The following is a 72089-nucleotide window of genomic DNA, read 5'->3' on the forward strand; positions in this document are numbered from 1 at the left end:
ATGTACAACAATGCTGCTTCTCAAGGTCTCACAACCACAGACAAAGCAATGTCAGTGATTGAGACATTGAGGTGAACTGGTGCTGAACTAATGTACACTGTAATTCAACTGGAGCTTCAACAACTCATTATTAGTGCTGTGGCATTGGCACTAATTGGTTTTGAATATGCATGAGGAAAGAACACCACATTCTTTTAAACTGTAAACACAACCATAGAAAGGACACTGAGGACAGATAACCTGAAAGGTGACGGTCTCCAGTCCCTGAATGGGGACGTTGAACTATTGTCATCTCTTTAATGTATTGCAACACAATGGACTTTGGATGATGACAATTGGAAATCAACTAATACTCTATCATTCCATTGCACAGTCAACAGCATAGCTATGAGGACAGACACACACCATGTCAATCATTGAAATGTGATATGCTTCATGTAGGACAACACACTGTGTCTGGCAACTAGTGAAAGTGTTTTCATGTCTCAGTTGAATACTTTTCGTTAGCCCTGTCCAAAGAATACATGGTCTGTGTAATTTCTAGACATGCACTGTAAACTGTATCTAGGTGATGAAAATATTTGTTGTTATGTGAATATCTGTATGAAAATATTTTTTTTGTACTTGTGAATAAATCTTTGAAATGAAATATTTTTGTCTCATTTTGATTATACACTTTCTAATCATCTATAAGTTAAGCAGCCACTTGATCAGGGATGGCAACATACAGTATCAGGGATGGCAACATACAGTATCAGGGATGGCAACATACAGTATCAGGGATGGACAACATACAGTATCAGGGATGGACAACATACAGTATCAGGGATGGACAACATACAGTATCAGGGATGGACAACATACAGTATCAGGGATGGCAACATACAGTATCAGGGATGGACAACATACAGTATCAGGGATGGACAACATACAGTATCAGGGATGGCAACATACAGTATCAGGGATGGACAACATACAGTATCAGGGATGGCAACATACAGTATCAGGGATGGCCAACATACAGTATCAGGGATGGCCAACATACAGTATCAGGGATGGACAACATACAGTATCAGGGATGGACAACATACAGTATCAGGGATGGACAACATACAGTATCAGGGATGGCAACATACAGTATCAGGGATGGACAACATACAGTATCAGGGATGGACAACATACAGTATCAGGGATGGACAACATACAGTATCAGGGATGGACAACATACAGTATCAGGGATGGCAACATACAGTATCAGGGATGGACAACATACAGTATCAGGGATGGACAACATACAGTATCAGGGATGGACAACATACAGTATCAGGGATGGCAACATACAGTATCAGGGATGGCAACATACAGTATCAGGGATGGGCAACATCCAGTATCAGGGATGGCAACATACAGTATCAGGGATGGCAACATACAGTATCAGGGATGGCAACATACAGTATCAGGGATGGCAACATACAGTATCAGGGATGGCAACATACAGTATCAGGGATGGCAACATACAGTATCAGGGATGGCAACATACAGTATCAGGGATGGCAACATACAGTATCAGGGATGGGCAACATCCAGTATCAGGGATGGCAACATCCAGTATCAGGGATGGCAACATACAGTATCAGGGATGGCAACATACAGTATCAGGGATGGGCAACATACAGTATCAGGGATGGCAACATACAGTATCAGGGATGGCAACATACAGTATCAGGGATGGCAACATACAGTATCAGGGATGGCAACATACAGTATCAGGGATGGACAACATACAGTATCAGGGATGGACAACATACAGTATCAGGGATGGACAACATACAGTATCAGGGATGGACAACATACAGTATCAGGGATGGACAACATACAGTATCAGGGATGGACAACATACAGTATCAGGGATGGCAACATACAGTATCAGGGATGGCAACATACAGTATCAGGGATGGCAACATACAGTATCAGGGATGGACAACATACAGTATCAGGGATGGACAACATACAGTATCAGGGATGGACAACATACAGTATCAGGGATGGCAACATACAGTATCAGGGATGGGCAACATACAGTATCAGGGATGGCAACATACAGTATCAGGGATGGACAACATACAGTATCAGGGATGGACAACATACAGTATCAGGGATGGCAACATACAGTATCAGGGATGGCAACATACAGTATCAGGGATGGACAACATACAGTATCAGGGATGGCAACATACAGTATCAGGGATGGCAACATACAGTATCAGGGATGGCAACATACAGTATCAGGGATGGCAACATACAGTATCAGGGATGGACAACATACAGTATCAGGGATGGCAACATACAGTATCAGGGATGGGCAACATACAGTATCAGGGATGGCAACATACAGTATCAGGGATGGCAACATACAGTATCAGGGATGGCAACATACAGTATCAGGGATGGCAACATACAGTATCAGGGATGGACAACATACAGTATCAGGGATGGACAACATACAGTATCAGGGATGGCAACATACAGTATCAGGGATGGACAACATACAGTATCAGGGATGGACAACATACAGTATCAGGGATGGCAACATACAGTATCAGGGATGGACAACATACAGTATCAGGGATGGACAACATACAGTATCAGGGATGGACAACATACAGTATCAGGGATGGACAACATACAGTATCAGGGATGGCAACATACAGTATCAGGGATGGGCAACATCCAGTATCAGGGATGGCAACATACAGTATCAGGGATGGCAACATACAGTATCAGGGATGGCAACATACAGTATCAGGGATGGACAACATACAGTATCAGGGATGGGCAACGGCCTGTGAGCCCATTCAATCTGACCCGCGGGAGGTTTGAGTAAAGAGAAAATGTGTGCGACCGTCTGTTGAATTTTGAAATCCCAATGTGGCCCTCGAGCAAAAAGGATTGCTCACCCCTGCACTTGATCCTCCCACTGTTAGGACACCATTATATCCACTAAAGCATGCATTATCATAGATTTCCTCCATCTATTAAATCAATGAGAAAACAACATGTTGCAGTCTAAATGTCTCCACTTAGACTGTGGAAATATGTATCCTGTTTTTTAAAATAATGTATCTTGCTTTGTCTCACATTATCTAACAGATGGAGTGATTGTTCTACAATGAATCAAAGATTTCTTCAGGGATTAAGTAGCAGCCTTTTGAGAACATATTTCATCAGTAAGCACAAAAGTCAATAATTTAGAATATTCAACCTAAATGAATATCCTCTGTCACATTTTTCTCCTGTCTGAGACCTAACTTACACATAGCTACGTATGTAGGAAGAGCAGCAGTGCAAGACAGATTGGACAGGTGAGATGATATAGCTTTGTCTATCCAGACAGGAGCAAACGAGTCCTGAGGGGTGGAGTCTGCATGCCAGTCATGAGCTAGTGTGTGTTAGAGGCCACCGCTACAGAGGAATTGCAATTATAGTCATTACAGGGGATTTCAGGGGATGTGGGTGGTAGGAGCTAGACTGGGCCTGAAGACACATTCACATTAACGAAATAAGATTTCATCATAACAAAATGAATTACACTCCCTGCACGGCACCCATAGGTTCACTCATCATGCAGATGCTTTACTAAGAGATTTACCTACTTAGTCTCAGACGTGTCATACCAATGACCTTTAAAACCTATAATTTGTCTGAACAGTATTAATTTCCCATATGAAATCCCTTGACAAACCAAAGCAGATCAGAGCGCGGTCATAAATATAATAGCATTATAACTTTAGAAACCACTAGGTGGCAGCAAATACTACCATTTGTTGAGTAGGCTAGCTGATGGTGCGATTGTTGTCATTCAGAGCACGCACTATTGATCGTGACATTGTAGCCTATGTGTTTATTTCAGTGTCACAAATTTTATTTGGTGCAGGTGTAGTGGCAAAATTACACCAAGGTTTAATTGCTATATCACTAAATAACAACACTCAACCCATCAAGTCATTTAATTATTATTTGCCCCTAGTAACCAACCCCTACATTGAATGAGATAGGCCTATCTAAACCAGCACGTGTGTCAATGTGGACAAGTTAAATCAATCAAGATGAAGAGAAAACAAGGCGACAGTAGACCTCTGTAGAGGCTCCATGTACTCCATGGATCCAGCAGTGCAGAACATCTTCCATTCACTGAGCTCTGTGCTGTTCCAATCTCATTACAAAGGAGAGGTTCTCCTCAACCTGCAGCTGGATTCACAGGTTCCTCAGTCAAATTGGGGATTCCTGTAGTGAGAGTGGGAGGAAGAGGAAGGGTGGGGGTGGAGGAGAGGAGTTAGGCTAGTTAATGAAGCCACTACTGCAGCAGCTCACTACACAACCACCCCCAATAACACACCCCTTAAACCGCAACCCCCCTGCTACTCCCCTCTCCATTCTGTCCCCCCTGTTTATCAGCGGGAGATAATGCCGGTTGCTAGGCAGGAAGTGCGACAGTTGCCATGGGAACCCATGCATACGTAGCTAGGAGGGGGAGTGGTTGGGTGGGGTACAGAGGGAGTGGGGGGTGGGTGCGTCAAGTTCACGGCCAATGCTTTAGCTCTGAACAAAGAGGAATGGGAGAGAGAGGGGTATAATGGAAGCATGGCGGTGCTTGGTCCATGTTTGGGGTTCTCTCCAGATGATGAGATGGACATAGAGTAGGCATTTTCAGGTAAACAGCAATTACTAGACATAGAAAATGAGGACCAATCCTCTAAGCCTCCATATGACCCAAATGAATAAAACATCTATATGCATTTGCTCTCGAGGTTGTTTCTATCATTGACATGTATGAGGACGGTATTGCTGCATGCTCGCTACCTCCATTCATTATCCACAATACAAAGAAACACAAAGAAAACCTATCACGAATGGTGAGTCAACCTGCTCATTTGTGAAACAAACGAGGCATATGGAGACACACTTGTGTCTGTGACTGTGTTCAATAGCACAATGATAAACAATAAAAGGCATGGCATTGCAGGTAGATCCACAAAGTGCATTTGAAAGCTCAAGTGGGTCAGTTGAAGAAAGAGAGAAAGAGAGAGAGAGAAAGACAGAGACAGAGAGCATATGCTGAACAAAGATTGAGCCTGAAGTCAGACTTCATCCCTCCATGCCCTGCGGCTCTCTTCGATCACATGAGAAGGAACCAGGGCCTTGAAGATAATGAGAGAGATCAAATAAAAGCATCTGCAATTGGAAACAGCCCTCTAGGCATCCAGCCAGTCCTTTTGTTCCAATCAAAACTGCTGTGGACACAACAAAATGCATGAAATAATACCGTTATCGCTCCAGTTGTTTCCATGGCTCTCTGTGACGCAAGACAGAACAGGCACAGGTTGTAAGGTCAGATAGTGGAGGGCAGATGGACTGGAGAGAGGAAGAGGATGTAATCATCACAAAGCACAGGAGGTCACAGTCTACCTCCTAACCATGAACCTGTCCCACCAGGAATTCATTTACCAGAAAAAAATAAGAATGAGAGTGAAAATGAGCAGTCAACCTTCCCCTTGCTGTAACTACATGGCATCTTCATATGCAGCTAGGACATAGGCCTAGGCCTAACATATATTTCTCATTCCAAGTTAAGATATGCATTAAATGAGCAAAAGGATATAGATATTTCAGACAAATAATTTTTGTCAAGGGTCACAGATTACATTCCAAAAGTCTAAACTCCATTTCAATCATTTCAGCCTGTCATTACTGTACTGGGTAACACATTTCTGAACTGGCAATAACAGCAATAAATACAATTGCAGTCATATTTTAGTTCACTATTTGGGAAGTACCAAAAACACACAAATTCAACCAATGTGTTACAATTGTGTATTTAAAACTATGTGAAGTGCTACCTTCTATATGGTGTAAGACGACAGGGGGCTTTAATAATCAACTAAGACTTTCATTACTGAATGCTGTGCATTGTACATTTCATGCAAAACATGACAAATCGTGTGTCATAAGAGGGAGGATGCCAATAAAGTAGCCTGCAGTATAAGAGGTTTCAATGTCTTTATCAAATGAGAATGAGGTACTGAGCTCTTGAGATTCAAGCGGTTATGCAAAAACTGTAACCAGATGCATCGAACCACAAGGCCACAGCTGCTGGAAATGAGAGCCAATGTCACAACAAAATCAGACAACTTACTGCAATATGTCTACAAATTACTAAAACAAATTTTCATCCTGTTCTTGCTTGGCATGAGTGATCAACCTGGTCTCAGACTAGACGTAAAATAGTAAACGGAAATCTGGAACACTCAAATTAGCATGACATGTTACGTTTGGTATGGTTGCATTTATTTTTTACATTTTAGTCATTCAGCTGACGCTCTTATCCAGAGTGACTTACAGTAGTGAGTGCATACATTTGAATACTTTTTTCGTAGGGTGGATAGGTGGGCATGTAACACGTGATCGAATCTCATCACAAACAACTTGAACATTTTAGCTAATTAGCAACTATTTATTACTTTTTAGCTACATCCTTCCCCAAACCCTAACTTTAACCCTTTAACCTAACTCCTAACCCTAACCTTCACCTCACAGGAGGCTGCTGAGGGGAGAACAACTCATAATAATGTCTGGAAAGGATTAAATGGAATGGTATCAAACACATGGAAACCATGAGTTTGATGAGTTCGATACCATTCAATTAATTCCATTCCAGACATTACTATCAGCCCGTCCTCCCCAATTAAGGTGCCACCAACCTCCTGTGCTTAACTCTAACCTTAACCCCTAACCCCTAGCCTAGCTTACATTAGCCACCTAGCTAACATTAGCGTTAGCCACCTAGCTAATGTTAGCGATAACAAATTGGAATTCGTAACATATCAAATGTATTGCAAATTCGTAACACATTGTACGAATTGCAATTCGTAACATATCATACGAATTGCAATTCGTAACATATACGAAATGTAATTCGGAACATATCATACAAAATGGATGATGGACATCCACAAATGAATACATACCATACCAAACAAAACATAGCTCATTTGAGTGTCCTGGATTTTCGTTTACTATATTATGTCTACCCCTGAATCCAGGTTGCAGCTATGTGTATGTCACAATTGTATGTGGCCATGTCACAATTGTAACTGATCGTTGTAGCTCCTGATAAATGTGTACCACTGGATTCAAACCCATGTCACCTGCTCCACGTTAAGCTAAAGCCTAGACTATGCAGGCTATGCCTTCAATCTTCTGAATATGAAGAAAGAACTACTCATGTGCTAATGAGGGACAATGTGAATAGATTTTGGTTTGCGGATTAGAATAAAAATAAAGCTATATTTAAAAGGGCGAAACTGAGCCGTCTGGAGTAATTAGGCCTATCCATTCAATAAAGGGGCACACATTTCTCCCCCAAACAACAGCTGTTGGATACAATTGTTTCTTTATATATCTTCTGCTGAAGGCTTGTTTCTAAAAATGTCTCCCCACCATTCCATTTTTCTAAGTCTCTCTCTCACTCTCTCTATTAACCTAATTAGGGGTATCTCACCCTACATCTCAGCAAGTCTGGCTTAGTCCCTCCCCTCTCTCCATCTCTCTGCAACAGAATTCGAAGGAGAAGAAAGGGGAGGGGGCAGATACGGAGCGCGCGAGCGAGAAACAAAACGTGACTAGGCACCCAAAGACTCCTGTTATGCAACTACTGACCTACTAACATACAATTGGAGACATTGAGAGAGCAAGGAGGAAATTGTAGCAAGTCCCTAACGTAATAAGAGAACAGATTCAAAATAAGCGACACAGAATTCATGCTCACATACAGGCACTAATCACAGAGCTCGCACTGTACTTGAAGGACGATCGCACATTTGAATTCGATAGTAGTCGGAAATAGGAATTGTTGAACAGAAACGTGGCTGTTATATTAGACTTCGCACTGTGGGCTTTTATTTACACATACACGGTAAGCATTTATTTTATATGGATTGCCTTTAAATGTCCAGTCGATTCATGTATATAATGTGACTTATTATTTGTGAAAACAATTCAATCCAATTGTTTAATAATAATAATTTCACTGTTATTTAGTGGCACTTCGATTAGACTTTTCATCATTTTTGTTTTGCATGAATTTCAAGTTCACTGATACATTGTTGCAAACATTTTGGCACAACGGGAAGTGTTTATAATGTTGGTGACTGACGTTGAACCATATGTATGTTCTGTCAAGGCGAGGCGTTTCCCCCCTATTTAGTGGCAGCATGTATTTGAGGATGATAACGAGAAGTGGGTGCATGGAATTCCTTCAGATCAAGGAACGCTGGGTGGCAGGGGCCACAGAAAACACACATATTTGGAGTAGCTTCGCCCCCCCCCCCCCCCCCCCCATCATAGTAGAGTTTTGAAAATATTGAAAGATACAATAACTTGAAATACGGTAAAATTATTTTTCTTTTGATTAAAGCCTCTATTATTTAGTAACACAAGTATGGACATTTATTTCAGCAAAAAAAATGAATTTGCCTATTGTAAATTATATAAAGACAATTCAATATATATAATATTAAAATTTTAATTTAAATGCTTGTGAGTTAAAAAGACACTGTTATGACTTGAAACGGCACCATTATGGCACGAAACGTGTCTTTTTGGGTAAGGCTATGAATCCATGGGAGGCAACTGGAAAAAAAATCCCTGTCGGTCTACACCTGGACTCACGGTTAGACGTAACATAGTAAATCTAAATCCGGGACACTTCAATTCTTATGTTGTGTTTCGTATGGTATGCATTCATTTGTGGATGTCAATCATCCATTTCGTATGATAAGTTACGAATTCCAATTCGTATGATATGTTACGAATTGCAGTTAGTTGTGGCTAATGTTAGCTAGGTGGCTAATGCTAACATTAGCTAAGTGACTAACATTAGCTAGCTAAGGGTTAGGGCTAAGGTTGGGGATAAGGTTAACTTTAGGTTAAAGGGGAAGGTTAGGGGAAGGTTTAGCTAATATGCTAAGTAGTTGACAAGTATTGAAAGTAGTTGCTAATTAGCTAAAATGCTAAAGTTGTCCATAATGAGATTCAAACACGCAACCTTTGGATTGCTAGACGTTCGCGTTATACCCCACCCATCCACACTACTTTTGTTTTTGCCTAAAGTAACCTTCTGTGTTTGTAACCATACCAAGCGTAACATGCACTTATTTCAGTGACCCGGATTAACGTTTACTATGTTACGTCTAGTCTATCAGACCAGTCTGGTCTGAGGCATTGACTGTCTGAGGACACACTTCTCTCCATCAGATGTAGTAAGTAGTTATTTGTGAAAGGTTAGCCAACCCGTTAACCCTTCCCCTGCTCAGTGGGGCAAACTGAATCTAGAGTAAGGCTACTGGAGTATTGTGCTGTCCTACATCTCTGAAAACATTGTTTTGGATATTAATGATAATCTAAAGTATTGGCTGTTTCTGTAAGGTGAGCTGGATATACTGGGCATGTTTATTTCTGTCCTTATTTAGGCTGCTGGGTCAAATGTGAGCCTGTCTCAAAGTCGTGACAAGTTGTTGGATTAGCCTATGGGTAGCGAATGCAACAGGGAAACAAGCTATGTGCAAGAAACTTGCTTTTGCCTTGAATGACTTCCCCGGGGATCTGTTATAATATGCAAATGGTACATTTATCAGAGACACCACAAAGAGTAGTGGTATGTTCAGAGACACCACAAAGAGTAGTGGTATGTTCAGAGACACCACAAAGAGTAGTGGTATGTTCAGAGACACCACAAAGAGTAGTGGTATGTTCAGAGACACCACAAAGAGTAGTGGTATGTTCAGAGACACCACAAAGAGTAGTGGTATGTTCAGAGACACCACAAAGAGTAGTGGTATGTTCAGAGACACCACAAAGAGTAGTGGTATGTTCAGAGACACCACAAAGAGTAGTGGTATGTTCAGAGACACCACAAAGAGTTAGTGGTATGTTCAGAGACACCACAAAGAGTAGTGGTATGTTCAGAGACACCACAAAGAGTAGTGGTATGTTCAGAGACACCACAAAGAGTAGTGGTATGTTCAGAGACACCACAAAGAGTAGTGGTATGTTCAGAGACACCACAAAGAGTAGTGGTATGTTGAAGAGGGCAGAACACTTGTGATGTGACGTGGATATGTGCCTGCCGTGTAGGCTATTAGTTATATTGGGAAACAATTTTCGACATTGTAACGCTCTACAGCAACTATGTAACGTGCATTATAGTCTACAATTTCGTATCAGCAACACTGTTGCGCACTGCATGTCCATCTCAACTATAACCTATGCAGTTATTAGGCTACATGCATATAAGAATTTATACTGCACACACACACTTGTTGTAACTTGTCTTATAAAAGACCATCCTGCTCAGTCTGAATGTTGAATGTACCCCCACACTGCACGTGGGAATGATTGTGGAAGGAGTGCCCCCGCCCGGTGCCCGCAGCTCATGCATTTGTTGTTTAGTGATGGCATGCGCACTTGTGTCTAGCCTACTTTTGGTGCCATGGTAAGGGTGTAGGCTATTCACGCTATTCATGTTTTTATGAAAAGTCACACCGGAATTATATCTCACGAAAGTTAATCAATACCATGTAGTTTAGAATATAGCCTATGGTACATGTGTGCTCTGGTACAGGTGTGCTATGCACAATGGGAAATTACACAAAGCATTTGGTTATGCGTTACATTTTTGTAACACATTGCACTAAAGGCTAGTAATGGTGCACGTTGCATAATAAATCATTTAAGTAATTAAAACAGATATGGGTAGGGGAGATGACGCAATCAGCGGAAACCCATAGCCTCTATTGTGCTTTTCTGAGGAGGGCTAATTGGTTGGCGCATAAGGTGGACCGCTATGCCAGCTCCAAATGTAGGTCGCATTAGTCATATCGGGAAGGGGATGTGCTGCAGAGCCCCCTATAATACCAGAATAAAAACCTACCAAAATGAATCCTAGCTGGCTTAACAAAGACACCCAACCCATTCTTGCAGAACAGAAACACTGATGGGCAGCAGATAAATGTGCCTAATAAACATTTAGGTTTCCTTCATATCGTAGTGATACACAATTAGAAACATATTCATTTAGCCTTTATACATTTTCTTCAATCCTCACCTTTCTGTGCCACACCCCTTTTCTATAGGATTCATGAATCTTTCCATAAATGCTTGTAATTGCAATGATCAGCTACTATATTCCTTATTGTATTAGTAGGCTTATTTATTTTATTGCTAAAAACATGGTAATAACATGGCTATAATTATCATGAGGATGAGATTACCTATGTTTCACTAGAGCATCGTGCACAATGTCTTGTTTCACTCCTAATGTAGTTGATGGTAAACAATGTGGAGTGGGGTTTATCCTGACCCGCCTTACATTCTCAAGGTTTCCTGGCACAATGAAAGATAATGAAGGATAGAGTAGGTGCTTTGTTATTGTGCTGCTGTGGCTTGGAGGGAGAGGCAGAGAAGTAGGCCAAGGGAGCACATGTGACTGGGAAGCACATGGACTGCACTGGGTCACTCTTTTTTTCCCTGTTTAACGGAGGCTGATATGGCTGTGTTTATGGAACAAGTTGGCTTGGAACTCCGCCTGCATGTCCAAAAATGTGTACTTTTTCTTGGGAAGATAAACCCAGTCTTGAAATCAGCGTTGGACGATATTTGGGGAGACCCCTTCTACGATGTGCTACTCCAAATATCGCGATATCCGATATTATAGTTCTGCACCGTTAATGACTAAATCATTCTAGACTGTGCAATTTTTGTACTTATTTACAATGGTATAGTCGCATTCTCATTAAATAATCTTAGTGTTGCCGGGAAAAAATAAGGCTTAGTTAATTAATTTACACTTAATTTTCAACATATTGATACAGCACATCACAATATATCGTCAATGTCAAATGTCACTATTATATTTAATCATATATCGGCCCAACCCTACTTGGAATTTTGGAAAAAGCCATCTATTTGCATTCTTCCCCAGTGGGGGCAGTTCAGTTCCTCAGTCTCAGTAAAATATTGCGCCCCGGTCTGGGGTCCTCCTTATTTTACTCCTGTTCCCATTACTTTAAGACCTCAACAAAAACAAGCTTCTGAACTCAAGCCCCACCAAATATAGCTTTGTGTGGTTGTTCGGACCCAATAATTGTAAATGGCATACATTTAGATTCTCTTTGATCACTTCACAAATGTAGCCAAGCCCTTTCCTGTGGTAGAATGACTTTATATTTATTAAGTACAACAAGGATGTGTGCTCATGTTAAACAGTGCTATCAGTAACAGATTCATACTCTGATGAGATGCAGATTTTTGTTCACCTTTTAACATGAAATTGGACATAGAATTCATTATGGTCTACCACAAGCGTAGGAGTGTTCCATTGAAACACAGAGCCTCGTAAGCATAGTAGATGGGTGAAAGGGGAAGCAGTAGAATTTCTTACTATTTGACATTTGTTCTGGCAGGTCACACTACATTTGTCATAAAAACACATGAACCTTTCATTGGCAATCACTATCTCAGTACCCTGCGGTTAGTTATAAGATACACTATTGAAGTGGATAGGTTTGATGCTTAGACGTTCTGATTAACAGGTAAGGGTGGCACGCTGTGCTTCGGTGGGATACACACTTATTATGATGCTCTATTCCTGTAGCAGTAGTGGGAGACTAAGAGCTTGTGATGCATTAATCAGCAAACACTCCAGCTCCATTCATGTCTCCAGCTAATTCCAGCCGCTCGCAGAGGAGATGAGCAGCTTAGTTTTTTTTTAAAGTCAATCTGTTTGCACAGTGGAAGTGTGTTGTTGAGAGATTGATGTTGACATGATTAGTTGCCCCCTTTTTTACTTTTGTTTCCATGGGTGATATGTTGTTAACGCTGGTACAGTCCCCCGTTTGTTTACATCCTGCGAGGTGCGATCATCTGGGCTCATTTTCCCCTTTCTTTTGTCTCCCTTCTCTCAATCTCTTTGTCCCTCTCTCCGTGCATCTTTCACCTCTATAAATAGAGTACTCTCTAATACTCTGTTTCTCTCTCCATGCCTCACCCGTGGTTCCACTGACCTATATTCCAGCATGCCGTGTAGGCACTAGTCACAGCCAGGGTTTACTGAGTGGTCCCGGGTTTCTGTGGTCTTTCCACTCTTTCCCTCCTGCCCCTGAGCCACACACAAATGGCTTTTGGGAATGAGGACCTTAAAGTACTGCATTTAGCAGTGCATTATCAGGCCCTGTCTCAACCGTTTTTCCAGGCATAATCGTAGCCTGTATCCCTATTTATTCTCTACTGGGACCCAAATGACCCATACCTAGAAGGCTTGTCATCATTTTGTGGGACGCAAAACATTTTGAATTTAAAACTAGGGGTGTAATATCCCATCTAGATTTGGCTTGTTTTGTTGCTGAATTGTGCCTGGAAAGAGAAATTGGTGTTGAACCCACATTTGAAAAGTGTAGAGCAATTGGCAGTTACATAATTTTGCCCCAGACTCCTGGGAGAATATAACCCATGGAAAAAACAAATTATGAGATTGGAGGCAAAGAGAATCAGTGTGTCTCAACTCATGTTGTTCAGTAAGAAAATGAGAATAAATGAGGCAGTGAGGCAGGGATGAAACAACTCCTGTTGGCCAGCAACTAATTTGATTTAAGTAATTTGATTTTAAAGCATACAAGACCAGTTTAATGTAACCATGGAACAAGGGAACATAGTCTGAATGAGTTACCTCAGAAATGTTCCAGGAAGAATCCATCCTCAGATGCCTGTTGAATTCCTTTGCTTGCCTCAAGTCACCTGTATAGAATGTAATTGATATTGAACCAGTTAGTCAGCAACACAGATAAAATAGGCTAACTGGTACACAACCGGCAGAGACAAATTGGAAACATGAAAAGAGACACTGGAAAAGCCATTTGGCTTATTCATGAAAATCATACTTAAGAGGTTTGGCTAATGACACATATATCTCTGTTTGCCTCATTACCAGGAGAGTCCCTGCTGAGCAGGTTCCCAGACACTTCATAGTTATGAGGCTGACCACCCTGGTGTCATAATTCAAGAGAGCGTGGCACATTCTCCAGCCCCTTCCTAAGAGTTGACCTACATTCATGAATTAACCCCCAACATCCTTATCCGCCTTTACCTTAAAATCCCGTACCCTCTCCACCTCTTTTCCTTGGCGGGGAACCTTTGTCTTCATTCACCGTCAGGAACTGGTTGTCCAAATAGAATGTGCATTTTTACAGTTATTACACTTACAGTAAATTCTCCAAGTCATGAAATTTCTATGTAAACGTAGTGGGCTGTTTCTTAATATGGTTGTTTTGGAATCTTTGTTCCTGACCTAGAATTCTAAAATGGAATGAGGGGAACCCTACACCCACTGCACCTGTGTGATTCACTGTTCTGGCTCTTAAAATAAATCTGTCTGAAAGACTATTTAGAACAGCCATGAAATAAGTCAATAATGGCTGTTTAAAGCTAACAAATTCAATGTCCAATCATTCCATTCCATTACACATGGAATGACGTAATTTCGGGTAGTGTTACGGTTTCTGAGTTTACATGGTAATCATGTGCTCTCGACTTGGTTGCCAGACATGCAGTTATGATTACAAAGGCGGAGGAATAATGTCACAAATAGAAAATGTGTAATGTCTTACTCAGAAAAAGATAGTAACTCAGAAACTACTATATTGGCCTCATGTTTATTACACCATGCAAGTCAACGTCAACATGCAGGGCTAAACGCGTCCACATGCTTCCCAGCCGAAACAGTTCGGAAGAGTTTGTGCATACAATTGTGTAAGGGTACAGAATCATTTTCATGCACATTTTCTCATTGAGAAATATTGCACCAAACACCCCAGAGATGTAAAATTGCGCGACTAAGATCTCCTCTGCAAAAACGTCAAAATTAATGACAGATTTCTTGATTTATCATAGATTAATTCTGACTATTTTGAGGAAGTGTATATTGGCTACGGTATCTCAATATGGACAAAGTACTATTGCCGCTTTTTTTCCTAGATTTCCAAGCGAAGGTATTTTAAGGGAGTGTGCAAGCACACTCGTTCGGTTCGGCAAGGCGCCAGCCCAACTGAAGCATGCTGACACCTTAAGGGGTCATGTACCACCGACAGAGAAGCTCAATAGAAGGGCCATGAGGTCAGACAGTGGTTACTAGGGTCTAGTGAATATTCACTGGTTGCCAGGGGTAAGAATTCAGTCAAAGCCAGACATGCAAAACATAGATAAAAGGAGGAGGATGTGTTGAAGGAGCTTATTATTAATTATCCCTCAAAATTCTTTGATCACCAGGCATGCCAAAAAATAAAATGGATTTCATTAACAATGACATAAAGAAGATATTATTGCTTCAATCTGAATGCGTAGTGGTCGACAGCAGTCCACGAGGATTAAGACTTTTGCCTTTTCTTTCTTTGTCTCCTCAGCCTTTCATCTTGCAACTTACTGGAGAAGGAGAGAGGTAGCGCTCTTCCAAAGAGACTGACAAGCCGAGATAGACTGAGTGACCTACATCCTGCAACACGCCTGGAGCCGTAGAGCACTTCTCTGTCTGCTCAGCACAGCGCTCTCGCAAAAATATTGAAAAACAAAACAAAGACAAGAAGGTTAGAGAATTGCTCAGTGAAGATTGTCACATTCTCCACCCCAGGAACTCTTTTTTTTCTCTACAAGGCAGCTTTGACCCACTTTTCTGTGAGAAAGCTGAAGAGACTTGCCTAGAGAAAGGCTGAACATACATTGGATAAATGAGGGGAATTAACGCAGAGTTCCACCGTTTCTTGATCTTCTTGGCCAGTTTAGACACTTGAACTATAAGCTCATTCATTCAGTGAGAAATAGCTGAATCCCACTGTTTCTTATCACCCCATTCCTTGAGTTTCCTTTCCAGTGGTTGTAACAATATTCTAAACTGTCCTCCACTGAGCAACAATGGAATGCCTGAATTCACAACTCCAATCAGCAAGCTCAGAAAATAACCTGGACAGCCTAGAGACATACTCTAACTACGAAGAGTCTCTCCCATCACCTCAAGGAACCCCCTCTCGCCAGGGGCGTCTCGTCAAGCCCAGCATGAGTTGCAGACGCAAGCGTGAGTTCATCTCTGATGAAAAGAAGGATGCATTCTACTGGGAGAAGCGCCGTAAGAACAACGAGGCGGCCAAACGCTCCAGGGAGAAGCGACGACTGAATGACATGGTGTTGGAAAACCGGGTCATGGTGCTGAATGACGAGAACTGCCGCCTGAAGACGGAGCTGCTGCAGCTGAAGCTGCGCTTTGGCCTTATCACCACTGCCTCCTACATGGAGAAGAGCCAGCAGCTCACTAGTGGAGGCAATGGGAGATCCTCCACATCCAATTACTACTCCAGCGGCTACTCCAGCAGCTCCCAGGTGATGATGAACTCTGACTCCTCGGAGACTGAGCAGTCAGGCAGCGGGGGGGGGCATAGTCAACTGGTGACGTCCTCCCCCCATGGGTCCCTTTCAGACATGTCAGATGGGTCCTCCCGGGACAGCCCAGAGCCTGCGGTCTACGGGATCAAGCAGGAGGAAAGCAGCCTGGAGATGGACATTGGAAGCAGCATGTTCAACGTCCACCATAGCCTGTCCTCCACACATCACCAGGAGGAGATGGAGTCGGTCTACCACAGCCAACAGCACCACTCCTACCACCACCAGGAGAGCATCACAAGCCAGACCAGTCAGGTCCCTCCACCCACCCAACAGAGGAGTGTCATACTCTATCGCTCCAGTAGTGCCTCCTACCCTGGGGAGAGCCAAAGGCAGCAGGACATAGATCAACAGACAGCCCAACAGCAGAGTGCTCAGGCCAGCCAGGCTCGAGAGAGCCACACGGACAGCTCAGAGAGACTGGCAGAGGTGACCAAGCAGATGGAGAGGAAGACACTAGACTCTCCTCCGTACCACTACTCAGACTGCCACAGCGAGGCAGGAGAGAGGCAGGTGTACAGAGCTCTGCAACAGGAGCAAAAGATCCAGACGGGCCTCGCTCCAGACATCCTCCAAAAACAGGAAGCTGTCACGTCCCACCTGTACCACAACCAGGCTAGTCACTGCTATCTTAGCGCCCAGGACGAGGAGCCCCCCATACTGACCTATGAGGGCGGGGCCAGGAGTGAGGGGTACTACCAAGAACACTCAACCTCAGGCAAAGACACCTCCTCTAGTGACAATGACCCCCGCAGCTCTGACAAGGAGGCCTCCACGGACGACGAGTCCCCGTCCTCCTCCTTCTCTGACGCCGGGAGTTACCTCCAGCACTTGTCTGTCTCACACCAGCCAGGGTCCCCTCTGCCCTCCCCGCAGGGCTCCTCCCAATGCCAAAGCGGGGACACCCAGGCAGAGGTTAAGGGCACTGCCCTGCCTCACAAACTGCGTCTCAAACACAGAGCCATGAGCTCCCAGCAGGACTCTCCCACCACCACTCCTCCTTCCTCTATCCTGCCCCTGCCCCAGCACCCTTACCTGGCCCTCACGCAACAGCAGAGCGGCAAAGAGAGGGAGAGTGAGAGCCAGCCCCCCACAGGGTTCTATAAGCAGCCGTCCTCAGCTGAGTCTAGGAAGGAGAGTGGGAAAAAGGAGTCGTCAAGCGGACGCCGTAACAACAAACGAGACTAAGTGCCTATAGAACACTTGAGGGCAACACAAATTTGTTGAGGTTTCTTACATTGTGAGGTGTCTCTGATGCTGCCTTAGATCAAAATACGCTCTTTCCCTTTCCCCTCCTCAATCTCAATCCACTATCATTCCTTTACCCCCATCTACACCTCCCTCGCCTTCATGTCCTGGGACTAAAAAGCTGGACTGAAGCCCAAAACAGGGCTGGACTTCTGGGGGAACAGTATTCTATATGTATATATTGTATATACACTTTTCAGTTCTTGCATCTTCTCCATAATTACAGAAGGACTTTTGTTTATAAATGAGAGGAGGGATGAAACTCTTTCATATCGTTTTTCGTCAAACCACAGTTGGTCATTTCAAATGAGAATATAAGTTGACCATTATTGGAACTATATTGTCAGCTTTCAGTGCCCCTCCTAAGGTGCACATCTGGCGTTAGACAAACATAGCAGCAACATTCTGGGAACATTCCCTTGACCAAAGATGCAACACAATGAGAAGTTCCATCCCTCTTCCCTAACCCTACCTCTACCAATCCATATTTCCCTTCCCATCTCCATGATCTCACACAGCCCATCCATTATCTTTCTTGTTCAAGCACTTGGTTTGTATATTACTGTAAATTTACCAATAATTTATAAATATATATTTTTGAAGAAAACCAACAAATGTCACAACAATGCGACAAACTGTTGAGGCAAGAAAGGACTTGGACGTTATCATCCTGTGTTTGTCAGAATTACTGTACAGTCACATTGCGTCTACTGTTGCAAACTCCTCTTAAGTTAAAAAGCCTTTCATGTAATCACTTTAACTCTATTTACAGAAACATGGCCAATAGCTTTTGAAATGCAGCTTACCTGTTATTGCAGTAGATGTTTAAGATCTTAGACAGCATTCAATCAAAGTCAATCTGAGACAGAACTAGGCTGCTGGCCTAAAGTTGAGCATCATCAACAGTCTAGACTTCCACTGTTCCCATGTCTTAGCCCAATGTATTTATTCCTATGCCCACATCTGCAGAAAACCCAATAGGAGCACAGACTAAAATATGAATGTGTATAAACTTTAACATATAAAAGCTCAAGTTAAAACCGTAAAGTGGGGAAATATAGGGGAGAGAGTTATTTTAAGTATAGTAATATAATCTAAATGATATGTGTGATATTTGAACTCTGAGTGAGGCCACCTAGTCTCCTCTGCAAATCGACACACTACACAATGCACTGAGCTCAGAACCTCAGGCTTCTGACCTGACGTCGATCCACTGCCCTAGAGACACAGAGTTAAACCTAGATACTAGGTAATTGGATCTCTGAAACAGAGGCTAATTTACTATATTACACAAATAGCCCATGACATTAGAAAAACCTGGTTAAGAATATTCAGAGCTATTGCAATTAAGTTTTGTAAAAACTAAGGACAATCTCTACTTTGTTAATGAAATAGGGATTTCCCCTTTTTCTAATGTGCCTCTGTAGTGTAATACATGGGGCGTCCACCCCCGGCCTTTATTCTCCTCGTATTGGGTGACAATGAGAAGCCTGCATTGTACCACACAGTTTTATAAAGTATATGTACCATGTTTAGCTTTTTTGCCACTTGTGTATAAATGTAAAGCTTTCCCTCTCTGACAACACTGTAATGTTAATGTCATTGTTTTATTTTCTGATTATTATTTTCTGATAAGTGTTGTTCTGTTATTATCTTCGTGTGTCTTTCTCCTATTGACCGTAATGATGTATTTGCGCCATACCACCATCCTCCCCTTTTTCAATGTGTTTTAAATCAGTGATGCTTGTGTTTTTGCTGATGGTTTTATGAAAAAGATTCAAAAAAGACAAAGATGCAGACGAGACTAGTGTGGTGTTTAGCAGTAGGTGGTGTCTAGGTCGCCACCACCCCTTCTTTTTGACATGGCTGTGTATGTAAAGACACTAATATTCATCATGGAAGATGGATGCATTTCAAGATTGAAAACAATAAAAAGGATGTTGAATTTCTCAACATAGCGTAAAAATATTGTCAGATTTCTCTTTTCTTTACTCTTGTCTATGGGGGTTACACACAGTTCATGATGGGTCTGTTTGAAAATCAGCTGTGCATATGCCAGACGGATAAAGACCAAAACCTCCCTGTAGTTATCACTTGATACTGAATACAAACTGGTTCATAGGTTAGTTATAACACTGCAAAGAATAATAATAACCATATGCTAGCTAGCGTAATAAACAAACTATAATTTATACCAGAGCAGCTGCTGACAACCAACATTCTTCTATGGCCATTTAAATCACTGCCTACTAATTTAACACAGCCACAAAGCAGAGCCGCGAGGTACAATGATTAGACAGACACAATCTAAATCAAGGCAAGACACAAATGATGGCCTAACCTAGGTGTTTGTAACCACAGGCATGTTTAACAGAGACTCTTGAGTCCTCATCTCTTTTAGCAGGTGTGGGGACACCCTGTTTCCAGTCGTCACAAATAGCTTGGTTACAGTCACTCCCTGGGCTCCTTACTTTCCTGACACACAGGATTCATTTGAAATGAGAGGAGCATTGGAGTGACACACTGACACACATTTTCTAGACAGACCGCCTGTCCGACCTCCCTGATGTAACAGTGGCCTACTTCCTGTCGCTAACTCTCTATAAGCCCGCAGACCTACGCACGCAGGGCAGAGATGTACCCGTACGACCACACTAAACACACAAACGCCCTCAGATGTACGCACACGCACATACACCTACAGATTATGACCCCCCCCCAACAGAACGGAGGACCTCTCTTATGCCCCAGTCCACTTTATAAAGGCCTCATTCAACCTGACACAAACCACTTTACCCAGAGGGAAAACTGGACAAGCTTCCTCTCCTTCTCTAAGCCCAGTCCTAACATACCTCACAGCCTAATCTCATAGGCTCTCACTGAACAGGCATGTCCATGGCGCTTTGACCTACAAAGTAAGTGCAGAAATAGTCTGTCCCTGCTGCCAACTCTCCAGGCCCATGTTCAGTGTCACAGCAGACCTGTCATGAGAAGAATACATGGGGCTGTAAATCAAGGCAGAGCCCAGTGGGGCAGCGTCTTTTCCTCATCCTATCTTCTCTGCCGCCCTCCCAAAACACACAACACCGAGGTTATGTTCATAACAACACAGAGACAAAGGGAGGGAGTGACCTGGACTAAGCCTGCAAACAAAGCAGCTCTTTGAGGGCTGACACCTCAATGCCCTTCACAAACGCACACAAAATATTTTTGCCTTTCGTTCAGCCCATGCTTGGTCTGGGTGGTGCGACTGATGTCACCCTGCAATAGTGTCAACGTGACATTCCTTGACAACTGCAGCACTCATCTACTGGATTCTGCTGTGTTTCCCCTTTTCCTGATTTGATTGGAGCACGGGGTCGCGTCCATAAACAGGTTAGGAGAAAAGTAGGTCAACGTGAGAGTGGAACAAGAGAAGGAGGAAGGCATGGGGAAAGGAGAGGAAAGGAGGGAGGGAGGAGAGAGAGGTGGGGGCTGGAGGACTGGATGTGCATGTCACAAAATGATTCCTGCAGAATAGACCTCCTGGAAAACAGAGCACAAACAAGGCTCTCCAGTTACCTGGCTGTCCCTCCCAGCCTGGGGAAGAGGGTCAGTGGAGCAGCCAGCGTGGGAGGGGGCCGCAGGATTACACAGGCCTGTCTCACGTCCAGTGTGACACGCTGCAACCTTTTCACACATTTCTGGGGCAGGTTGCAGACACCTCTGGGTTTCACAGCAGGGGCAAATCAAAGTCAGGTATTAATGTTATAGAGTGGAATTCCCCCAACTTCTACAGCACGCAACACCTGAACCACACACTGTGGTTGTGAAAGACTATGATACTTACAGTACATATGGACCTACTTGTTTGATGAAAGACATGTATTTAATGGTTAAATATATAAAACATTTATGTGAGGAAAATACAGGTATTGAATTTTAGTCCAAACCACTACTTAACCCCTGCTCAGCTGTGGTAAGTGACAACTACAACCCGGATTCAAAACCACCCACTGACATCAGGTCCTACCATGCACACACACAGCACAAAAATGGCATGCATAGTCAAGCCTCTCCGCTGTTGACAGGACCACATTTTTCCACAAAGCATGACCTAAAGGGGCAATTCCTTGCGGTTCATTATTTGAAAAAAACTCTAGCATGGCTGTTATCATACACATTGCTGACAGTGATGGAATCAACATAACTATTAAATAAACATATGAGTATAGAAATCTCTGTTTTGAAAACAGTACTCAAAAAGGTTACATGGCTCATGCTTTAATATCCTGGTATTGTTTGCCTCTATGCATCAAATCAAAAGAGCATTGGAATTGAATGGAAAGACTCAAAACATTCCTAGCAATAGACATACATTTAACTGTGCAAAAAACGTGAGTAGGTGGAAGGCAGGGGGGAGGGAATGAGGGGCTGTGTGTCCCATTAAACTCTGTTACATAATGGTTACGCAACATAACAGCCCTCAAACTGGTCCAGAGCGGCTCAGTGAATAGACCTGGGGAGTGGCCCATCTCAAGGTCTACTTCTAACCCCTCCCTCCCTGCGTTCAGACAAACTCCTCTCCAGTCACAACCCAACCTCCAATCACACGCTTCACTTACATAGGTGTGTCTATTGACGTGATATAAAGAGGAGTGTCGTAATGTAAGTAAGATAAACGATGTGGTTTATACACTGAGTATACAAAGCATTAAGATCTGTTCTTTCCAAGACGTAGGCTGACCAGGTGAATCCAGGTCAACATGGGCCAGCATCCCCGTGGAACGCTTTCAACACCTTGTAGAGTCCATGCCCCACGAATTGAGACTGTTCTGGGGGTAAAAGTATTTCAATGAAATGTTGGGGTGTTCATTTATTTAATTTCACTTTAGTCGACTGCCAGAGTCCTGGAATTGAATGGTAGGCAGGTGAGGGCTGGAGATTTTACAAAGGAATAAGAGCTCACACTTTCATCATTTCTCACTAAGGACTTACGTGCTCCCAAATCTGTAGCCTCAGGCACCATGGTGCTGGGAGTCTTCTAGTGCTAGCACCCACTCTGTGAGACAGAACACACAGCAGAGCTGGACTGAATCAGGGTATCAACTGCAGAGACAGTCTTGCTCTTATGTAACCATATAATGTAGCTCTTATTAGAAAGTAGGTCAGAATATATAACAGATAGAGGGGAACATGTGGAAGACTGAGGCCTACATGGGGAATCAGGGGATATGTGAGAGAGAGAGAGAGAGAGAGAGAAAGAGAGAGAGCAATGGGGAAAGGAGGGACAGTAATGGAGCAGAGCATAAGTCTGAGTAATAAAGAGCTGGCTGTGTTTCTTCCCCCTGAGTTTCCTTCCTGTTGGACCAGAGGAGAGCTTCATGAGCTCAGAGGCCATGCGTCTCCTAACAGGTGGTGGTGCCCCACCCAAAAAACCTTTCCTCTCAGCCAGGTGATCTCTGCTGTTTGGGTTACCCACAGCAGGGGGACAATGGAGAGATTGTGGGCCTCATGACAGGGCTTCTCTCCTCCATGGCCTCATTTTATACTGGGAAGGAATTCCCCTACAGAGGAGATGTGCTTATCACTGCAAACAGACACTTTCAATGTGATGAAATCACAGATTAAAACGATAGCTAGCTCTAACACTTGGCTACATAAACTAGTACAGCATTGTCAATATGACGCAACTTGTAATGCATAACAAAATCAAATGTGATTGTAATGGCTTTCGTCCTCTTCATCTGAGGAGGAGTACGAAATATCGGACAAATGTGCAGCGTGGTAAGTGTCCATAATAGATTTTTAATAAATCAAAATGAACACAGAACAAAAATAACAAAACACGAACAAACAACCGAAACAGTCCCGTATGGTGCAAACACTGAAACAGGAAACAACCACCCACAAAACACAATAGAAAACAGGCTACCTAAATACGGCTCCCAATCAGAGACAACGACTGACACCTGCCTCTGATTGAGAACCATACTAGGCCAAACACATAGAAATATAACAACAGAACAAAATATAGAAAAACAACATAGAATGCCCACCCCAACTCACGCCCTGACCAACTAAAATAAAGACATAAAAAAGGAACTAAGGTCAGAACGTGACAGTACCCCCCCCCCCCCCAAAGGTGCGGACTCCGGCCGCAAAACCTGAACCTATAGGGGAGGGTCTGGGTGGGCATTTCACCGCGGTGGCGGCTCTGGTGAGGGACGTGGACCCCACTCCACCATAGTCTTGGCCCACTTATGTGGCGCCTTTGGAGCGGCGACCCTCGCCCCCGACCTCGGACTGGGGGCCCTTTCAGCGGGCCCCGAATAGACGGGAGACTCCGGCAGCGCCGGACAGGCGGGAGACTCCGGCTACGCCGGAGTGAAAGGCGGCTCCGGCAGAGCCGGAGTGACGGGCAGCTCCTGACTGACGGGAGATTCTGGCTGCTCCGGACAGGAGGGAGACTCTGGCTGCTCCGGACAGGAGGGAGACGCTGGCTGCTCCGGACAGGAGGGAGACTGGCTGCTCCGGACAGGAGGGAGACTCTGGCTGCTCCGGACAGGAGGGAGACTCTGGCTGCTCCGGACAGGAGGGAGACTCTGGCTGCTCCGGACAGGAGGGAGACTCTGGCTGCTCCGGACAGGAGGGAGACGCTGGAGGCTCCGGACTAGAGGCGACGCTGGAGGCTCCGGACTAGAGGGCGACGCTGGAGGCTCCGGACTAGAAGGCGACGCTGGAGGCTCCGGACTAGAGGGCGACGTTGGAGGCTCCGGACTAGAGGGCGTCGCTGGAGGCTCCGGACTGGAGGGCGACGCTGGAGGCTCCGGACTAGAGGGCGTCGCTGGAGGCTCCGGACTAGAAGGCGTTGCTGGAGGCTCCGGACTGACGTCCTTCGTTGGAGGCCTCATGCCATGGATCCTCACTGGAGGCTTCGTGCCATGGATCCTCACCGGAGGCTTCGTGCTATAGATCCTCATAGGAGGCTTCGTGCCATGGATCCTCACAGGAGGCTTCGTGCCATGGATCATCACTGGAGGCTTCGTGCCATGGATCATCACTGGAGGCTTCGTGCCATGGATCATCACTGGAGGCTTCGTGCCATGGATCATCACTGGAGGCTTCGTGCCATGGATTATCACTGGAGGCTTCGTGCCATGGATCATCACTGGAGGCTTCGTGCCATGGATTATCACTGGAGGCTTCTTGCCATGGATTATCACTGGAGGCTTCGTGCCATGGATTATCACTGGAGGCTTCTTGCCATGGATTATCACTGGAGGCTTTGTGCCAGAGACACACAGAAGGCCTGGCTCTGGGAGAAGGCACAGGACTCACCAGGTTGGGGAGACATGCAGGAGGGTTAGTGCTTAGCACAGACACAGAACTCACCAGGCTGGGGAGACATGCAGGAGGCCTTGTCCTTGGCCGAGGCACCGGATGCACTGGACCGTGGAGGCGCACTGGCGGTCTCGAGCTCAGAGCTAGCACCACTCGTCCTGGCTGGATCCCCCCTGTAGCCCGGCAAGTGCGGGGAGTTGGAACAGGCCGCACTGGGCTGTGCTGGCGAACTGGAGACACCGTGCGTAGGGCTGGTGCAGTATACCCCGGGCCGAGGAGACGCACTGGAGACCAGATGCGCTGAGCTGGCATCATCCCTCCTGGCTCGATGCCCACTCTAGCCCAGCCGATTCGAGGAGCTGTGATGTAGCGCACCGGGCTATGCGTGCGCACTGGGGACTGACACCTGCCTCTGATTGAGAACCATACTAGGCCAAACACATAGAAATATAACAACAGAACAAAACATAGAAAAACAACATAGAATGCCCACCCCAACTCACGCCCTGACCAACTAAAATAAAGACATAAAAAAGGAACTAAGGTCAGAACGTGACAGTGATGTTGAAAACCTTCAAAAGTTATCTTGAAAAGCACTGATAGATACAATTAGTACATTAGTAGACATTTCCGAGACAATATTAAAACTGTCACTATCACGTCCTAGTCTAAAGTGTGATCATTTGCAACTGACAAAAACAAAAGCAGGCAAGCAGCACTATAAAAGTAGTCAAAGTCATAAACAGGACTCTGACAATCTCATTCAAACATATACTTTATGGTCATCATAATAGTTTATGATACACATTAAAATGTCAGGGATAACCAGTAATGTAGAATGGTTTATTATGCAACCAAATACAACAACAACTGGCAATCAACCAGATATGAAGTTTGTCACTGAGATCAGGGCACACGCCAGACCTAGTTTCGGTGGGGCCTTGGCAATCCTCCAAAAATGTGTGCAATATGCCTGTGAACAGGCAATTTATGAATGGATTACTGATCTGGTGTAGAAAACATTAGGGGAGTATTAAACAACCTGCTACTGTTTGTTGAGTAACACAGGGCTCTGTGTTTCAGTGTGAAGTGTTACAAAGTGTTTGTTTTCCATTCATATGGCTCAGTTTGGGAGCCCAGAACAAAGTTCCTCAGCCTGGTCATGGTTGTGTGCATGTGCATGTGTGCAGCGTATGTGTGCATTTGTGCATAGGCGTCATGCCCATAGGGGGCACAGGGCACGTGCCCCATTAAGATTTGTCACATTTGGCTTTTTTCTCTCTGTAATACTAGGCTACTAGCCACTTAGCAATTTTAGGAGGTTGGCTTTAGCTAGCCCAGATAGCTTCCCAATTTCCAAACCTCATAACTAGCTACCAGGAAACCATTTCCAGCTATCAATCATGTTACAGTAGCTAGCTTGTCTAACTATCTTAGCTAGCATGCTTGCTGGCAAGGTTGTTAGATTTTAGAACATGGGTATTCAACCGGAGGTCCGGTTATATTAGGAACACCTTCCTAATATTGAGTTGCTCTCAGAACAGCCTCAATTTGTCTGGTCATGGACTCTACAAGGTGTAGAAAGAGTTCCACAGGGATGTTGGACCATGTTGATTCCAATGCTTCCCACAGTTGTGTCAAGTTGACTGGATGTCCTTTGGGTGGTGGACCATTCTTGATACACACAGAACACTGTTGAGTGTGAAAAACTCAGCAGCACTTAAATATGTTATCTTGCCCATTTACCTGCTGAATGGCACACATACACAATCCATGTCTCAATTGTCTCAAGGCTTAAAAATCCTTCTTTAACCTGTCTTCTCCCCTTCATCTACACTGATTGAAGTGGATTTAACAGGTGACATCAATAAGCTTTCACCTGGATTCACCTGGTCAGTCTATGCCATGGAAAGAGCAGGTGTCCCTAATGTTTTGTACACTCAGAGTGTGGGTGTGTCACACAGTCTTGTACAGTTAACCTTGTGGGTACACACAATTCAGTCCCATTCAAAATCCTATTTTCCCTAACTCCTAACCCTAACTCCTACCCTAACCTTGACCCTAAACCTAACCCGTACTCTTACCCTAACCTTAACCCAAAAACCTAACCTTAACCCTAAACCTAACCCTAACCTGTACTCTTACCCTAACCTTAACCCTAACCTTAACCCAAAAACCTAACCTTAACCCTAAACCTAACCCTAAAACTAAGCCTAGCTCCTAACCCTTAACGTAATTCTAACCTAACACTAATTCTAACCCTAACCCCCATAGAAATAGCATTTGACCAACTGGGGACCATCGAAAATGTCCCCAGTTGGTCAGATTTTTGTTTGTTTACAATTCTTGTGGGGACCCGAGGAAGAGTAGCTGATGCTTTGGCAGCAGCTAATGGGGATCCATAATAAATACAAATATAACAGACTAGCAGAAAATAAGGGCAAAACTTCTAATATTGAGCAAATTACACTAATTGGAGCTAATTACACTTGCTGTAACCGCAGTTACTCTGGCTGCTGGCAAGCTTTCTTGACCTGGACATTAACATTTGTCAAATCAAAAAAATTTGGTCACATGTGCCCGAATACAACAGGTGTAGACCTTACAGTGAAATGCTTACTTAGAAGCCCTTAACCAACAATGCAGTTAAGAAAAATACCTACAAAAATAAGAAATAAAAGTAACAAATAATTAAAGAGCAGCAGTAAAATAACAATAGCGAGGCTATATACATGGGGTACCGGTACAGAGTCAATGTGCGGGGGCACCGGTTAGTCGAGGTAATTGAGGTACTATGTACATGTAGGTAGAGTTATTAAAGTAACTACGCATAGATAACAGAGAGTAGCAGCAGCTTAAAAGAGGGGGTGCAATGCAAATAGTCTGGGTAGCCATTTGATTAGATGTTCATGAGTCTTATGGCTTGGGGGTAGAAGCTGTTTAGAAGCCTCTTGGACCTAGACTTGGTGCTCCGGTACCGCTTGCCATGTGGGAGCAGAGAGAACAGTCTATAATAGGGTGGCTGGAGTCTTTGACAATTTTTAGGGCATTCCTCTGACACCACCTGCTATAGAGGTCCTGGATGGCAGGAAGCTTGGCCCCAGTGATGTACTGGGCCGTACGTACTACACTCTGTAGTGACTTGCGGTCGGAGGTCGAGCAGTTGCCATACCAGGCTGTGATGCAACACGTCAGGATGATCTCGATGGTGCAGCTGTAGAACCTTTTGAGGATCTGAGAACCCATGCCAAATATTTTCAGTCTCCTGAGGGGAAATAGGTTTTGTCGTGCACTCATTCACGACTGTATTGGTGTGCTTGGACCACGTTAGTTTGTTGGATCAGGTTGAGAGCTTCAAGTTCCTTGGTGTCCACTATAGCCCCGTCGATGAGAATGGGGAGTGCTCGGTCCTCCTTTTCCTGTAGTCATCATCTCCTTTGTCTTGATCACGTTGAGGGAGAGGTTATTGTCTTGGCATCACATGGCCAGGTCTCTGACCTCCTCCCTATAGGCTGTCCCGTCGTTGTCAGTGATCAGGCCTTCCACCGCTGTGTCATCAAAAAACTTAATGATGGTGTTGGAGTCGTGCCTGGCCGTGCAGTCATGAGTGAACAGGGAGTACAGGAGGGGACTGAGCACGCACCCCTGAGGGGCCCCCGTGTTGAGGATCAGCGTGATGTGTTGTTACCTAGCCCTTACCACCTGGGGGCGGCCCATCAGGAAGTCCAGGATCCAATTGCAGAGGGAGGTGTTTAGTCCCAGGCTCCTTAGCTTAGTGATGAGCTTTGAGGGCACTATGGTGTTGAAAACTGAGCTGTAGTCAATGAACAGCATTGTCAAGTAGGTGTTCCCTTTGTCCAGGTGTGAAAGGGCAGTGTGGAGTGCAATAGAGATTGCATCATCTGTGGATCTGTTAGGGTGGTATGCGTGCGCACTGGGGACACCTTGCGCTTCCCGCATAACACGGCCCAGTCACTCTCTCGCCACGGTAAGCACGGGGAGTTGGCTCAGGTCTCCTACCTGAGTCCGCCAATCTCCCCGTGTGCCTCCCCCCAAAAAAATTCTGGGGCTGCCTCTCGTGCCCGTTACCTCGCGCCAATTCCTCGTAGTGTCGCCGCTCCGCTTTGGCTGCCTCCAGCTCCTTTTTTGGATGGCGATACTCTCCCGGCTGTGCCCATGGTCCTTTGCCGTCCAAAATTTCCTCCCATATCCAGGAGTCCATGTTCCCACGCTGCTTGGTCCTTTGTTGGTGGGTGGTTCTGTAACGAACGTCGTCGGGAGAAGGAGAAGAGGACCAAGGTGCAGCGTGGTAAGTGTTCATATTATTTAATACAATACGCAACACTTAACAAAACAACAAACACGACAAACGAACAGTACTGAAAGGTGAAACAAACACTAAACAGGAAACAACCACCCACAAACACAGGTGGGAACAGGCTACCTAAGTATGATTCTCAATCAGAGCCAACAATAGACAGCTGCCTCTGATTGGGAACCATACCAGGCCAAACACACAGAAATACAAAACAAGGACAACATAGAACACCAGACATAGAATGCCCACCCAAACTCACGCGTGACAATTCATGTCATCGTTCAGCCACAACTTGGTGAAACATAGGATATTACAGTTTTTAATGTCCCGTTGGTAGGATATGCATGCTTTTAGTTCGTCCACTTTATTAGTCAGCTATTGTACATTGGCCAATAGTATCGATTGCAAAGGCAGATTAGCCACTCATTGCCGGATCCTCACAAGGCACCCTGATCTCCTTCCGCAATACCTCCATCTCCTTCTGCGAATGATGGGGATGAGTGCCTGTTCAGGTGTTTAGAGTAAATCCCTCTCCTCCGGCTCATTAAAGAACAAAATAGGTGAGTAATTGCTGATCTGATGTCCAGAAGCTCTTTTCGGTCATAAGAGACGGTAGCAGCAACATTATGTACAAAATAAGTTAAACAATGCGAAAAAAAACGAGCCCATAAAACGGCAGCCATCGCCTCCGCGGCAAATCTTTCCACAACACATTGCTAAACTTTGTTTAACCAGCAAAACAGCTGCTATTAGCAAACGGCAAGATTATCATATAATAAATCGTCATAATCATCTTAATACATTACATTTTAGGAGAAGGGGGATTCAACTTTATATTCAAGTAGATATAGTTGAACCAATAGCAGTTTTTCATGTTTCCATGAAGTGGGGGTAAAGTTAGTCATCATTTTACAAGCAGAACGCCACAGTTGGGAGGAAAAGCTTAATTTACTCAATTTAAGCAGCTAAAACCATTCCTTTTTGAGACAGGGGTGTCACTAAAGCTGTATTTTATGTATTAGGTATGTTGTAGCTACAAGAAAAGTTTGAAGACCCATGCTTTAGAAAAGCAAGCAAAAACTACATGTACTGAATATGACTCAAATTCCTTTGTCTTTTACACAGATTTTAGCTGAGATGTAGAGAAGCATATTTAGTTTATAAAAATTATGTACAAAATAAGTTAAACAATGCGAAAAAAAACGAGCCCATAAAACGGCAGCCATCGCCTCCGCGGCAAATCTTTCCACAACACATTGCTAAACTTTGTTTAACCAGCAAAACAGCTGCTATTAGCAAACGGCAAGATTATCATATAATAAATCGTCATAATCATCTTAATACATTACATTTTAGGAGAAGGGGGATTCAACTTTATATTCAAGTAGATATAGTTTAACCAATAGCAGTTTTTCATTTTTACATGAAGTGGGGGTAAAGTTAGTCATCATTTTACAAGCAGAACGCCACAGTTGGGAGGAAAAGCTTAATTTACTCAATTTAAGCAGCTAAAACCATTCCTTTTTGAGACAGGGGTGTCACTAAAGCTGTATTTTATGTATTAGGTATGTTGTAGCTACAAGAAAAGTTTGAAGACCCATGCTTTAGAAAAGCAAGCAAAAACTACATGTACTGAATATGACTCAAATTCCTTTGTCTTTTACACAGATTTTAGCTGAGATGTAGAGAAGCATATTTAGTTTATAAAAATTAAAAAAAAACACCAGTCAAGAGGCTACAGACAGCTCAAGAGGTGTGCTTAGATACGCAGAAAATGTTACATCGTTTTTTACGTAGAATTAAGTATAATGATTATGACTACAGGAATTGCAGGAAAAAGCTGTTTCATGTGTTTGAAAAATGCTAAATTCCTGGGGGGCCTGCCCCCGTTGGGGCCATCCCACATCCATCCTCACGTGCTTTGTGCCCCATAATATTTTTCAGGGCGCATGATGCCCCTTGCATGTGTGAAAGGGGGCGGGCTTAAAGCAAATTACCCTCCCTTCCATTTGTTTTCATTTCCTCGTCTGTGGCACAAAAATTGCATCCGCCGTCACATGTAATGTGTATATGAGAGAGAGAGAGAGAATGCTTAACATTGCCTACAGACATTTCACACCCGACCAGCATGTCCTCATCTACAGGTCTTTGTGTAATATTAGTGGCCACATCATCTTATGGGTGGGGAGGGTGTCTGTTACTGTTTTCAGGCAACACCTAATGACGGTTGACTCTACGCTCTGGGCAGCCTTTCTGTTACATGTATTTTGAATTTGAAATACATATTTTAATTATTTTAGTATTTTTCATTTGAATTACACTGGGCTGAACTACACTCCAATATATTTAGTATTTTCAAAATACTGTAATTTGTATTTTCAAAATACAAAATACTTTTCCATACAATTGTTCATAGCGGTTCACATTTTGCTGCTCCCCTTTCAGCCTGCGTTGATATCAGAAGTCTGATAGCACTATGGTGTGATAAAAGCGTCTGCCAAATGAACTAAATATAAATGTATATGTAAAAATGAACAATTGCAAAGCATGCTGAGTATTATTCTAATGAGCTCCACCCCGAAACAATACACTGTGTGCTTTTTTACATTTTGGTCATTTAGCAGACAGCTTATCCAGAGTGACTTGCTCAACTAAGGTAGAATAACAACAACATATAACATTCATAGCAAGTAAAACTTTTGTAACCATTACTGAGAATATTGTTGCTGTTTGGGCCGGCTACTTGCAAGTAATTTGTGGTTTATTTTTGATACATTGATCTTTATGGTATTCTGTATTTTGTAATTGTATTTTGTAATTTTTGCCCATCCCTGGCTCTGACAGTGTTGACCCACTGGACACAGACGTCAAGTCCACATCTATTCCACGTTGGTTCAAACAACATTGATTCAACCAGTGTGTGCCCAGTGGGGACTTTGGAAATGGCCCAGCCATCTGCCCTTTCACTGTGGCAACAGGTGTTATGTGTCCGCATTGAATATAGCCCTGATGAGCGTATTTAGTAGGTGGAACAGGGAGAGACAGTGAGCCTTGGGAGGGACACAGAGACAAGTTCAACAACTTAACAGTCAATACTGAAGAGATTTTTAGCGTCCCTCAGGCCAGCTGTTATTTTAGAGGTTCCAGTGTGTGGAATGACTGGGAATGTGTGTGTGTGTTGGAGTTCCAGTGAGTCCTGGCTGCTCTTCAGTCTGAGAGACTTTCTGTTAATGGGAGCCCTGTTCTTTCTGCGGTTTTCCTGAGGATCTGCTACAGTACAGTGCTGCTGCAGGCCCAGGCAGAATGTAGGTCAGCCACACCCTCCCTGTCCCAGGCCACACCTCTCATACCACCACAAAACAAGTTTTCACCAGCAGAACCTTGAGTGAACCCGCTGCCCCTGGCAACGCAGCTGTGGCCTGTCTGGCTGGGGGTAAAAGGGGGGGGGGGGGGGGGGGGGGGGGAGTTCCAGGCAAAATAGGCCATGGCAGACACTACCCACAATGCCTGCACCCCCTCCGATTTGTCTTCTTCACTTCTGAGGAACTGGTCTCTGGTCTCCCTTATCTAGGAATCCTGTCCATATACAGCCCCCGGATTACAGGCTTAACGATATGCTTGTTCTGTTCTGTACTAGAAGAATGTGTTGTCGTGGCCTCTCTCAGGCAAGGCACCCATTATCTCTCAACAGTGTTTTATTTTTCCGTCGTGTTGATACTGTGCCATAACTGTTTGTCTTTTGGGAAATGCGAAAGTGGTAAAACAAGGCAACCTTTTAAGGAGACAAAAACAAACGGGGCGCTTGAGTCTGGTTTATTGAAGGGGAGGGGTGAGTCAGAAGAGGAGAAAATCAACCTCCCTCACCAAGGGTGGAATGTGAGCAGGCCACTTTTGGGTTGCTGGCAGCTGACTGTCGGAGTGGGTGAATGACTTCCACTATGAGGCCAGGTCAAACAGTTCCATATACAGACACAGACCATCATATGTACTGGGAAAACACACACACCATCATATAAATGGCAGGCTGCAAGAAATGCTGTATGCCTACACGCTGGTCAACGGTTGTCTCCGTCTTACTGATAAAATATACAAACACACACACACAGTCTTGTACATCTAACCTTGTGGGGACACACAATTCAGTCCCATTCAAAATCCTATTTTCCCTAATCCCTAACCTAGCCCGTACTCTTACCCTAACCCAAAACCTTAATCTTAACCCTAACACTAGCTCCTAATCCTAACCCTAAAACTTATCCTAGCTCCTAAACCTAATTCTAACCCTAACCCTAAAGCCCCTAGAAATAGATTTTTGACTAAGTGGGGACCAACAAAATGTCCCCAGTTGGTCAAATTTTTGGTCCCCACAAGAATAGTTAAAATTGTCCACACACACACACACACACACACACAAAATTAGGAAAGCAACACATTGCTGATAGTATGCTTCACCAGATATTTAAATATTTACAGTTGAGGAAGTGTGCAAAATGACTTGTGCGTCACTAGTATTTCAATTTCAATGAGGTGTGATTCTAAAATTCTAAATAATTCTTGCAGTTCAAGAATGACAAGGATAAAGCAGAGGCAGAGGCATAGGAGATACAAAAAAACACAAGGGTGCCACAAAAGGTAGATTTTATAATTCAGTCACGTGTGGGTGATTTAGGACCCGTCTTTGCGAACCTGCAGTAGTTCCCACTTGTTGGGTAACAAGGCCAAGCTGGTACCTGAGCTCATCGATGTACTGCTCCCACTGTTCATCAACACTCAAAACAAAGTGTCTAATTTCAGCCCGGTATTTGAGCCAAATGGTAATAAAAACAAGCATTAATCATATTGAAGTGATGACAGAAGTGCCATACAAAGCAGCAGACACCAGCACAGCCGTGGTTTACAGATGGAATACGATACCCTGGGAGGAAGGAGGATCTCAAGATAGGCCTACCTCAATGGAGAATATAATCCCATAGTGAGATACCAGTATGAAACTCGAGAGGCTTGACTGAAAGTCAATCTCATGTTATGTCATTTTTTTTTTTAAGTTAAATGTTTTGGGTGTGAAAAGAGGAAGCCTACACTGATCCAGCAGATGGTCATTACAGTAGAGCTTGATGCTGTATTACCACCAAATCAACCAGGCATTGTACATCTAGTTAGTATGACCAGTCCACTACTTCTGCTGGTGGAGAGACCGGTTATAACTACTACAACTTGTACATCTGTAAATGAATAGCAAAGTATTCTCCGTAATGCCGCTGTGCATGCACAATAATAAACACCTGCAGGTGAATGAAACCTGAGAAAAAGTGGTGAAATTCCAGAGCACTCAACCTTGTGTTAGTCTGATTACAGGGGTCAGATGTCAGGACAAACCCACACAGACCTTTGCCATTTCCTCTAAAGGTTAGAGGTCACTGCAACTTCAAATATCTCTGTCCGGAGCAGAGCAGCTACTCCACCGGACCACTGTCTATTCTGTCTATCTCCCTAATAGTCACACAACACTGACTAGAGTTTGCTTCCCTGTGCACGTACAATATTTGACAAGTTATAGCTAGCCTGATTCACAGAGAGACCCTTCACTGTGCTGTATAGTGAAATATCAGTTCTTCTCAACAGATTACAGCCCAAACCACCTGTGAGTGCAGGTGCAACGAACATCATGCTGATTGACATCTTGCAGGATATCTTATCCCATCCAGAGGCTGGCTCTCTGACCAACACAAAGGCCTGGGCTGGGGGCCTGAATTCCAGGGGAGCCTCCATGTGGATCTGTGCTATTGTGCCACTGGCAGGCGGTCTCAGGGTCTCACACAAAGCTGTCTCTCAGCAGACAGTGTCCCTAGTCTCTCTCCTTCTCGCTGACCTACATTCCCTCTCACCAGCCACACAGTCATGCTATCTGCATTAGCTCTCCTCACAGCTTGCAGCCTGTGGTTACATGAAAGGAAAAACATTGAAGAAACCCGCTCTGGAAATTAGAGGAGTTAATTACATAAATAGCTTTTCTTTCAGTCTTCTTTGTCTTTAATGTGGTTGCCGGGAGCCATGCGTGGTAGCAGTGGAGGAAATGTAACTTGTTAAAGTTAACAATTTTTATTTCTCAATCTAGCCTACAGTCACAGACTACACACAGCAGCTCTATCTAGACTGAATCTAACCTTTGGATGAGTTTCTCGATTATAAAATATATATATATATATATATATATATATATATATATATATTTCTTTATGCTTGTGTAATGGGCATTATTGTATCAATCAGTCTCTTCATCTTATACCATAAATATTTATGATAACTTAAATGCTGTGTACTACTGTGGCTAAGGAGGCATACTACTGTCTGTAATTGTTTGCAAGCAGCATTAGTTCAGCCATGCCGGTCTGTCCCTGTGCTGCCCAGTGGGCAGGGTGTAGTGTGAGTGGAGCGGCTGGATGTGCACATGCCCATGTGGGTCAGGGAGGGAGTCCCCAAAGTCCTCCAGAGTGTCAGCAGCACTAGGCCCACCTGCCAGGGGCACCCAAGAGACAATCTACTGACCTTTACCACTGAACTCCTGCTCTCACCACCAATACTGCACTGGCTCCTCTATTACATACCTGCTCACACAACAAGGTAGGTAGGCTTGTGGTAGCTGCCAACCTATGATTCATTAATGAGTAGCCCAGAGCTTTATCTTTGTTTGATAACAAAGTGGCGGGGTGAAATCAGTGCTCTTCTCATAAAGCCATACGTAGAGTGGCTTCTGGCATTAGGGCACGGAAAGTTTCGCACTGAGTGTGTGTTTCAATATGGGCCATGCCACGTGAATTAAGTAGGACAGACAGTCAGGAGTGGCACCACAAAGTCACTGACTCCATTACCTCATACAGTAGATTAGTGTCAATAGGTCCATTCATCTGTTTACAGACACGGATCAAATGACTGAAACGAGAGCACTGTTCTCCTGGACATCCTCCACAGAGTAAGACACACACAGAGTTGGGGTGGATTACATGACATTACTGGTTGTAGAATGAGACTGAACAGCCCCAGGACAAAGGGAGCTATTTCTGTTTGGTTAGCTTACATAGACTGTCAAAGGGTGGAATGACACTAAAACATACGTGAGCTGCTGTTGACAGATCATCAGTAGGACTCGGCAGCTGTCTCACCTTGCATTGAGAGAGACAACAGCCCCAAGTGCAAACAGCCACTCTCATCGCTGGACAGAGGAGAAAAAGTGATGACAGTAGCATTAACAAAAACAGACCAATAAAGTGTGAGGACCTTTGAGTAGTGAGGGAGCAGGGGCCTATAAATGGACAAACGGACAGGAGAAGAGCCAGTTAACAGGCCAGCCCTCCTCCCTTTTCACTATTATTCTCTTGCCTTACTCCACTAATCCAAACACCTGGAGGGCAGGGAGGAGTGAGAAGGGGGAAGAGACTGCCCCATGTGACTGGGAGCTCACATGCAGCGTTACGCAACGTGTTACTGTAACACCTTGACTGGAGCCAGGGAGGTTAAGTAAAGCAGGGCCTGCTCGGCACAATCTGCCAAGGGCACGGGAGGGGGCGGCGGGCCAGCTGGTGGGGTGACATCAAGTCAAAGAAGTCATGTATCAGCTGGTGTGTGCCACCATATGGGTTGTAAGAATCAAACAACTTTGTGTTCTCAAAAATAGAAGTACTGTACATTAGCTGAACTTTGTAATAATTTTGTTAGTGACATTGCTGACAGATTTTGGAACTAGGAGTAGAAATGAGTACACTATCATAAGTTGCATCAATCATTAACTTGTAATATTCACATATCATATTTACACAAATGAAATGCAAGACTAGGAAAACGTTACATTACTTAGGGGGATTCCATGGTAACAAAGTGATGGTGAGTTTCAAATTTTCACTTTAAAATGCATGTCAACCAAAAACCAGTAATTGTAAACTTTTTCTGTGGAAATTGTTAAAAGTAGTCCTTGTGCATAGAGTTGTATGGTTTGTTTAACTTTGTATCATTGTTTTTTGTTTGGCATACATTTTAAAGTGAAAAAAAATCTGTCTCAGCATGTCACATCTGCTACTGATACACCCCCTAGTGGACATCCGGTGTCTCCTTGACCTGCAGCCATTCCCCCAGTTCTCTCCCTCTCCCTCTTCTGTCTGTGTGTCTGTGTGATTGTGTTGTTGGAGACAGGTGTGCTGGAGTCAGAGCAGTTCCCCACCAGCTGCAACCCGCTCCATAATCAAGACCTCTACAAATACTCAGTCCTGCCACTTCCACTCTACCAGATCGTAATCTCTGTTCAGTCAGTCATGCTTCTAGCTATTTGTTGTTATTTAAGATCCTGTGTTCTGCTGTGCCTATTTCCTTGCCTGACGCTGTTTCTCCTCTCACTGCAGTTTTGCCGCTCTGACTCTGGTTCCTGTCTCCTGTTCCACATCTCACCACCCTGCTACCCTGTTCTGGATTCAACTCATCATCACTCCCTTGGATTCCCCTCCGGACCTGTTTACCCTGTCCCAACCCAGCTCACTCCAACCTCAGCCTCCACATCTGGCTTCCTACAACTCATCCAAGCTTCCCTGGATTTGCACGGCATCTCTCCTTGTGTTACAATAAATTTCTTGGTTCATTCATCCCTGTTTCCTGGTCTGAGTCTGCTCTTGGGTTCCCCTGTGCTGCTCCGCATAACACAGCATCACTCTGTTACTGTGGAATTGTCTGTAAGAAAGAGTCCAAGGTAACTATAAAGGAATAACTAATGTAACATTCCTAAACAATGTTTGGCAAGAAAATACTATGGTTTAGGCTTAAGTAGGAAGTACTGCATGACTGCCAGTGCTTACTATATTTCACTGGTTGTTACTGTGGTACAACATAAGGCCAAGATATTATGTGACTTTACAAGCCAATAAATAACCATAACAGATAAGGCAAAATAAGACCTTTGAAACCATTCAACTTCACCGGTTTCCAGAGCGTGAACATTTCTATTTTTAGAAAAGACTGTCCTCCAGCTCCAGAGACATGGGTTCAGTGAGGACAGGGGGGGGGGGGGGGGGGGGGTCTGGGCTGGGTAAAGTTCACAACGGTGCACAGAAGGGCAGACAGTCAACAGTACAAGGGAAACACACAACACATTTCTGGGGGGGCTTTCACAAGTCAGGGAGAGGGGTTAAGCAGGAGTTAAGGCAGAGAGTATTGAGGTCCACTAAACCTATAAACCCAGGTTCTCCAGATGATGATCTCAGTTCTTGTCAAAACACACTGCTTTTACTTGACCTTGTGGAGGTCCAGCCATGGGCAAATAAACACCAAGTAAGCAAAACTAGAGATTATTTTGTAAAAGCTTGGGAGCGTATCAGGCCCAACTCTGTGGCGAGAGGATGTGTCCTCACCATTAGAGTGAAAGAGAAAAGTGAGCATGGCTTCTGAGGTTCAGGTTGACAACTAGGCTTTAACATGCTCTGTAGTAAACAGATCTGTGTTATGTAGCTGTGCTGCCGAGTTGCTATTGGATTGAGTTGAGTACACTCACTGCACTGTAGATGTATTTTAGACTCCAAGCCCGTCCTCATACTCATTCATTTCCAACGATAACTTGATATTCATCTTTCCACTAATAGGCCTATCTCACCTGGCTTATTCCTCTGGAACGTAGTTAATGCATTCTAATCCACACCATCATACTATCTTTTTAGTTCCATTATATTATCTTTACTGTTTCAGTCAAATTGATTTAATCTTTGATATCTAAGCATTTTTACTGAAAAGTAAGGAATTCCAAGGGAAAGTATCTCAACCACAATGCAAACTATTAAACATTTCCTCTGTACTGTAAATACTTCCAAAGTTTGTGTGTGACAGAGATAAACAATATGTGACAGAAAAAAGACAGAAGGGAACTTAAAAGTAATCCTGCTCTTTGTTCACTGTTTCAGCAAATATGGGTTATGAACTAATAACTTCCAGGAAAAAAAGACTGCTATTGTCCTCAAACGAACAGAGAGAAAGAAAAAGGGACATATGGGTGGGTTGCTAGGGAGAAAATAAAGAGAGAGAGAAAGAGCTAGAGAGAGAGAGTGAGTGAGTAGGAGAGAAGGCCAGCACATGAAGTCAGATTGTATGTTGTCTGGGAGCCATCTGCTTAGGCCAAGCCTTTAAGTAAGTGGAGCTGTGAACATCAGAGCATGAGTCATACTGGAGGAGCCACTGCACCTCCATTCACACACACACAGTTAGAGAAGTCAGAGAATGGAAAACATTAACACACCGGGCCAAATGACAGAATAATGATAGGAAACATTTCCATGTAACTCTTCAATGACAAAAACTGAGGGACGGGAACATGCTCTATACTGGATTAGAGTAGAGGAATAGCTTGACTTGAAATATTGTCATGGCAACAGCGAGACCACCTTTAGGCCACTGGGGTAAAATTCACAACAGTGCACAGAAGGGCAAAATGTAGCATCGGGGTTGTACAACCAGTGGCAGCAGCAGAGGCTTGAATGGCAAAAGCTGCATTGGCTGAGAAAGGAACAGTGGGTGAGTTAACAGTCTGCAGTTACACTGTGGTAAAGGAGAAACAGTCCCAATGGCAGCAAAACTGCCATGGAAATATGGATGAGAATTCCCAACACGTATGAGAACTGAGTGCCTCTCTTTATCTTACCTTCTTCGCACCACTGAGGTGTAAAAGTGGATGTAAAAGGTACAGGTAACTGACAAAATAAAGGAAACACTTGAGTAAATGAAAGATAAAGTGTATTGAAAGCAGATGGTTCAAAACAGGTGTGGTTCCTGAGTTAATTAAGCAATTAACATCCCATCATGCTTAGGGTCATGTTTAAAAATGCCCAGATTCCCATTATTTTGGATGCTAAGGCTAGAAGAAGAGATCTGTGACTTTGAAAGAGGTGTGTCAAAGGAGCATAGGTGGTTTAAAGTGTGTGTGTGTGCCAATGAGGGGATTCTATTAATGCCCAGGGCGTGAACCGGGTTAGCGTTAATTGCATTCAATTTGGAACCGGGCGTGAGCCAGGTGCCCCGTTTTGGCCGACGGCGAAGTCGGCTCAAAACAAAAGGTAGATTAGTCAGTTGGAGTAATGAGTAGGATTATGTGGGGTTTGTGTGTATGTGTGTGTGTGTGTGTGTGTGTCTCAGTCACCAGATCTCAAACTAATTGAACACTTATGGGAGATTCTGGAGCAGCGCCTGATAGAGCATTTTCCACCCCCATCAACAAATCACCAAATGATCGAATTTCTCATGGAAGAATGGTATCGCTCCAATAGAGTTCCAGACACTTGTAGAATCTATGTCAATGTGTATTGAAGCTGTTCTGGCTCGTGGTGGCCCAAAGCCCTATTAAGACACTTCATGTTGGTGGGGTTTCCTTTATTTTGCCAGTTATCTGTATGTACACAACAAAAGGGTGAGGTTTTATGGAATTTACATTTACTGATGTGTGTGCAGTGCCAATATTGATAGTTCCCCTGTGTCTTCTCAGATGTGGCTCCTCCATCAAAGCCCCCATACCTGCATCACTACAGAACTATTTATATTCTCCTCACTACTGTCAGTCTGAGTGCCATCACTGCCCCTACACCAGAGAGGCAGAGATAGAAAAGGAGAAGCTCAATGGAGAAACATCATCATCACTCACCTGGTAGTGGAGAAACAAGGAATAACTTAGTTGAGAGTGTGGAAGGCTGAACATTTGGCTAGTGTGTAACTATGTACACTAAATGAATAGTATGTATTAATGTACATATGGATTCTAAATGTATCCATATGCAAAGCTTTATATGAGAGTTGCCAGAAGATAGACCCTACCGTTACGTTTGTTTACACTGAGCTGCACTGAAGTTGGAACACAATCATGGTTGCATTAAGACACCGTGGCGCCGGCGCGAGATATGGGTCGGAAAACATACCTCAATGCAGGGATAGAATATACCAATGTACTCCAAATTTGACCTTTATTCACACTGCTCCATCGAGAAGATTAAAATACTGCTTCAGTTTTCCCAGAAAAGCAGTAGCCACCGCAGCCATTTTGGAATAGCACTTCATGTTGAACAACAAAGGAGCTGATTGGCTGACACTGCCATTCCAAAATGGCTGCGGTGGCTACTGATAGCTAGCATGAGGACGAAAAGGGCAGTTTTCCAGGAAAACTAGCAATATTTAAATCTTTGATGGAACAGTGTTTTAATGTAACCATGATTGCATTCCGACCTCAGTGCAGCTCAGTGTAAACAAGCATAACGGTAGGGTCGGTATCTTCTGGCAATATATGAGGGGTGCATCTCAAAGTGGGGTTGCATGCACAGTATATTAGAAAAAAGGAAAACCTTTTTGGTTCCATGTAGAACCTTTTTGGTTCCATGTAGAACCTTTTTGGGTTCCATGTAGAACCCTCTGTGGAAAGGATTCTACATGGAACCCAAAAAGGTTCTCCCTGGAACCAAAATCGGTTCTTCCAAGGGTTCTCCTATGTAGACAGCCGAAGAACCCTTTTAGGTTCTAGATAACGTATTTTTTTCTAAGAGTGTAGGCTTATGTTGGCATGCTTGCATGTGTGCATGCTTGGATCAGTGCATGTCTGGCTATTCTCTAAAACCCCAAGCTTCCTCTTCTCAGAATAGGGAACCAGCCTCTGTTGATCGGAAGCATACAGAGCAGACACAAACACAGCTCTGGACTGGCTTTACTACAGGTTGCAGGGGCACGTGTACATCTATTTATGATGTTGAAAACAGTGACCCCAACACACACACAGACTGTCCAGTGTGGCAGGTAGCCTAGCAGTTAAGAGCGTTGGGCCAGTAACTAAAAGATTGCTGGTTTAAATCCCCGAGTCGGCAAGGTGGAAAAATCTGCTCCTGAGTGACGTGAATGTCGATTGAGGCAGCACCTCCACCTCTCTGATTCAGTGGAGTTGGGTTAAATGCAGAAGACACATTTCAGTTGAATATGTGCAACTGACTAGGTATCCCCCTTTCCCAGTCTCCACACATGCCAACATTCCTCTGGTTCTATGCAGTAAACATTCTCTTCCATATAGAGAACCAGCCACACTATTCTGAGAAGAGAAAGCTTGGGGTTTTAGAGAATAGCCAGACATACACTGACCCAGGCATGCATACATAAGCCTAACAGTTGGCTGTAAACAAGTCAATGCTATGTAAGTCACAAAGGAGTTTTTTTTTCAGGGGCCAAGAGAAAAGTATTGGCACACTGCCGCCCTATCTGACAACTTCATGTCATGCTTGATTCTTGAAACGTAATCGTCCATGATTGTTTTGGATTGATTTTGAGTTGGGCGTGTCTAATTTGGACTACAGTTTGCTGCCTATCAAATAATCAGCCCTCTGTGGCTCCTCAAAAACCCAGGTAAGGCCCATGACTTAACCTCTTAAGTCTACAGTGCCTGATTTTTGGGCACAAAAATGACTGACAATATGTTTACATTACTATGTTATTAATTTTATTAATTTCACACCGTTTTATAAGTCAGAACACAAAAAAACGAGACAGTTCTAGGACACTCAGGATTCTCTGTCGAATGAATGTGTCTCTGGCTCTCTCCAGTGGTCGGCTAAATCATTACAATGCATTTTGTCAGCTATTTTTCACGTCACGTCAAAGGGGCGGACCTGAGAAAATCTGCTCTCCTGGTCGACACGCTCACAAACTCGTGGCTGCTCATCACTTGCGTACATAGTACATGAATGTGTATGAGTTGCATCGTGTTTCTCCTCCAGATCTGCTGACCTGAGCAGTTCATTTACCCGCTGCTTCCGTCCTCTGCTCAACACCCCATAGTATAAAGTAGAGCCTTGAAGCACTGTTACACCTTAACAAATGAATCTACCCAATATCACTCTGCTGAGTTTGGGCGAGCACTAGATAACCATGGATTTTCCTTTTTTTGTTTCACTCAAGAGAAATAAGAGAGTAAGAGTAAAATAAAGAACTGAGGAGCCTCGTTCTTTCGGCTCAAAACACAAGTTATGTAGGTTCAGCACGTGAGTAATGAGTAGGATTCTGTGTTTTCACATGCAAAAATGATTATTTTTTATAAAAACGCTTTATCTGCATTCCCAATGAAAACTAGTTATAGAAAATAGATGTTGCATTGTTTACAATATGACTGAGCCGCGCAGATTACTATTTGATTTGAGCAGGGCACGCCTCCCTCGCCGGTTTTGCCCGGTCAGGTGATGGGCCATGGCCTGGTTCAACCCAGGGCACCTTAATCGAATCCCCTCAGAGAATGAGTCTCAGCACTCAGTGGCATCCTACTGCTTCCGTGTAGTATATGGTTGTAAATGTGCTTTTCCACTTGAGTCAACAAGCTCCGGAGCATGCAATGAAGCACAAACGTGTCTATTGCCATCTACTGGCCCCATTTAGCAATGGTTTGCCTATGCATGAACAAATAGAAAGACTCAAGTCTAGATTCACCATGGCTCAAACTACATGTTCAAAGGACAAACACTTTTCTATCTTGTCAAGTTGTATTGTTTTTTCTAAAATAATAGTATTTATTATCCCCCGGGGCATTCATTAATGATAGGCCACCTTCTCTCATACTAAAACTAACTGAAGTGAAGAGACAGAATTCAGCAACTCTTGGAGGACAGTGGAAGTTGATAAAGTGATTATTTATTAACAGTAAAACCAATGGGGTTATGCCCTTCATCAGGGTTTACAGAAAGATACTGTAAATTAAGGAGGGTTTTATATATTTCATACTGGCCCCCTATGGGTTCAATGACCAATCACAATGGGATTATAAAACAAAACACGTGATTGGTAAATGAGTTGCAGAAAGCTAACAAATTGTATTTAGGCATAGACTAACCAATAGATTGCGCAATACTTTTTTGTAGTTGGACCAACGTGATTATAATGAAGACGACTAATGATCTAAAGCCGGGAATTTGATACAGTGTAGCCAGGATAAAAATAAAAGAGTGAACATAGTGCTCTACGACAAAAGTTCTACAGACAAACGTTTGAACCAGTCAATACTGTAGCCTACTCCTTTTTACAGAGAAGAGTTTGCCCTTTTGTCAGTAGGATTCAATCCAATTGCACATGTACTGTAGTCCTACATAACTCACCCATAGAGCTCAAATAAACTTCATGCTTTGATGTACTGAATTGAAGTAGGCCTGTGGAGGGGGGGGTCTGAAAATAAAAGTATTCCTGCTTTGTGGCATACATTTTTGTGTTGTCTATGGTTGTCCTTGTTCGATAGAGCCATTGGCCGTCTTTCAGCCATGTTCCTATCAGCGGATTAATTGCTAAATGTATAAACTGACATTATTTCCATTCTCTGAAAGACAACTCATTTGGGGCGGTGCTTCGTGCCCTGGCACCGTCCCTCCTCCAAGGCAGGTTTATTTGAAAGGGAGGCGGACACTAACAAACATAATTCTTTGGGCAAAACTGAAAGAACTGACTCGACCACAATGGCTTGAAGTAATTCCTCTCATCAACTTGAATTCGAAGATGTAGCAATTTGTTTGCTACATGGTGACATTCAACCATACGTTTCAACCGGAATATAGCAAAGAGTTAGCAAAACAACTACAGGTAGCCATATCTATGAGTAAAAGTAGAAGAGGTTTTACAATTAGAGATCTATTGTCTCTCAATTGTAAAACCTCTTCTCTTTTCAGTTGTATATATTGCTACTAAACAGCAAGCTTTAACGTTACAACCAGCCACCTAAAGCTAGGTTTACCAGCCAACGTTAGCATGACTGGAGTTGGCTAGCTAGTTAGCCTGACACCGGCTAACTTGTCACTATGCACCAGGCCTCCCGTTTGTAACTTTTTAGCAAATGTGTAACATCAACAACTGTACATAGTTTTACGAGCTAGCTATTTTGCAATTCGTTCCAGTCATTGGCAGCAGAGAACTGGAAGGAAAGGCGGCCAAAGGAAGTGTTGGCTTTGGGGATGACCAGTGAAATATACCTGCTGGAGCGCGTGCTACAGTGAGCTGAGATAAGGTGGGGCTTTACCTAGCAAAGACTTATAGATGACCTGGAGCCAGTGGGTTTGGCGACGAATATATAGTGAGGGCCAGCCAACGAGAGCATACAGGTTGCAGTGGTGGGTAGTATATGGGGCTTTGGTGACAAAACGGATGGCACTGTGATAGACTACATCCAATTTGTTGAGTAGAGTGTTGGAGGCAATTTTGTAAATGACATTGCAAAAGTCAAGGATCGGTAGGATAGTCAGTTTTACGAGGGTATGTTTGGCAGCATGAGTGAAGGAGGCTTTGTTGCGAAATAGGAAGCCGATTCTAGATTTAAATTTTGTATTGGAGATGCTTAATGTGAGTCTGGAAGGAGAGTTTACAGTCTAACCAGACACCTAGGTATTTGTAGTTGTCCACATATTCTAGGTCAGAACCGTCCGGAGTAGAGATGCTAGTCCGGCGGGACGGTGCGGGCAGCAATCGGTTGAAGAGCATGCACTTAGTTTTACTAGCATTTAAGAGCAGTTGGAGGCCACGGAAAGAGAGTTGTATGACACTGAAGCTCCTTTGGAGGTTTGTTAGCAATGTCCAAAGAAGGGCCAGATGTATACAGAATGGTGTCGTCTGTGTAGAGGTGGATCCCAGACCTGCTGTTTTCAACTCTCTAGAGACAGCAGGAGCGGTAGAGATACTCTTAATGATCGGCTATGAAAAGCCAACTGACATTTACTCCTGAGGTGCTGACTTACTGCACCCTCGACAACTACTGTGATTATTATTATTTGACCATGCTAGTCATTTATGAACATTTGAACATCTTGGCCATGTTCTGTTATAATCTCCACCCGGCACAGCCAGAAGAGGACTGGCCACCCCTCATAGCCTGGTTCCTCTCTAGGTTTCTTCCTAGGTTTTGGCCTTTCTAGGGAGTTTTTCCTAGCCACCGTGCTTCTACACCTGCATTGCTTGCTGTTTGGGGTTTTAGGCTGGGTTTCTGTACAGCACTTTGAGATATCAGCTGATGTAAGAAGGGCTATATGAATAAATTTGATTTGATCAGAGAATCACCAGCAGCAGGAGCAACATCATTGATATACAGTTGAAGTCGGACGTTTACATACACCTTAGCCAAATACATTTAAACTCAGTTTTTCACAATTCCTGACATTTAATCCTAGTAAAAATGCCCTGTCTTAGCTCAGTTAGGATCACCACTTTATTTTAAGAATGTGAAATGTCAGAATAACAGTAGAGAGAATGATTAATTTCAGCTTTTATTTCTTTCATCACATTCCCAGTGGGTCAGAAGTTTACATACACTCAATTAGTATTTGGTAGCATTGCCTTTAAATTGTTTAACTTGGGTCAAATGTTTCAGGTAGCCTTCCACAAGCTTCCCACAATAAGTTGGATGAATTTTGGCCCATTCCTCCTGACAGAGCTGGTGTAACTGAGTCAGGTTTGTAGGCCTCCTTGCTCGCACACGCTTTTTCCGTTCTGCCCACACATTTTCTATAGGATTGAGATCAGGGCTTTCTGATGACCTCTCCAATACCTTGACTTTGTTGTCCTTAAGCCATTTCACCACAACTTTGGAAGTATGCTTGGGATCATTGTCCATTTAGAAGACCCATTTGCAACCAAGCTTTAACTTTCTGATTGATGTCTTGAGATGTTGCTTCAATATATCCACATAATTTTCCATCCTCATGATGCCATCTATTTTGTGAAGTGCATCAGTCCCTCCTGCAGCAAAGCACCCCCACAACATGATGCTGCCACCCCGATGCTTCCCGGTTGGGATAGTGTTCTTCGGCTTGCAAGCCTCCCCATTTTCTTTTTCCTCCAAACATAACGATGGTCATTATGGCCAAACAGTTCTATTTTTGTTTCATCAGACCAGAGGACATTTCTCCAAAAAGTACGATCTTTGTCCCCATGCGCAGTTGCAAACCGTAGTCTGGCTTTTTTATGGTGGTTTTGGAGCAGTGGCTTCTTCCTTGCTGAGTGGCCTTTCAGGTTATGTCGATATAGGGCTTGTTTTACTGTGGATATAGTTACTTTTGTACCTGTTTCTACCAGCATCTTCACAAGGTCCTTTGCTGTTGTTCTGGGATTGATTTGCACTTTTCGCACCAAAGTACATTAATCTCTAGGAGACAGAACGCGTCTCCTTCCTGAGCGGTATGATGGCTGCATGGTCCCATGGTGTTTATACTTGCGTACTAATGTTAGTACAGATGAGCGTGGTACGTTCAGGCATTTGAAAATTGCTCCCAAGGATGAACCAGACTTGTGGAGGTCTACACATTTTTTCTGAGGTCTTGAATGATTTCTTTTGATCTTCCCATGATGTCAAGCAAAGAGGCACTGAGTTTGAAGGTAGGCCTTGAAATACATCCACAGGTACACCTCCAATTGACTAAAATTATGTCAATTAGCCTATCAGAAGCTTCTAAAGCCATGACATAATTTTCTGGAATTTTCCAGTGAAAGAATCTGTAAACAATTGTTGGAAAAATGACTTGTCATGCACAAAGTAGATGTCCTAACCGGCTTGCCAAGTCTGTAGTTTGTTAACAAGAAATTTATGGAGTGGTTGAAACACGTTTTAGTGACTCCAAACTAAGTGTATGTAAACTTCTGACTTCAACTGTAAAAGGCATTTTGCTCGTCTGGTAGGCTTGCGTCACTGGTCAGCTCGCGTCTGGGTTTCCCTTTGTAGTCTGTAATAGTTTTCAAGCCCTGCCACATCCGACGAGCATCAGAGCCGTTGTAGTAGGATTCAATCTTAATCCTGTATTGACGCTTTGCTTGTTTATGGTTCGTCTGAGGGCATAGCGGAATTTCTTATAAGCTTCCGGATTAGTCTCCCGCTCCTTGAAAGCAGCAGCTCTAGCCTTTAGCTCGATGTGGATGTTGCCTGTAATCCATGGCTTCTGGTTGAGATATGTGCGTACAGTCACTGTGGGGACGACATCATCAATGTACTTATTGATCAAGTCGATGACTGAGGTAGTGTATTCCTCAATGCCATTGGGTGAATCCCGGAACATATTCCAGTCTGCGCTAGCAAAACAGTCCTGTAATGTAGCATCCACGTCGTCTGATCACTTCCGTATTGAGCGAGTCACTGGTACTTCCTGCTTTAGTTTTTGCTTGTAAGCAGGAATAAGGAGGATAGAATTATGGTCAGATTTGCCAGAAAGGGGGCGGGGGAGAGCTTTGTATGCATCTCTGTGTGTGGAGTAAAGGTGGTCTATGATTGTTTTTCCCTGGTTGCACATGTGACATGCTGGTAAAAATTTGGTGAAACTGATTTAAGTTAGCCTGTATTAAGAGCGCCGCTTCTGGGTGAGCACTTTCTTCTTTGCTTATGGCCTTATAGAGTTGGTTGAGAGCGGTCTTCGTGCCAGCTTCGCTTTTTGGTGGTAAATAGACGGCTACGAATAATACAGATGAGAACTCTCTTGGTAGATAGTGTGGTCTACAGCTTATAAGGTACTCTACCTCAAGTGAGCAATACCTCGAGACTTCTTTAATATTAGACATCGCTCGCCAGCTGTTATTGACAAAAAGACACCCCCCCCCCCCCCCCCCCCCCCACACACACACACACCACCCCTCGTCTTACCAGAGGTAGTGTCTCTGTTCTGCCGGTGCATGGAAAATCCCGCTAACTCTATATTGTCCGTATCTTCGTTCAGCCACGTCTCGGTGAAACATAAGATGTTACCATTTTTAATGTCCCGTTGTTAGGACGGTCATTTATCAGTGATACAGCTGTAAACGTGTATTATTATTATTATCCATATTTTGTCTTTCACTTATTTTTTTACCTGCACTCTTGGATCCCGGAACATAACATTTTAGCTGTACCCTGCAATTACATCTGCTTCCCTGTACTTGTGACTAAACACAATCTAATCTAATCAAGAAGCTTCGTTTCCCTATCACTATGAAAAACCCAGCAGCGTTGCAGTACTTGACACACTCAAACCGATGCGCCTGGCACCTACCCCGTTCAAAGGCACTTAAATATTTTGTCTGCCCATTTGACCTCTGAATGGCACACATACAGGATCCATGTCTCAAGGCTTAAAAATCCTTCTTTAACCCATCTCCTCCCCTTCGTCTACACTAACAGGTGACATCAACAAGGAATCATAGCTTTGACCTGGATTCACCTGGTCAGTCTATGTAATGCAAAGAGCAGGTATTCCTAATGTTTTGTACAATCATTGTATATCACTCTAAAATGGGTGTGAATACTTTTGAACAGATTTCCAAAATTAAAATCACTTGGACCTGATTTGCTGGTGTTTTTAGTATTTTATGTCCAACAACTAAAACAAATAAACGTGTATTCTTTTTTTTCTTTCAGAAACTTGGGGGGTCAAAATAAAATCATTCCACCAGTTTGGGAACCCTGAATTACATTATGAATATAAGTGCCTGTCTTACAGAATGCCGTGCTTTAGCCTATATATTCAGATATATGGAAACCAATAATCTTAGAATCATAAAGTGAAATACAGTATAAGAAATGTTGACATAAACACAGAAAAAGGTGTTGAGAAACTTTATTTGGAGCAGAGAGACAATGAAAATGGACAGCTCAGTAAAAGTGAGATGTCCTGTTGCTTGAATCATTCAGTTTTTTCATGTTTGCAGGATTTTCACATAGCACTGTACAAGCCATATATTTAACACTTCCTCTTTAGTTTACAATTACTTTTAACGCTATTCATCTCAAAGAGACAACTAAGCAACCTCTGAGAATTCCGTTTTGGCAGATTTGTAATATACATTAGATTTAAATCTGGGTTCAAATTACCCATCTGCAAGCCCTGGATGAAAGGGGTACGTCAATGCTCTGGCAGATGAAAGTGCCTCGAGTTATTTATAGCACCTAAGTGTTTGAATTTCTTTTCACCTTTTTTCAGAATGTTGCATAACCAATTTGGTTCAATCATAGTGGAAAGTTTTAATATGTTAAACACTTATTTGCATGATAGTCCTTCTAAACATCTAAATTAAGCTACTGTAGTGTCATACACTGATTTTTTAAAAGCATTTTGGAAATGCCTATCAATCGGTGATTCATCTGGCATGGTTTAGAATGTACACTAAACAAAAATATAAATGCAACATGTAAAGTGTTGGTCCCATGATTTCATGAGCTAAAATAAAAGATTGCAGACAAAAAGCTTATTTCGCTCAAACTTTGTGCATAAATTAGTTTACATCCCCGTTAGTGAGCATTTCTTCCTTTGCCAAGACAATCCATCCACCTGACAGGTGTGGCATATCAAGGAGCTGATTAAACAGCTTGATCATTACACAGGTGCAGCTTGTGCTGCGGACAATAAAAGGCCAGTCTAAAATGCGCAGTTGTCACACAACACAATGCCACAGATGTTTTGAAGGAATGGGCAATTGGCATGCTGACCTTAGGAATGTCCACCAGAGCTGTTGCCAGAGAATTGCATGTTAATATCTCTACCATAAGCCGTCTCCAACGTTGTTTTAGAGAATTTGACAGACGTCCAACCGGCCTCAGAACCACAGACCATGTGTAACCACGCCAGTCCAGGACCTACACATCCGGCTTCTTCACCTGTGGGATCGTCTGATACCAGCCACCTGGACAGCTGATGAAATTGAGGAGTATTTGTCTGTAATAAAAACTCTTTTGTGGGGAAAAACTCATTCTGATTGGATGGGCCTTGCTCCCCAGTGTGTGTGCCAGTCTCCCAAGTGGGTGGTCCTATGCCCTCCCAGGCCCACCGATAGCGGCGCCCCTGCCCAGTCATGTGAAATCCATAGATTAAGGCCTAATTAATTTATTTAATTTGACTGATTTCCTTATATGAACTGTAACTCAGTAAAATTAGTTTAAATTGTTGCGCTTATATTTTTGTTCAGTATATTTGTATATTTAATTGACAAGTGCACACAGCCTTGCCTGACTACTCAAACTGAATTCTTCCGCTGCTCTATCGTTGGTAACAGACTTCAGTCTGAGAGTGCGATCATTGAAGTCATTTGTGGCGACATCAAAATGAGGGGGGTTGTACAAAACAAGGCATCAGCGGTTGATCATCTATAACCCATCAGCATATCAAAGCCAATGACGAATTTTAAAACGCCGATTTACCCACTTGTGTTCTGGCTCTGGCCCAACCCATCGGTTTCTGGGACCAATCAGAAAGTCTAGAATGGATTTCCATTCTAGAAATCATCGGGGAGGTACTCAGATCCAGACTCATTGCGGAGGAGAAACTAACGTCCATGGGCGTGGCGTTTGGTCGGAGCAAGGAGTTTGGGTAGCTAGGCAACACAGCCATGGAGGCCCACTTAATCATAAAGAGCATTATAGGAGACAAATAGAAAACAATGTAAAAAGAACAGAAAAAAAATAACGAAGTATTAACACTGAAATGCAATACAGAACCATTTACAACACACACATTATTATCACCATCATTTAAACTTTGACAGTCTGAGTCCATAAATGTTTGTCAGTGTCCCCTCTACAGCAACTGACTGTAGCGTATGTGGAATGCTATCCAGTCAGTCATGGCAGCCCCTCCTTTCGCACGCACAGCCCCAATCAGTATCGCCATGACGGCGGGCTGATACCCTGGGGAACATAGTGATCCGGGTGAGAACATTCCCATCCACTTCTTAGGTGGCAGTGGCAGGCCGTCTCCTGTGACCTAATTCCCTTTTAAGGCTCATGGGTTGTCTCTCCCTGTTGGGAAACGTCAGTCATCTCTCTCATTAAAACAAATAGGTGACTGGTTTTTCTCAGAGGAGAGGAGACAATAGGAAACAACTATAAGTGTCTGTATATTGGTGTGTGACTGAGGGAGAGAGCATCACAGTCACTGCTGATGCTGTTCCAATGTGACTCCTTTCCACAAAGTAAAGCACCTCAGGGAAGTCTTTGAGGAATGTTGAGTGTTCAATGGTAGAATTCATGTAGAGTTCGCTCCACCAATAAATAAAAGGACATTCTGTTCAATGGGTTTCAAAATGTAGCCCCAAATCTGTTGTCATCAGACGTATATACACAACACGTGTATTTTACATGAAGTGCCATCATACTATCATCTTCCACCTGTTCCTCTCATGGCACCCACTTGACAACAAACCAAACAGGGGTATGTCCATCATGGAACATTTAAACATGATTTTTGTCATAAAAGAAAGTTATTAAAAACAAAACTACAAACAGCAAAATGTCTGTACAAAATCCTTTGAAGTGCTGGTTTGCAGTGTCGTGTCTTTGACTATGCCAGATTAATTGCTATGACATGCTATTCTATAAAATAATTTCTCCGTAATTAATATTACCTGATTGAACTAATCATGTAAATATGAATTAACTAGAGAGGGACACCACGAAAGAATATTTATAGAGCTGTTATCTTTCGAATAAACTCTTAAAGATTTAGTAAGATTTTACATCCATAACAGTGACATTAATCGTCATTTTATTCAGTCTCATCTGAAGTCCTTGATTATCTGCAAGAATCCTGGCTAACAAGTTGAATCAGCAATACAAAATTGGGTTTAATTATTTATTTACTAAATACCTAACTAATCACACAGAAACACACATACACAATTAAATCATAACTTGATCACAAATTACGTCATACAGAAAAACGTCCCTAGCGGGCAGAATCGATATGACAGCTTGTTACACAAAGGGAAGGGCTGAGTCCTCTGAAAGAGCGGGAGACTTGAACATAGGCGAGCTGTACTATCGTAAACACAGTATCTTATGCATTCTAAATTACCGCCCATTTGAAGAGGAAAATGCAATGAATATTTACTCTGAGCTGCGCTTCAGTAGGTTGGTGGTAGATGGCCCGTGTCGCCAACCCGAGTCCTCTGTCCTTTGAAGAATGTCTCTGGTAGTCACAGGATAACGTTGTGTGTATTAGACGGGATACTTGGACTGTCCTTCCGAACCTGCGTTTAGCTGTTGCTAACTCAAAGGCTAGGAGATATCACTTCTGTAGTGAATACGAGTTCGAAGTTCATACCATTCACAATCAAAGTCCATGCTGATGTTGGCTTCATCTATAGTGATTATCTGAACCATTCTGACACTGGATCGTCATCCTAGCGTACCCGGAACAGAAAGTTATATTCTTGTTCGTGGCTTTTATAGTGGAGGGAGAGGGGTGTGTCTGAAAAGTTTATAACCCCTGCCTCTTCACAGGGGCGGACCACTGTGAGCAGAGGAAAACTTATGAAGGCACAGATCTCTCATTTGGAAGCTAAAATTACATTTCACCTCTTCACAAATAATGTCATATTCAAACATTTGAATTAAACAACAATTCCATGTGAATCCGATACCTCTGACGTTTAGACTTTCCACAGTAGAGTTTGTCATTCTATCATTGATGAGAATGTGTCAGAGGGCAACCGAACTGACATAATATACCATAAGTACCACCGCATATGTTCAGTTGGTCGAATTACCAGAATATAGTTAATTTCCCCCAACTTCTGATGTTACCCAGAATCTCTATGTTAACCCATGGGTTTCCTTATGTCACATCAGTTATAGTAGGGAGAGAGAAAAAGGGGGAAAGAGGTATTTATGACTGTCATAAACCTACCCCCAACCCAACGTCATGACAGTCCCCCCATGTTGGGTTCAATCTTGCGATTAACCTGCATGTTGCAAACCAACATACAAATGACCGTGGGTTGTCCTGGTTGTGGACCATCGTTGTGGTCCCCATCTGGTGGTCGACCCGGGTAGGGTTTCTGCGAATGAAGAAGTCTACTCCATGGCTGGACAGCAGATGTCCAGTTGGTGATCGCTGTTGCAGTCCCCCCTCTGGTGTGGTCGACCCGGGTAGGGTGTCTGCAAATGAAGAAGTCTGCTCCATGGCTGGGCAGCGGAGGTCCGGATTGGGATCGCCGTTCCGGACCCGTAGTCTGGTCATCCAGACTGGAAGATCTGGGCAGTAACTTAGGCAGATGTTAACAACGCACACACACTCATGAAATATATCATTACATTTCCTCCCAAATGAGCGGCGTTGTGGCACTAACTGATGGTTGTATGGGGAAGTTGTTTATGGCTATCACTTTCTACATGCCGAAGAAAATGAAACAAAATAAATGAAAGCATAAACAAAACAAAATATAGTTATTGGCAAAATAACTTGGCAAAATGACCCTATCATGGCATTGTCTAATGTCATATCTAGGGCTCTTCTACTTTGCGGGGTGTTGGTTAAGATACTATCCTAAGTTGATAACTATATGATACGTCTACAGCTGTAAGGCACTAGTTTCGGGCAGTCTACAGGGATGACCTATGGACTTCTGAGAAGAAAACTGGTGAGTTCTGTAGCTGTAGAGTTAAAGGCCTCAAAATAAATGTTCAACTTTACTAAGGCTGGTATTTTGCTCGGACCCTTAAGTGATCCTAGCATAAATCCTAATTGGATGTTCCGTTGTACATGTGCGTTTATGCTTACGCAAGCACACATGCCAAGGGAAGGAAACCAAGTATTCTGGCAGATTACAACTTGTTCAGAATGAGTCTGACGTAGTCAGGTAATTTTCAGGTCAATGCCTGGAGGTCAGTCAGAATTGGTGTCGAGGGAGTCTGTAGTGGTTTTACTACCAGTCACTGTCTTCCACTATTGTAGTGGCAGTAGGTATGAAGAAATATACTTCATAGCTATGTTATCCACGGAGGAGCTAACCTCATGACGGAAGTACTGTAAGTATTAGACCAGTCGTACGTGGTGTGATCGTGGTTCCTGACTTCTAATAACTTTTTCTCCTGTACGGAGGATTCTATTTATTAGTGGCGTGTGTAACCATTGGAAGAGTGCAATGGAGATTCCCTTTCCCGCGCTGCACTCTGAGTGACTCCTATGTTGCTATTATCAATAGCAATTTAACTTGTGAGGTTACTAATCCTCCTACTGAGTGTTGCTGGACTGACTGTGGTATTGGTACTGGTACTCAAGGGGTCCAGTTGTCCTACCGATTTATTCTGAAATGTTATCCTACAGGAATACATGATTAGAGCATTTTACTAGTTGTCTTGTAGTGACTACTACACAAGGCAAGGAATGATTATTGTTGCCATTTGTTTTGGAGGTGGACAAGTCCACTGGACTTCCTTTACGTCCCTAGCGGGCAGAATCGATATGACAGCTTGTTACACAAAGGGAAGGGCTGAGTCCTCTGAAAGAGCGGGAGACTTGAACATAGGCGAGCTGTACTATCGTAAACACAGTATCTTATGCATTCTAAATTACCGCCCATTTGAAGAGGAAAATGCAATGAATATTTACTCTGAGCTGCGCTTCAGTAGGTTGGTGGTAGATGGCCCGTGTCGCCAACCCGAGTCCTCTGTCCTTTGAAGAATGTCTCTGGTAGTCACAGGATAACGTTGTGTGTATTAGACGGGATACTTGGACTGTCCTTCCGAACCTGCGTTTAGCTGTTGCTAACTCAAAGGCTAGGAGATATCACTTCTGTAGTGAATACGAGTTCGAAGTTCATACCATTCACAATCAAAGTCCATGCTGATGTTGGCTTCATCTATAGTGATTATCTGAACCATTCTGACACTGGATCGTCATCCTAGCGTACCCGGAACAGAAAGTTATATTCTTGTTCGTGGCTTTTATAGTGGAGGGAGAGGGGTGTGTCTGAAAAGTTTATAACCCCTGCCTCTTCACAGGGGCGGACCACTGTGAGCAGAGGAAAACTTATGAAGGCACAGATCTCTCATTTGGAAGCTAAAATTACATTTCACCTCTTCACAAATAATGTCATATTCAAACATTTGAATTAAACAACAATTCCATGTGAATCCGATACCTCTGACGTTTAGACTTTCCACAGTAGAGTTTGTCATTCTATCATTGATGAGAATGTGTCAGAGGGCAACCGAACTGACATAATATACCATAAGTACCACCGCATATGTTCAGTTGGTCGAATTACCAGAATATAGTTCATTTCCCCCAACTTCTGATGTTACCCAGAATCTCTATGTTAACCCATGGGTTTCCTTATGTCACATCAGTTATAGTAGGGAGAGAGAAAAAGGGGGAAAGAGGTATTTATGACTGTCATAAACCTACCCCCAACCCAACGTCATGACAGTCCCCCCATGTTGGGTTCAATCTTGCGATTAACCTGCATGTTGCAAACCAACATACAAATGACCGTGGGTTGTCCTGGTTGTGGACCATCGTTGTGGTCCCCATCTGGTGGTCGACCCGGGTAGGGTTTCTGCGAATGAAGAAGTCTACTCCATGGCTGGACAGCAGATGTCCAGTTGGTGATCGCTGTTGCAGTCCCCCCTCTGGTGTGGTCGACCCGGGTAGGGTGTCTGCAAATGAAGAAGTCTGCTCCATGGCTGGGCAGCGGAGGTCCGGATTGGGATCGCCGTTCCGGACCCGTAGTCTGGTCATCCAGACTGGAAGATCTGGGCAGTAACTTAGGCAGATGTTAACAACGCACACACACTCATGAAATATATCATTACATTTCCTCCCAAATGAGCGGCGTTGTGGCACTAACTGATGGTTGTATGGGGAAGTTGTTTATGGCTATCACTTTCTACATGCCGAAGAAAATGAAACAAAATAAATGAAAGCATAAACAAAACAAAATATAGTTATTGGCAAAATAACTTGGCAAAATGACCCTATCATGGCATTGTCTAATGTCATATCTAGGGCTCTTCTACTTTGCGGGGTGTTGGTTAAGATACTATCCTAAGTTGATAACTATATGATACGTCTACAGCTGTAAGGCACTAGTTTCGGGCAGTCTACAGGGATGACCTATGGACTTCTGAGAAGAAAACTGGTGAGTTCTGTAGCTGTAGAGTTAAAGGCCTCAAAATAAATGTTCAACTTTACTAAGGCTGGTATTTTGCTCGGACCCTTAAGTGATCCTAGCATAAATCCTAATTGGATGTTCCGTTGTACATGTGCGTTTATGCTTACGCAAGCACACATGCCAAGGGAAGGAAACCAAGTATTCTGGCAGATTACAACTTGTTCAGAATGAGTCTGACGTAGTCAGGTAATTTTCAGGTCAATGCCTGGAGGTCAGTCAGAATTGGTGTCGAGGGAGTCTGTAGTGGTTTTACTACCAGTCACTGTCTTCCACTATTGTAGTGGCAGTAGGTATGAAGAAATATACTTCATAGCTATGTTATCCACGGAGGAGCTAACCTCATGACGGAAGTACTGTAAGTATTAGACCAGTCGTACGTGGTGTGATCGTGGTTCCTGACTTCTAATAACTTTTTCTCCTGTACGGAGGATTCTATTTATTAGTGGCGTGTGTAACCATTGGAAGAGTGCAATGGAGATTCCCTTTCCCGCGCTGCACTCTGAGTGACTCCTATGTTGCTATTATCAATAGCAATTTAACTTGTGAGGTTACTAATCCTCCTACTGAGTGTTGCTGGACTGACTGTGGTATTGGTACTGGTACTCAAGGGGTCCAGTTGTCCTACCGATTTATTCTGAAATGTTATCCTACAGGAATACATGATTAGAGCATTTTACTAGTTGTCTTGTAGTGACTACTACACAAGGCAAGGAATGATTATTGTTGCCATTTGTTTTGGAGGTGGACAAGTCCACTGGACTTCCTTTACGTCCCTAGCGGGCAGAATCGATATGACAGCTTGTTACACAAAGGGAAGGGCTGAGTCCTCTGAAAGAGCGGGAGACTTGAACATAGGCGAGCTGTACTATCGTAAACACAGTATCTTATGCATTCTAAATTACCGCCCATTTGAAGAGGAAAATGCAATGAATATTTACTCTGAGCTGCGCTTCAGTAGGTTGGTGGTAGATGGCCCGTGTCGCCAACCCGAGTCCTCTGTCCTTTGAAGAATGTCTCTGGTAGTCACAGGATAACGTTGTGTGTATTAGACGGGATACTTGGACTGTCCTTCCGAACCTGCGTTTAGCTGTTGCTAACTCAAAGGCTAGGAGATATCACTTCTGTAGTGAATACGAGTTCGAAGTTCATACCATTCACAATCAAAGTCCATGCTGATGTTGGCTTCATCTATAGTGATTATCTGAACCATTCTGACACTGGATCGTCATCCTAGCGTACCCGGAACAGAAAGTTATATTCTTGTTCGTGGCTTTTATAGTGGAGGGAGAGGGGTGTGTCTGAAAAGTTTATAACCCCTGCCTCTTCACAGGGGCGGACCACTGTGAGCAGAGGAAAACTTATGAAGGCACAGATCTCTCATTTGGAAGCTAAAATTACATTTCACCTCTTCACAAATAATGTCATATTCAAACATTTGAATTAAACAACAATTCCATGTGAATCCGATACCTCTGACGTTTAGACTTTCCACAGTAGAGTTTGTCATTCTATCATTGATGAGAATGTGTCAGAGGGCAACCGAACTGACATAATATACCATAAGTACCACCGCATATGTTCAGTTGGTCGAATTACCAGAATATAGTTCATTTCCCCCAACTTCTGATGTTACCCAGAATCTCTATGTTAACCCATGGGTTTCCTTATGTCACATCAGTTATAGTAGGGAGAGAGAAAAAGGGGGAAAGAGGTATTTATGACTGTCATAAACCTACCCCCAACCCAACGTCATGACAGTCCCCCCATGTTGGGTTCAATCTTGCGATTAACCTGCATGTTGCAAACCAACATACAAATGACCGTGGGTTGTCCTGGTTGTGGACCATCGTTGTGGTCCCCATCTGGTGGTCGACCCGGGTAGGGTTTCTGCGAATGAAGAAGTCTACTCCATGGCTGGACAGCAGATGTCCAGTTGGTGATCGCTGTTGCAGTCCCCCCTCTGGTGTGGTCGACCCGGGTAGGGTGTCTGCAAATGAAGAAGTCTGCTCCATGGCTGGGCAGCGGAGGTCCGGATTGGGATCGCCGTTCCGGACCCGTAGTCTGGTCATCCAGACTGGAAGATCTGGGCAGTAACTTAGGCAGATGTTAACAACGCACACACACTCATGAAATATATCATTACATTTCCTCCCAAATGAGCGGCGTTGTGGCACTAACTGATGGTTGTATGGGGAAGTTGTTTATGGCTATCACTTTCTACATGCCGAAGAAAATGAAACAAAATAAATGAAAGCATAAACAAAACAAAATATAGTTATTGGCAAAATAACTTGGCAAAATGACCCTATCATGGCATTGTCTAATGTCATATCTAGGGCTCTTCTACTTTGCGGGGTGTTGGTTAAGATACTATCCTAAGTTGATAACTATATGATACGTCTACAGCTGTAAGGCACTAGTTTCGGGCAGTCTACAGGGATGACCTATGGACTTCTGAGAAGAAAACTGGTGAGTTCTGTAGCTGTAGAGTTAAAGGCCTCAAAATAAATGTTCAACTTTACTAAGGCTGGTATTTTGCTCGGACCCTTAAGTGATCCTAGCATAAATCCTAATTGGATGTTCCGTTGTACATGTGCGTTTATGCTTACGCAAGCACACATGCCAAGGGAAGGAAACCAAGTATTCTGGCAGATTACAACTTGTTCAGAATGAGTCTGACGTAGTCAGGTAATTTTCAGGTCAATGCCTGGAGGTCAGTCAGAATTGGTGTCGAGGGAGTCTGTAGTGGTTTTACTACCAGTCACTGTCTTCCACTATTGTAGTGGCAGTAGGTATGAAGAAATATACTTCATAGCTATGTTATCCACGGAGGAGCTAACCTCATGACGGAAGTACTGTAAGTATTAGACCAGTCGTACGTGGTGTGATCGTGGTTCCTGACTTCTAATAACTTTTTCTCCTGTACGGAGGATTCTATTTATTAGTGGCGTGTGTAACCATTGGAAGAGTGCAATGGAGATTCCCTTTCCCGCGCTGCACTCTGAGTGACTCCTATGTTGCTATTATCAATAGCAATTTAACTTGTGAGGTTACTAATCCTCCTACTGAGTGTTGCTGGACTGACTGTGGTATTGGTACTGGTACTCAAGGGGTCCAGTTGTCCTACCGATTTATTCTGAAATGTTATCCTACAGGAATACATGATTAGAGCATTTTACTAGTTGTCTTGTAGTGACTACTACACAAGGCAAGGAATGATTATTGTTGCCATTTGTTTTGGAGGTGGACAAGTCCACTGGACTTCCTTTACGTCCCTAGCGGGCAGAATCGATATGACAGCTTGTTACACAAAGGGAAGGGCTGAGTCCTCTGAAAGAGCGGGAGACTTGAACATAGGCGAGCTGTACTATCGTAAACACAGTATCTTATGCATTCTAAATTACCGCCCATTTGAAGAGGAAAATGCAATGAATATTTACTCTGAGCTGCGCTTCAGTAGGTTGGTGGTAGATGGCCCGTGTCGCCAACCCGAGTCCTCTGTCCTTTGAAGAATGTCTCTGGTAGTCACAGGATAACGTTGTGTGTATTAGACGGGATACTTGGACTGTCCTTCCGAACCTGCGTTTAGCTGTTGCTAACTCAAAGGCTAGGAGATATCACTTCTGTAGTGAATACGAGTTCGAAGTTCATACCATTCACAATCAAAGTCCATGCTGATGTTGGCTTCATCTATAGTGATTATCTGAACCATTCTGACACTGGATCGTCATCCTAGCGTACCCGGAACAGAAAGTTATATTCTTGTTCGTGGCTTTTATAGTGGAGGGAGAGGGGTGTGTCTGAAAAGTTTATAACCCCTGCCTCTTCACAGGGGCGGACCACTGTGAGCAGAGGAAAACTTATGAAGGCACAGATCTCTCATTTGGAAGCTAAAATTACATTTCACCTCTTCACAAATAATGTCATATTCAAACATTTGAATTAAACAACAATTCCATGTGAATCCGATACCTCTGACGTTTAGACTTTCCACAGTAGAGTTTGTCATTCTATCATTGATGAGAATGTGTCAGAGGGCAACCGAACTGACATAATATACCATAAGTACCACCGCATATGTTCAGTTGGTCGAATTACCAGAATATAGTTCATTTCCCCCAACTTCTGATGTTACCCAGAATCTCTATGTTAACCCATGGGTTTCCTTATGTCACATCAGTTATAGTAGGGAGAGAGAAAAAGGGGGAAAGAGGTATTTATGACTGTCATAAACCTACCCCCAACCCAACGTCATGACAGTCCCCCCATGTTGGGTTCAATCTTGCGATTAACCTGCATGTTGCAAACCAACATACAAATGACCGTGGGTTGTCCTGGTTGTGGACCATCGTTGTGGTCCCCATCTGGTGGTCGACCCGGGTAGGGTTTCTGCGAATGAAGAAGTCTACTCCATGGCTGGACAGCAGATGTCCAGTTGGTGATCGCTGTTGCAGTCCCCCCTCTGGTGTGGTCGACCCGGGTAGGGTGTCTGCAAATGAAGAAGTCTGCTCCATGGCTGGGCAGCGGAGGTCCGGATTGGGATCGCCGTTCCGGACCCGTAGTCTGGTCATCCAGACTGGAAGATCTGGGCAGTAACTTAGGCAGATGTTAACAACGCACACACACTCATGAAATATATCATTACATTTCCTCCCAAATGAGCGGCGTTGTGGCACTAACTGATGGTTGTATGGGGAAGTTGTTTATGGCTATCACTTTCTACATGCCGAAGAAAATGAAACAAAATAAATGAAAGCATAAACAAAACAAAATATAGTTATTGGCAAAATAACTTGGCAAAATGACCCTATCATGGCATTGTCTAATGTCATATCTAGGGCTCTTCTACTTTGCGGGGTGTTGGTTAAGATACTATCCTAAGTTGATAACTATATGATACGTCTACAGCTGTAAGGCACTAGTTTCGGGCAGTCTACAGGGATGACCTATGGACTTCTGAGAAGAAAACTGGTGAGTTCTGTAGCTGTAGAGTTAAAGGCCTCAAAATAAATGTTCAACTTTACTAAGGCTGGTATTTTGCTCGGACCCTTAAGTGATCCTAGCATAAATCCTAATTGGATGTTCCGTTGTACATGTGCGTTTATGCTTACGCAAGCACACATGCCAAGGGAAGGAAACCAAGTATTCTGGCAGATTACAACTTGTTCAGAATGAGTCTGACGTAGTCAGGTAATTTTCAGGTCAATGCCTGGAGGTCAGTCAGAATTGGTGTCGAGGGAGTCTGTAGTGGTTTTACTACCAGTCACTGTCTTCCACTATTGTAGTGGCAGTAGGTATGAAGAAATATACTTCATAGCTATGTTATCCACGGAGGAGCTAACCTCATGACGGAAGTACTGTAAGTATTAGACCAGTCGTACGTGGTGTGATCGTGGTTCCTGACTTCTAATAACTTTTTCTCCTGTACGGAGGATTCTATTTATTAGTGGCGTGTGTAACCATTGGAAGAGTGCAATGGAGATTCCCTTTCCCGCGCTGCACTCTGAGTGACTCCTATGTTGCTATTATCAATAGCAATTTAACTTGTGAGGTTACTAATCCTCCTACTGAGTGTTGCTGGACTGACTGTGGTATTGGTACTGGTACTCAAGGGGTCCAGTTGTCCTACCGATTTATTCTGAAATGTTATCCTACAGGAATACATGATTAGAGCATTTTACTAGTTGTCTTGTAGTGACTACTACACAAGGCAAGGAATGATTATTGTTGCCATTTGTTTTGGAGGTGGACAAGTCCACTGGACTTCCTTTACGTCCCTAGCGGGCAGAATCGATATGACAGCTTGTTACACAAAGGGAAGGGCTGAGTCCTCTGAAAGAGCGGGAGACTTGAACATAGGCGAGCTGTACTATCGTAAACACAGTATCTTATGCATTCTAAATTACCGCCCATTTGAAGAGGAAAATGCAATGAATATTTACTCTGAGCTGCGCTTCAGTAGGTTGGTGGTAGATGGCCCGTGTCGCCAACCCGAGTCCTCTGTCCTTTGAAGAATGTCTCTGGTAGTCACAGGATAACGTTGTGTGTATTAGACGGGATACTTGGACTGTCCTTCCGAACCTGCGTTTAGCTGTTGCTAACTCAAAGGCTAGGAGATATCACTTCTGTAGTGAATACGAGTTCGAAGTTCATACCATTCACAATCAAAGTCCATGCTGATGTTGGCTTCATCTATAGTGATTATCTGAACCATTCTGACACTGGATCGTCATCCTAGCGTACCCGGAACAGAAAGTTATATTCTTGTTCGTGGCTTTTATAGTGGAGGGAGAGGGGTAATAATAACCGGCCTCGATAAGGCTCATCATGGGTCTGGGCTACTATTCCCCCCCTTTGTGTCTCGGGACCCCCCCACCAGCATGTGGTGTTGGTATCCGAGGCGCAAACGAAAGGTTCGGACCCTATGTACGAGTTGTCAGTGGCCGCGTTATTATGAGAATGGCTGCAACCTTTCAACCAAATCTCCTGGTGTTTGTGCTTCAACACCCTCAGTGGCTGTCGAGGTCTGTCAGTCATCACCGCGTCCGCGCGTGGCAACCTCTTCAGTACCTGCGAACTGAGACGAGGATATCGGTCTGTGATATCGCAAAGTGTTTCACCAGTGGGAATCATCGGGTCAGTTGCTGGACTGACGCCATTAGTGTCATTGTAAGGGTTGACAGTCCCCAACAAAGCGGAAGGTGTATCATCGGAAGCAGAGTATACTCTGCGCATCGATGTTTTTCTTGCTGAGACGGCCGCAGTGCTTGCGGAAGTGTTCGAAGGGCAAGAGGAGTTCATCTCAACTACCGTATTGCACGACTGCACGGAGGAGGGAAGTAGCTCATTCACAGAGACAGCTGGCTCGAAATCATGAAAAGAATTGTCAATCAGATTGGCTGGTGGAATGTGTTGAGATATCGTAATATCTCCTTGGATCGGATTCTGCCCCAAGAGGGTTTTAAACGTCTTTTTCCCAAGGGGTGCTTTTGACAGATATCCCTCGTGACTGACTGTGTTGCAGCTAGCGTTAGGGGAAGACAGTGTGGTCAGTGGAGAAGGCACTGTGGCCTGTGACCATACCTGGTTGGTTTTCCAATCCATCAATGGGAGTAACCGATCCATCAAGTCTGCTCCAAGTAGCAGGGGTACAGTTTCGAGGCTAGTAACATACACAGGGTGGACGAGCGATATGTCCTTGAAGTGTAGTTTCAGCATGACTCTCAATGTGAGAGGCGAGGTAGTCTGAGTGACCCCTCGAAGTGTAGTGTCGCATCGTTCCACTTTTAACCAACGTTTAGTTGGCTTCAAAGCCCTTTTTAGATCATCAAACAATGTTTGAGAGATGAGTGATATTGTCGCACCCGAATCAATTAGCGCATGACAAGTTAAGCAGTCCTCCAGGACTGTTTCCAGGTATGGTCGTTTCGATTCGTGTTTAGTGGACATATTCCCCACAAAGTGGAGTGGTCTTTCGCAACAACGTGATGTGTCAATTCTGTTCAAGGTGGAAGCAGATTGACTTTTACGATTTTGAGTGGGCTTGGCTTTAACGAAGCGTTTGACCTTTTTCTTCGCAACCTTTGTATCAGAGTTTATAGACGAAGCCCGTGGGCTTGTTTCTTGGTCAATCGGGCCCTGGATAGGGTCTCGAGTGAAAGCAGGAGGGATTTGAATTTTAACGTCCTTGCTATGGGTGTTAATTCCTGCGGACCTGGAGTCCGGTAATTCCCTGTCTAGTCCTTGTGACTTATCTTTTACCCTTTTCTCAAATGTTTCTCGCTTTAGTTCTTCACGTAGTGGAACTTCTGGAGAACATTGGTCTACGTTTTGATCATCCTTCAACCCTTTGTTACCCTTGTGCTCTGACACTTTGTGTGGGTTGGGTACAGGAACGTAGTGAACAGGTCGATTGTAGCGGTAGTCGTTTTGATGGCGACGTGCTTTACAGTTATTTTGACCGCGGAGGTTATTGGAATCATGGTTTCGTGGTAGAAACTGTTGTTGTGCGTCATCTCTTAACGCTCCCATACCTGATAATGCACCCTCTGACTGGAGTGAGTGCTCCTGGTCAAACTTCAAAACCGAGTGGTCAGGGCTCTTGGCGTTGCGAGCTTTTGATGCCTCAAAAGCTGTGCTTGCAAGCTCTCTGAGTTGTAAGATAGGCAAGCCAATGTGGGCTGCAGTGCCCAAGTAGGTAATGAAGGTGGGATACATGTTCGACAGGAACATTTGTTTAAATGGTAACAGGTCTTCCATGCCTGTTTCAGTGAGTAGGCCAAAGTAAGCTGAACGAAGCCTATGATAGTAAGCTTGTGGGTGTTCATTCCGAGCTTGTTTGACCGTGTTAGCCAGTGAGCTATCGTGTTTGCGAGTTGCAGAACCACTGAATTCTAATTTCAAAGCTGTGGCAAGTTTAGCGTAGTCATTTAGCACGTGTTGCTGTTGTAGGCGAATGAACCTTGTCACGTGTCTATTCGACGTTCGCTTCAACAGGTAAACCCTGTCAGAACCCGTAGCGTTCGGGTAGCCATCCAACACGTCCTCTATGTCAGCTAGGAACGTCTCAGTATCGTTTGGCTGACCTGGAACGGGGTCAAAGGTGGGGAAATACTTGACGAGTTTGTCAAGGTATTCTGCGTCAAGCGGGCGGAGAGGGTGGGCTTTATCCTGTAGGGAAAGTGGGGCCAAAAGGCCAAGAGGAGAAGCCAAGCTTTGGCTTTGTTGGCCAAGAGGCGCCATATTACTCAGTGCCGAATGGCCAAACGGAGAAGACTGGGGGACACCTGACGGAGGCAATGTCTGAAACCTATCGTCTTCACTCCTTTGAGTACCGGGCTCCGGTTGCTTGGATGGATAGTCACGCTGTAGAGCATGACCCTTCTGGACTTCCTCCAGATGGTACCTAAGGGTGGTATTCTGCTGCATTGCAGAGTCCACTTGAGCGCTTAGAGTACTGATTTTGGACACGTGAGTGTCGCACTTGCTCTTTTCAGTCTCAAACTTATCTGTCATGGCTTGCAGATAAAGGTCTTGAGTACGGAGCGAGAGATTCAGTGATGAGATTTCTTCCGCTTGCTTAGAAATCAAGATTTCCATCTTCATCACCCGAGTTCTCTCATCATTCATTTGTTCAGCGACTTCAATGAGTTCTGCTGATTTGTCATCCAACTTCGTCATTGTGTTCATCAACTGATCGTCTTTGGTCTGCAGAATTTTGAGTAGAACCGTGTTACTCTGAGTAACGTTCAATAAAACTGCCTGCATGTTATCAAATTGCGCGCTCCTATTTGTAGATAACTCAACAGATGTATCTAGTTTGGAGTGGACTACCTCGTATTTAGTTTTGGCTAAATCGAGTTGTTCCTGGAGACAACGATTTTGTTGAAGAGTTTGTGCTCGTTCATCGTCATAAGTATTTGCAATTACTTTCAATTGTTCAGATTTCAAACGCAGTTCCTCGGCTAGCAGAATGTTTTCATTTCCTGCTTTTGTCAATAGTTGCTCAGTTCTCTCCACCTGTCCCCTGATGCTAGCCATGACTGGCACGTGCTTCAGCTGTGCACGGTGGTATTGAACAGATGCCACATTTTTATGGCGATACATCAGTGCAAAAGTGGGGAGAACCGTCACAAAGCCTGCGTTTGATGGTTGATTTTGGAGAGCGTTCGCAATTTCGGCTGTTTTTTCACTAATGGCATAATTAGGGTTGGTATCGCTGCTGAGGTCAGAGATTAATCCTTTTATGGGTGGAGGTTCACTACTTAGCGGAGGAGTGGTGATCACCTCCTTTGATAGCTTGCACATTATTAGAAAAGTTTAGAGGAAAAATTTTCCCTAAATTTATTCAAAGTTTGGGTTTGGAATTAATTGGAAGCTGCAAAGACAAGTTTCATCTATTTATAGATGTTGACGAACTACCAGTACTGTACCAGTAATGTGGAAGTTGGACGTGAATGAATTTGCAAAAGCAAATTGAATTAATTAATCAATGCCAATGATTAATCCTACCTGTGTAGGCTATCTGGGTATTAAACTTTAATTAACATGAGATGTGGCTTCATCTAGGTTAATATAATAAGTTTAAAAGTGTCTCATTTGATTGGAAGAACATTAAATTATGTTCAACAATTTAACTTATTAAATTGAATGAGACGATAATCCATAAAATCTCTGTTGATTGGATATCATAAGTGTAAAACAGTAGACCAAATGTTGGGCACATTCAACACTGTGGCACTTCTCCCTAAGGCCGAAACCACATGGGATTCCCGCTGGGGCGGGGCTTCTGTCAGTACTGGATTACTGAATGGGTTTTGAAAAACCCAAATTTTACTGATTGATCAATTTAATGATAAATCAAACCTGTATAGGCAATTTGTGAATTAAACTTTAATTAACCTGAGAAGTGCTTAATCTAGGTTAGTTTGGAAAAAGTTTGCAATGTCTTATTTAGAGAACTCAACAATTTGGATATTATTTAAAATATCTATTTCAGAATGCAAATGGCCAGATTTACACTTATTAGTTCAATTGGATAAGACATTGATATTCGTCTGGATATCATAAGTAATGACTTGAGTGTGACCTGGATAATTCTTCATGAACGACTATACTGGGCACACTTCAGCGGTCACTGACTTCACACACTGAAATAACGGAACTACCCGGTGCGGGACTTCTGTTCCGCTAGGCGGAGGAATTTCAGCGTGGCACCAGGAAGAAAAAGAAATGCTATTTTCCCTGTTAGCTTTAGCACCTCGTGCCAGCTAACCCTCCTTTGATCCTGAAAATGTAGCACGTAGGATTCCCTTGGCAGGGAAAAGGTTTTACTAATAACGTATTATGTTCAAACCCTTTTCGGCGTTTTTTGACGATGTTTTAACCGGAACACGCGGCAAACATGAAATGCACCGTGGTCTCCTCGCGTTGAATCGCGCGAGAGAGAGAGAGATAATTATCGCTGGTCACGCTATATCTCCTGAATTTCAATCGGCTGGCTCTTTGTCCTCGCTCGAGAAATTAATAATGACCTGCCCTACCAGCGTATGAAACGCGCCAGGCAGAAATAGCCCTGCGTTTGGCCAAACGCACTATTTCTCAGATTTCTATAATTAGCATTCTCAGCCTCATACAAGAAATGTATTCGCTTACGTTATCCACTGACTACGTCAGAGAACAGCGCGGGGCGGGGGAATCTTCAGCACACACAACCAAAAATGCTTGTCTATCACTCCAAAAATGTGTATAATAAACGTGGTATATTCTGTAATCTGCTTTTCAATTTTATACAGGCTGAATCAAAATGAAAACCTCATTCTATCTTAGACTCCTCACACGGGGCACCATTATGTCGTGTCTTTGACTATGCCAGATTAATTGCTATGACATGCTATTCTATAAAATAATTTCTCCGTAATTAATATTACCTGATTGAACTAATCATGTAAATATGAATTAACTAGAGAGGGACACCACGAAAGAATATTTATAGAGCTGTTATCTTTCGAATAAACTCTTAAAGATTTAGTAAGATTTTACATTCTTAACAGTGACATTAATCGTCATTTTATTCAGTCTCATCTGAAAGTTGTAAGTCCTTGATTATCTGCAAGAATCCTGGCTAACAAGTTGAATCAGCAATACAAAATTGGGTTTAATTATTTATTTACTAAATACCTAACTAATCACACAGAAACACACATACACAATTAAATCATAACTTGATCACAAATTACGTCATACAGAAAAACGTCCCTAGCGGGCAGAATCGATATGACAGCTTGTTACACAAAGGGAAGGGCTGAGTCCTCTGAAAGAGCGGGAGACTTGAACATAGGCGAGCTGTACTATCGTAAATACAGTATCTTATGCATTCTAAATTACCGCCCATTTGAAGAGGAAAATGCAATGAATATTTACTCTGAGCTGCGCTTCAGTAGGTTGGTGGTAGATGGCCCGTGTCGCCAACCCGAGTCCTCTGTCCTTTGAAGAATGTCTCTGGTAGTCACGGGATAACGTTGTGTGTATTAGACGGGATACTTGGACTGTCCTTCCGAACCTGCGTTTAGCTGTTGCTAACTCAAAGGCTAGGAGATATCACTTCTGTAGTGAATACGAGTTCGAAGTTCATACCATTCACAATCAAAGTCCATGCTGATGTTGGCTTCATCTATAGTGATTATCTGAACCATTCTGACACTGGATCGTCATCCTAGCGTACCCGGAACAGAAAGTTATATTCTTGTTCGTGGCTTTTATAGTGGAGGGAGAGGGGTGTGTCTGAAAAGTTTATAACCCCTGCCTCTTCACAGGGGCGGACCACTGTGAGCAGAGGAAAACTTATGAAAGCACAGATCTCTCATTTGGAAGCTAAAATTACATTTCACCTCTTCACAAATAATGTCATATTCAAACATTTGAATTAAACAACAATTCCATGTGAATCCGATACCTCTGACGTTTAGACTTTCCACAGTAGAGTTTATGTCATTCTATCATTGATGAGAATGTGTCAGAGGGCAACCGAACTGACATAATATACCTTAAGTACCACCGCATATGTTCAGTTGGTCAAATTACCAGAATATAGTTCATTTCCCCCAACTTCTGATGTTACCCAGAATCTCTATGTTAACCCATGGGTTTCCTTATGTCACATCAGTTATAGTAGGGAGAGAGAAAAAGGGGGAAAGAGGTATTTATGACTGTCATAAACCTACCCCCAACCCAACGTCATGACAGCAGTTACTCATCATTGCCATAGAACAGTGTTTACTTTGAATAACGTCCAAGGCTGGAAGTAGCGCACAGAGGTTTCTTTTGACCCTTTGGACACTGGTGCAGAACAAAGTCAAAGTTCGCCGACGTGCACATGGCGTAGAAGACGTTAGCTTTGTCCGGAATGAGTAACTCTGAAAAACAGAAGATGTGGGGGTTGGTATGAGAAAGGAGAATATTACATACAGTATGCGTACACTATTAAAAAGTCCTCTTCAATCATTCCAGGACAACAATATCTTCAGTAATATTTCTACTGTAGTTCAGTACAGTTAATGCTAAACTATAACAACTATCTTTGCTTGACCAACACTGATCTGCACAGTGATGTGGCATCTTTGAGTGGGCATATGTACAGTGTTAGAGCATTGATTGTTTCAGCTCACCTCTTTCCTGGGAGATCAACTGTGTGAGGGTGAAGTCTTGACAGGTCAGGTGCTCCAGGTTGTGTTTTTCCAGGGCCCTCTGGATCACCTGGGCAGTTTTGTCCTGACTAGTCAGCTGAGAAGGACACAAGTCAAACAAGCAGTTAATATGCTGTAATGAGGAAGCAAAGGGTTTGGCTGCAAAATCTCCCTTCAACCAACCAGAGTATCTTAAATAACACAACCCCCCCCCCCCCCCCCCCCCCCGACTTTGCTGATAACTTCTTTGAGGAAAAATGTACTTACTACGACTGTGATATGTGGTTGTCTCACCTACCTATCTTAAGATGAACGCAATAACTAAGTCGCTCTGGTTGAGAGCGTCTGCCAAATAACTAAAATGTAACCAACACAGCAGTTCTTATCTTAGTTTTCATCATAACCAAATGTACAGAGCTAGAGTACTATACACATGATCGCTTTTACATTTCCGTAACAGGACCCCAAGATAATCCCTACCGCCAGATCACAACCCAAGCTCACCAGGATGCTCTTGTACATGTTGCCGTTGCCAGCCTCCACACTGACCCTCACTATACAGGAGTCAGCCACCTGTCTGTTGTAGAGGGGGAGGGAGGTCATGGACACAGAGCGCTTGTGATGAGAGGCCAGCATGGGTTTAGGGTGGGCAGCCACTGGAGCAGAGAGGTCAGGCTGAGAACTGGAGGAACAAGTGGAGGGAGTGGAGCCATCCGGGGAGGAGGGTAAGGCCTCCGCCACATTTTGACAGGAGCTGGACAGAGACTGGGACAAGGTAGAGAGACAGAACATGCATGAGTGCCATTGGAAATAATGAATTAGTCTTTCAGTTTGTCTGTCTGAGACATTGACCTCAGCACATTTGTGGACAACTGAAGTATTGAGCCATGCTTCACCAGAGAGGCATGTGCTAAGCAAACACCACTCCTGCTTGGCTTCAAGGACCTGGTCAATTGACATTCCAGTTCTCAAGGACATCAGTTTCGATGAGATGTCAATGGGGATCACTGTTATGAATGGGAGGTTATATAAAAAGCCACATAATGGCAATTACTTTTGAATTGCTTCATGGTGTAACTACTGGTATTAGTAAAGTGTAACTAGAGGATGTTTTGTAGTACAGCGTCTTCTATTAAAACATTTGAAACAGCTTTAACCAGGGTGAGCAATGACTGACAGAGCGAGACAGTCAGAGGCATGTCTAAAGGGGATAGGAGAGAGCTGTACCTGCAGTCTGAGTGTGGAGGGAGGGGTGGAGGGATCCTCCATCTCAGAGCCACTGGACCCCGAAGACGACACACTGATCTGGTCTGCATGGGTTTTCCTGCTGGATCCCTCACTCACTTTCAGGAGTCTGCAAATACACACAGTTAGAACTTTCCACTAAATTAACAAATGTGGTCAACGTACACTAGTAAAACCTTAAATACTGCATTTTGTCATTGTTCTTTTACAGTTCTTGTTTATTTACAACAATATTACACTAGTTGTATACAGTTGGAAGTTTACATACACTTAGGTTGTTTTGTTACAAATGTCTTGTTAACAAACTATAGTTTTGGCAAGTT

At 43.5% G+C, this 72089-nt stretch overlaps 3 protein-coding genes across 3 annotated transcripts in view; 2 read left to right on the forward strand and 1 right to left on the reverse strand.

Moving 5' to 3' along the window:
- Positions 1–644, forward strand: part of nfil3-6 (nuclear factor, interleukin 3 regulated, member 6) — a 4327-nt gene extending 3683 nt beyond the window's left edge. The window contains exon 2 of the mRNA XM_038991473.1: positions 1–644. This exon is cut by the window's left edge and continues 1777 nt beyond it. The gene's annotated coding sequence lies outside the window, so the exon portion shown is untranslated.
- Positions 645–7721: 7077 nt separating this feature from the next.
- nfil3-2 (nuclear factor, interleukin 3 regulated, member 2) lies at positions 7722–19739 on the forward strand. Its single transcript, XM_038991474.1, has 2 exons — positions 7722–7972; positions 15510–19739. Exon 2 carries the CDS (start codon positions 16015–16017, stop codon positions 17722–17724), a length of 1710 nt encoding a protein of 569 aa, XP_038847402.1. The 5' UTR covers positions 7722–7972; positions 15510–16014; the 3' UTR covers positions 17725–19739.
- A 50329-nt stretch (positions 19740–70068) lies between these two features.
- The window catches only part of LOC120045786 (ral guanine nucleotide dissociation stimulator-like 1), a 10274-nt gene continuing 8253 nt past the window's right edge, over positions 70069–72089 (reverse strand). Inside the window, exons 13-16 of the mRNA XM_038990717.1 lie at positions 71749–71875; positions 71026–71286; positions 70504–70618; positions 70069–70251 (exon numbers count right to left, since the gene is read on the reverse strand). Coding sequence (XP_038846645.1) covers positions 70112–70251; positions 70504–70618; positions 71026–71286; positions 71749–71875 — 643 coding nt within the window. The 3' untranslated portion in view covers positions 70069–70111. The remainder of the gene's footprint in view (positions 70252–70503; positions 70619–71025; positions 71287–71748; positions 71876–72089) is intronic.

Source organism: Salvelinus namaycush, chromosome 4 (assembly GCF_016432855.1).
Source record: "Salvelinus namaycush isolate Seneca chromosome 4, SaNama_1.0, whole genome shotgun sequence".
In the NCBI taxonomy this organism is placed as follows: domain Eukaryota; kingdom Metazoa; phylum Chordata; class Actinopteri; order Salmoniformes; family Salmonidae; genus Salvelinus; species Salvelinus namaycush.

Coding starts and splice junctions, on each gene's coding strand:
- nfil3-2 (XM_038991474.1), top strand. CDS start 16,015: ATGGAATGCCTGAATTCACAACTCCAATCAGCAAGCTCAGAAAATAAC.